This window comes from Ornithodoros turicata, chromosome 4 (genome assembly GCF_037126465.1).
Source record: "Ornithodoros turicata isolate Travis chromosome 4, ASM3712646v1, whole genome shotgun sequence".
Taxonomy (NCBI): Eukaryota; Metazoa; Arthropoda; class Arachnida; order Ixodida; family Argasidae; genus Ornithodoros; species Ornithodoros turicata.
The window spans coordinates 25,949,328-26,021,416 of record NC_088204.1 but is presented as its reverse complement, the minus strand read 5'-3'; the positions used below and the strand labels follow the sequence as shown (position 1 = coordinate 26,021,416).

Genomic DNA, 72,089 nt, shown 5'->3' with positions numbered 1-72,089 from the left:
AACAATAGTGTCGCGGTATGACGTCATCATGCAGCTGCGTGACTCAAGGACGCGTACGCTCTAGACAGGGGACCCGTTATTTATTGAATGACTATCCCAAGATTATTTCCTTTATTCTACTATAATGATTGCATAGGGAACTATAGCAGAAAAACATCATACATGAAAGGAGGTTGTAGGAATTAAGCATTTCATTCCCAAAGTCTTACTGTACAGGAAAAAACAAAATAATGGTTCAGCAAGACATGTCCATCCCATCCGAGAGCCAGGCAGCTAACTGAATAATGACGCTTTGTTCCTCCTGAATAAAGTCACACAACTGTCCCCCTCGCGGTTGCTCTCTGAACTAAATGAGTCACAAAATTATTAAGAATCGTTCTAGCTCTACTCCCATTCAAGGCAACACTATCGACATCGTCAAGCATGTTTCTTTTCAAAAAGGAAAAACTACGTGTAGAAAGAAAGCATGTCAGAACAGGTCTGGGCATGTCAGTGCACGTTTGTCAGACAACAAGGGGGGAAAAAAGTGAAAAGAAACACTTGAACAAAGCAGAAAACCAACATCAAACTATTTCTAAGCACAGACACTCCTCTTATTCAAAAACAGTGCTCATCATAAACCCGTCCAGGACAATCCCATTTTTCTGCTGCTATACTTTTTTCCAGTAACGGTCAATGCGTTGCTACAGACTGCGTGACGTCATCACATCCTGTCTGAAGAAGACAGCGGCAAAGACAAAGGCTCCTATTATTTATTGAATCGCAAGAGTATTTCCTTTGTCCTACTCTTAATGATATTCATTCTTACATTAAAATTCAACAAAAAAGCAACGTGCATATTAACGATTTTCACCCCCAAGGCTCATCATGGTCATTAGAATCACATCACCAGTAAACTACCACTGCTCTTTCAAAATAATAAGTGAGTCCACTCAACATCACCACCAGGTTTATGTAATACATGAGCCTTTCTATGCTCATACATTCGTTGTCTGAGGCTACACCTGCGAGCAAAAGGGCGCGAAAGCCGGTGGGCAAAGTTCCATTCGCGCACGACAAAGCATAAGACAGAACGCCTTTATGGGAACATGATTGCATTCCTATACTATATTAATGATTATTGCATTGCAGTTTAGAAAAACTACTACAAAACTATAATTTTAGGAGCCTATTAAAATTCTACTTTCTATGGAAACTATAATTATCCTGTTACTTGGATAGCTATTAATCAAGCACTCCATTTTTTTCTCTCTTCCCATTTCGGCCTTGTCATGCAGTGAAGCAGACTCACATCCAAAATAATTAATTTACACTGAGGGTGCCGTGCTTCGGGAATTCCTATCCTGCGCTCAGATGCAAGCGTTTCTACACGAATACCTATAACAGCGTACTCCTTCAACATACCGAGGTCCTAACAACAAACAAGCAGAGAAACCCACTTCTCAGCTGTAGGACGCGACTTTCTTCTGTGCAAAAGCATGCCCAGTAAACCATAGACGTCCCAGGGACGTCTATGGAATATTGCAAAATGGATATCCGGATATTCATGGGATCTACCCAGAAAGCCTGGAGATCACCATGGGATATCCATGGGACTATGCTTTTACCCCAAAACGGATGTCCCAGGACCATCCATGGAACGTCAATCATAGGATTTGAGATATAAATAGGACTTTGCTAAATCATGCGTTTTTCTTTAAAATTACATCATTTTCTTAGTTGAATAAATGGCGCAACAGATTTTAAGCCTCAGACTTAAGCCTCTTTTAAGCCTCTCTTTATTTCGTGTACAGTGTACACACCTCATAATATCCGAATATATAATGCATATGGAAATATGATGTGCAACCTGCTGGCTGGCGGATGCTTCATATGAAGGAATGAGCACACTGAAAAAGAAAAGTCTGTATTAGTCTCCACGTGGCAAACCTACAGAATTCAAGGCATGCCACTGTGTACGTGCCTCGGTATAATTATATCGCTTTGCAATTGCACCAAAATCATCTGCTCAATGTACACTATATTATGTATTGGTGTTACTGGGGATCAATTTCACGAACAACGTTCTTTCAGTAAAACTTAACACTTCCTAACTTAAATTTAACTTCATTCAGCACGTACCAATGCACACAGTTGTACCATGACTTGCTACATGATTGCTAAGTACCCAAGCAGCACAATGTACTGAAAGCCGAGTGCAATAGGGGTGGACGGGTAGGTGGAAGGCCTTGAACAGAATTGTGAAACTAAAGAACATTGATAAAACACATACCGGCCACCCCTACTGCACTCGACTTTCAGTACATTGTGCTGCTTGGGCCCCTATTGCACTCGACTTTCAGTACATTGTGCTGCTTGGGGTACCATACACAATCTTTTTTCTTCTTTTTTTCTTCAGCCAGATATGGTAATCAACGGTATCAAAGGCCTTGTGTAGGTCGACAAAAAATGTCCTGCAGAAAGCCAGGAGTTATCTAAAGCTTGATTAATCTTATCCGTTACTGCAAGAACTGCAGATGCAGTTGACATTCAGAAGCCGTGCTGCGCGCTATAAGAACGTTAAATTTCTTTTAAAAAACAAGGAAATTGTTCACAAAAAATAATTTTTCAAATAGAGTATTTATCATATTAAGCACCGAAATATGTCTGTAATTCTCAATATTATATTTGTCGCTCGTTCTATAGTATATAGGGACCACACATGCAACTTTCAGATGATCAGGATAAATTGCTGCAGAGCACGCATGATAGAAAATACGGCGCAGTGGTACGGTCAAGATATCTATATACAAGATTTGGTAACACCTACAGTAACACCTAAGTACAATGTGCTGCTTGGGTACCGTTTCAGATGAGAGCGGAGGGACTGAGCATGAGATAAGATAAGCATAACCGAAGCACAGTGGTAACTGGCATGAATGAAACCAGGAAGCAGAAAATGCAGTAAAAGCTTACGGTTAAAGCACTCTGTCGCGTGCTGTGTGTGGCATGGCGAAGGTTCAATCCGCAACCCGCTGGAGTGTGTCGGCTGAGTGATGAAGCCAGTCCTTGTAGCCTTTTCTAGGTCGTAGTTCGTGCACTTTGACAGCTGTTTTTGCGCGTGAACAGCACCTGAAAACGTTAGCACACTTTTAGCTATCAGCACACCCTTGCACGTAACGTGACACACTTACGCATCATAATGTTAGGTAGACGAAGGTTGCGGAACACATTCTTCTCCTTACGTCCTTCCCACCTGTATTTTTCTGCGACCTGGTCGGTCATGACGTATTCCAGGATCCGCTTAACGGCGGCCTTAGGTGTAGCTCCACCTAGGAGTGTCAGCTCTTGCACCTGGATTATTCAAAAGCGTTGTATTTGCCATGGTGAAGTGTCGAGTGCAGGCATAATTGAAACGGTGACCAAAATTTACAAATTGTTTCTCCAGGGCAGGTGTTAATGTGCTCTCAAACTGCTCGAAGTCTTCAATACGACTGAATGGTTGTGCGACAAGCTGCTGAACGTCACCGACAGGGTCCCTTGAAGGCGGCGTCAGTTGTGATAGCAATTTGTTGTTGTATGGCCAGACGTATAACATTTACGCTTCGTAAGACCTGGAGTTGAAATTCTGAAAACAAAAGATTATGTGAAATGCACAAGAAAAACTTCAGCGCTGTAATTTTCGTGATCTTACACATTAACCACATACCGTGTTCTGGCATAGCGTGACCAGGAGCTGCCTGAGTGCGCCTCAGTGATGCACCTGTGAAATTTCATGTATATCAGGAATAGTACCGAATGGAGAGCAAAAGCTAGAGTAACTTCTATTGGGTGAGACATAACAGACTGCAAGATGGATGACAAGAGATGCTCAAATCTTCTCGCATGAGGAGCCAGTCCATAGTTATGTTTATTGTTGCACAATGAGAATTCACATGTACCTGCTTCGAAGCCTCTCTCGGAAGCCAATGGTGCTGGACCATCTCTCAAACGGAATTCGGTATCTTAGCAATTGCATAATTTGTGTAGCTACTCATAGCTGCCCAGGTCCCATAACACATACACATTCCCAAGACGAGAAAATTCATGCACAGGGTCAGTGTCAAATGTTCTATTATGGCAAGGAAATGGTGTATATAACTCTAGTAGCAATTTGCAGTATGTTGCTTGTTTGTTTATTTGTTTTCATGAAATCCTGTTTTTTTAACATTGCTTATCATGCTACTCAGTTGCTCTAGCTACCTTTGTTGAGTTCAGTCGCACGCATCGAGCGGCGTGATGGAGCCAGGGGGCTACCTACAGTAAACCGTCCGTAAATGCAAAGCGCCCTTTCATAAATCCTACTGTGCAGTTTGTACACTACTCTCTCACATACATTGCCAATCTTCGTGTAGTGAATCACGTGCACTGAAGGGGCGACACTGTTGGTGCTCTGGAGAAACGAAATGGGTTGCAATATGACGGCATAAAACAGTATGTACTATAAGCAAAGCGATATACCTCCAGGCATAGGCAGTGTCTCGCTGCAGCCTGAGGACGACCTGGATTGACCTTCGGATAAAACAAGGATGACCATTATACGAAGACAAGGCCCCATGTACTGCAAATGTAGCACTAGTGCAAAGGTATTAGTATGGTAGGTAGTGTAGGTGTTTGTTTCTGAACATTACTGTAACTTGTCAATAGCTGCATGGTGTTGCATAGCGTTCATCTTACTTGCAGAAACAGGTGCGGAGTTGACGGTAGTGGCAGAATACTGTGACCAATCTTTACAGAAACAATACAATGTATATTGCAGTTGAATCATTACCTCTTAACCTTGCAAACTTACTGCAGGAGGGAGGGAGGGAAGGTTCTGTAAAATGCGAATTAATTGTAGCACACAAAATAAATTCAGACAACATGAACAGAAATGGGAAACGTGCCTGAAGCCACATCTACAATCCGGATATCCCTGGTACGACGGTTGAGTGACACAGGCGGTGGGATGTTGCTACTCTCGTCCCCTATTGGAAGAGTGCATTAAAATGTGTGAAAGCCCCTCAGTGTGTTGCATACCGCAGTTGCTGGTAGCATGTGTAGTCAAAGGTTCACCCCCTTCAAGCTGCTGTCTGTCTGTGTCTCTGGCAGTTGTCCATCGACCTGTCCTGCCTAACATTAGCAATGGGTTGTCACCAAGGTATTACTAAGCTAGGTTGGACATCACCACACAGAAAATGACCATCAAACTTGAAGGACACAGGAGAGGAACGATGAACACCCCAGGCTCACATGTTGTGCAACCTGTTCTGTGTGCCATCAAGCTTTGTTATTTTCTCCGCAGTGAATGTGCATCAGCTAGCTAGCGTTCATTCACTATACTTCCGATAGGGAAACGTAAACAGCGAATCATGCCTGTTGCTAAACGGCGTAACAAATAATCATTAAAAATTAAGTTGTTGTTGTTCAGTAGAAACACAATTTTGTAAAGCAAATCCTATACGTACTTTGTGATTGAAAGTTGCAAGGCACAGGGGGGGAAATCATCGTCACTGTCAATAACTTTGGGACGCCTCACACGTTTCGCAGACAACTCATCTGCATCATTTAAGTCAGAGTTGTCCACTGCGCGGGGCAGCATCTTCCTGGCTGCATTCCAGGCCACTGGAATAGTAAAAATAAAGGGCACTAAAAGAGAGGCGGCACAATGCACATGGCTTACCAAACACGCCCTTCACACTAACAGGTATCTCGGTACAGTTGTCCCCAGGTGGCACTCCCTTTTTGATGTATGCAGTGAAACAGTATTTTCTCGACACTTCGCGTTGGGAGTGACGGCCATGTACACATGTCGCCACAGAGCCACGAACAAGGCACAATGTCTACCTCTCCACGGTCCAGAAAGTGTGCGATCGCGTACAAAGTCTATGTATGAAAACGTAAAACAGCATTAGTGAAAAATAAAACAGAAGTCTGAAACGCGAAGAACAAACTAGAAGACAGCATGCAGCACACAGTGCATTCACTAAAGCAAGTGTATCAGAGGCATGACGACGAACTGTTCTTTGTAAGGCAAAGCAACGAGCTTTATCACATTTTCCATTGGCCACATGTTTAATTTCTTGTCTTCTGAAACAACATGTATGCCCGCCAGCGAGGAGCGGAGCGGTTTTTGGTAGAGATCAGCAGCAGATATTAGCTCATGCCCAACAATGCAGGGCTGCCTGGACGAGCGCATCGTTGCAAAGTTTTCTATCGCTATCATGTGCCCATTAACCAGACAGTACCTGTCTGATCCCTTCGTAGTCAGTACGAATTCTCCAGTCAAATAGCTGCGGTACTGTGGTGAGCAGCACATCGGCGTGACAGGGCCATCACTGTGGGAATTCCCAAAGCCAAGTATCCTCCTGTCCTCTCCTGTATTTGCAGCAGCATGTTGTTTTTCATGAAGCGCATGCATAAAATTGTGAGAGCACAATGTAGGGTGAGGAAATTCTTGTAAAGGGGCTTCGGCGGCACACTGTTCAATATGACAGGCCCACTATAGAATGAAAAGAGTCGAAATTCGGTGGCCTTCCACCTGTCGACCTTCTCGATGCCCCTTGGCTTGCGTGAAAACTCCTTTGGAATATGCTGCTGAAGTGACAAGCTTTTCTCAGTGAACGTATTCCTCTGTGCAGGGCTTAGCCTTACAGACAATGGACCAGAGCACCACAAGGCAATTAGCTTCTTGACAACGCCTAGGCAGACAAGATGCATATAATCCAGTGGTGCTGTCTGCACTATGGGCAAGTCTGTTAATATTGAAGTATCTCGATGGTGGTCCGTATCCTCCTGATCGTGCGCTAGATTAAAATGTGATGCAAATGGAACGTGACAAACGCTGCATGGTGGCGATATGATAAGTTCTCCTCACGAATTGTTGACACGGTTGCGGTTAGTCAAGAAACTGCATATCCAGTTAATGGTAGCAGAATCAAATTTTAATGTTTGGCCAACAAGCGAGCATAAAGCACGGTATCAAAAGCCCTTACAAAATAAAAAAATACTGCACCTACGTGGACCCAGAAATCAAGACAGTTTAAAATGCTGTGACCGAATTATGTTAGTTTTGCCTAAATACCCTTTTCTAAAGCCATGCTGGAATTTAAAAAAGAAATTGATAGACTTAACATGGTTAACAACGTGCTGGTATATGATGTGCTCCATTAGTACGCATTTACGCATTACGCATTTTCGTTCCAGCACTTCCACCTTCAAATGTTCATCGCTGTTGAGGGGTCTGTCATTCTTGTAACACAGATCTTAATTGAAACGCAGGTGCATAAGGGATGTTCTGAAAGAAAAGTGTTTGGTTTTAGTCATCTTAATGTTTCCAAAAACAAACTTCACAGTGACTATTCTTCTGAAATGAGCAACTCCAGAACGAAAGCAAAAAATATATCTGGCCATATCATTGTATCCAACTGAAACATGACACTTCAATTGAATAATGGCAGTTAAAGACGATGATGATGATGATTCAATTTTAATGGCGCATGAGCAACTCAGGCTATAGTGTGCCAAAACCATGGAAAAATTGTGACTATTAAAAATCAGATGATTATACTAAAATAATAATATAATAAAAATAAACAGTCGAAGAAAAGGCAGAAACAATTGTTGGCATTGTGTGGCTGGTGTCGAGTTTTCCACACTAGGTGTTCAATAATAATGTACGCTAGATATGCTATATCATAAAAAGTACAGCGATATACACACTCAATATGAGGTGGGGATATGTGAAACCAATATAACACATACTTACATTATCGAACTTCCTTGAAAACGGCAGTCCAGGTCTGTCGGATTTGTCAGACTCGATACAAAGCCAGTAAGCACAGTGTGCCAGGCAAAAATCTGGAGTGGGACCACTTCAAAGTGGTTTATTGGGCAGGTCCCACTTTCAGTGTGGGGCCACTTAGTGACTGGGACCAGTTGAAAGTGGAACCAGCTTCACGATGGTCCCACTTGAAGTGGAACCAGTGGAATTGATCCAGTGGTTCCCTCTGCTAAGTGGTCCGGGATCCGGCCACTTAGCAGCTGGGACCACTGGAATGCATGACCGAAAATAATGCGTAGAAATGCACATATTGCTCAAGTAATTACCGTTTATTCTGCTAAAGCATACAGTGAGCAGAAAGAAATAATCAATACATCTCTACATGTACACACCACGTTGTATAATTCTGATCACTCACTGTGTCTTGACAAAGCATATGCCTGACTGTGCAATGCACACACGGACCACAGGGAACTTTCGTTCGTTGGCAACCTCACATCTTGTATTTTCTTAGAGAAGATGACACGACACTCCTGTTTTCCATGCAGGTCGCGACATACACCCCATTCCTCATCACCGTACGTTTGGAATCTTCTTATCCTGTTTCTCTTCAAGTTCCTCCGAAGTTTCTAAAATGAAACATCTAATTAACAGTAATCAAAACATCACGGTCATCACTCATACCTGGAAACATTCGCGACATGCAGTCCGATTGGCGTTTCGTTGAATTCGAATGGCAGATTCGGAGCAATTGGCCGACTCCGCAATGGAGCGGCGTGTTCTGGCCTAGAGCAAGTGATTCGAATCTGCAAGTGGAACACTTTCGCCCAACTTGGAGTGGAGCGCGGGTGGCTGCGCGTGACCGGATAAAGAAGTAGAAGTGCCAAGAACGAGCTTTATGGCGCGCATCTCTTGGCGCGGTTTTGGACGCTGCCTGCACGCCGTGCACATTAGGCATATTTATATATGTATTTAGCATGGATGTCACACCTGGTGTGAGTCTGCTGTTCTCATCGTTGATGGGATCGACGACTGCAGCTACCGCAGCCACGAAAGACGACGAGCCAGCGACATCAACGCGAAATGGCGTGGTACCCCCAAGTATGTGCATTCTCCTATAAATTTACAAAATATGCGCACTACCCTTGTATTACCGCTAGCATAAGTATAATATAAGCCAATGCTATACTTTGTTTCTAAATGGCAATTGCATGTTTCTTCTATGCATGGTACAATGTGTCACTGTGGTAACTTAACCTCGACTTCTTGATTATGTCCTGCAGAAACAGTGAACCAGGTCCAAAAGAGCACCAACCGAAGTAAGTTCATTTTTCATCGCTACCACAAGAGACCCCGAGTTTGAGTAGGCCCTCTTTAGCGGCCTCTTCATATATTTCACATCTGTGTATGCTTTCATTGCACAGCAGTACTCCTCATTTCCAGGCCCAGCTTGCGAATGGACATCTGGCGAGACAAAGTTGATGCTGGACTACTATGAACAGTATTTCCCGCAAGTTGGACCCATGAAAAAATTTAAGAATAAAAAACATATGTTTGCACGAATTGCAGCCAACATCTGTGAGGCACTTGGAGTCCAACGAACAGGAGACCAATGTTGCAGCCGCTATAAGACCATAATGAAACGCAAGAGAACTGCACTTGTACACAATAGTACTTCGGGGAACTCCCCATCAGAGGATCCTTACGAGGACGAGTTGTCAAAGATCCGATGGGCCGACGACAGCATTGAACCCGAACAGTTAAGAGACAGCTATGGAATAGTGTCTCAAAAAACCTGTCCCGGGGCTGCATCACCTCAAGCATCATCCGTGCCCGACGAAGTGGCGTCTACTGAGGGGGGACGCACCACTCCAAATGACAGTGGGGTTTCCTCAGATGCATCATCAACTTCTCAGCAAGGTGCAATAGCCACAAAAGGGGTGGCAGCCACACCAAAGGTCACTCGGAGCAGCAGCACAAGGATGCAGCACATGAAATTATTTTTCCAAGAAATGGAACGCCTTCAGCATAAAAAAGAAGAAAGACTGACTGCAAGGCACGAGGAAAGAAGGCGTGCAATTTCTCTAGAAGAAGAAGGCTTCATCATCTAGAGAAGGCAGCTTATAGGGAGGAAGTGCGAAAAGAGAGAGCCAGGCGTCATCAAGAAAAGATGGCATTACTGTCCCGAATTCTTGGAAGTCCTGACGAGAAAGTGTAACTTGGACTTGGAGCCGCGAAACGTAGTCAGCTGGTGAGAGAGCAGTGCTGCCTGGCAACGGGCAAATGAGATCTCCGGGGAGGCGTAGGGACGTGCCGTATACCAGCTCGGCGACGGCGCAGCCTATGCCAGGTTTGAAGGTGGAACGGATCCCCAGGAGCGCGAGCGGTATGACTTCTGGCCAGGGTGTTTCGGGAGCAGCCCGGAGGGCAACCTTGAGCTGTCGGTGGAAGCGCTCCACGAGGCCGTTTGACGCCGGGTGGTAGGCAGTCGTTCGAATCCGCTTGCAGCCCAGTGTGTTGACGAGTCTAGAGAAGAGGGCGGACTCGAACTGGGGACCTCGGTCTGACGTGATCGGGTACCGGTACAGCCTCGGGCCAACGGGTGAAGCGGTCAATGATGGTGAAGATGTAACGATAGCCGGATGATATTGGGAGTGGTCCCACCAAGTCGATGTGGATGTGAGCGAAGCGGCTGTCTGGCGCGGGAAACTGAGAAGGATGGAGGCGGGTGTGCCTGTGAACCTTAGTCCGCTGACACGGAATGCAGGCTTGAACCCAGCGCTTGATGTCCTTGTTCATGAAGGGCCAGACGTAGCGCCGAGAAATGAGTTCTTGAGTTGCGCGTATGCCAGGATGGGACAATGAATGATAGGTCGAGAAGACTTCTCGTCGAAGTGCCGCCGGAACAAATGGGCGGGGTCGACCTTGTGACGTGTCGCACGCGACAGGCTGTGTAGCGCCTGGCAGGTCGACATCGTCTATGGTTAAGGAAGACGAAGGGTCACTTCTGAAAGATGCGAGTTCTTGATCGGATGATTGGGCCTGAGCCAGTGCGTCGAGGAGCGAAGACTGACAGGTTGTCCCAATGAAGTTGACGCGACTGAGAGCGTCCGCCACCACATTATCTGCACCACTGATGTGCTGAACGTCTGTGGTGAACTCCGAGATGAATGCGAGGTGGCGGGTCTCACGAGGGGTGTAGCTTGTGCTGCATGAAGAAAATGCGTAGACGAGGGGCTTATGATCGGTGAATACAGTGAATTGTCGGCCCTCCAAGAAATGGCGAAAGTGCTTGACGGTGAGATATATGGCCAGGAGCTCGCGACCGAAGGCACTGTAGCGAGTCTCCTGGGGCTTCATCTTGCGTGAAAAGAATGCTAGAGGGCGCCAAGCGCCAGAGATACGTTGTTGGAGGACGGCGCCGACAGCTGTGCTGGATGCATCGACCATGATGGACGTTGGGGCGTCGTGTTGAGGATGGAATAGAAGGGACGACGAAGCGATTGCCTGTTTGATTGCCTGGAAGGCAGCTGCCGCTTCAGGGGTCCAAACCAGCACAGAGTGTTTCGAGCGCTTGGTGCAGAGCAGAGCCTCGAGGGGACTCAGTTTGGCTGCGCATGATGGCACAAAGCGCCTATAAAAATTCACCAGCCCCAAGAATTGTCGTAGTTTGGTCACGGAAACGGGCTGCGGGAAGTCTTGAATGGCAGCGACTCGGGATGGTAAAGGCATGATGCCCTGGCTGTTGACATGGTGGCCAAGGAAGTCGAGTTCTCCGACTCCGAATTCGCTCTTAGCGGCGTTGATAATGATGCCGCTCTGTTGTAAGCGGGTAAAGAGTGCACGAAGATGATGTTCGTGCTCTGTTGGGGAGCGGCTTGCGACGAGGAGGTCATCCATGTACGCGTAGACAAATGGTAATCCGCGAATGATGTTGTCGATGAACCTCTGAAAAGTCTGGGCAGCGTTCCGCAAGCCAAAGGGCATTCGAAGGAACTCAAACAGGCCAAATGGGGTCGTAATGGCGGTTTTTGGTATATCCTCCTCTGCCATAGGAATCTTATGGTAAGCGCGGACGAGATCTATTTTCGAGAACGTGGTGGCGCCTTCCAGATGAGCTGAGAAGTCCAAGATGTGCGGGATGGGATAGCGGTCGGGGATGGTTGCTTTGTTCAATGCGCGATAATCGCCGCACGGGCGCCAGTCCCCGGTCTTCTTTGGCACCATGCGCAGCGGCGAAGCCCACGTACTGGATGATGGCCTGATGATACCAAGTTCAAGCATATGGTCAAATTCTGCCTTTGCCACGCGGAACTTTTCGGGTGCGAGGCGCCGCGGGCGGAAGTGAACTGGTGGGCCACGGGTGGAAACGTGGTGAACAACGTCGTGTTGTACGGGTTTCGTCCAGTCGGGTGGTTGAGTCAACGCAGGGAAATCCTTCAGGATAGAGGCGAAGGGGACGTCCGGCGCAGTGCAAGATAGTACGCGGGATGGTGGTGCAGGGAGGTTAAGGCCGCAGACTGACAGGGACGTTGAGCGATCAATGAGGCGCCTGCCGTTGACGTCGACGAGCAGCTTGAAACTGTTGAGAAAGTCTGCTCCGAGGATTGCTTGGGTGACGTCGGCGACAAGAAAAAGCCACTTAAAATCTCTTCGGAGCCCGATGTTGAGGGTTAGAGACCGTTGGCCGTAAACGGGTATGGTAGAGGCGTTGGCGGCTCTTAGGCTGAAGCACTGCTGTCGGGGTTGGCGTGAAAATTTGTCGGCGGGTATGACGCTTACTTCCGCGCCCGTATCAACGAGGAAGCGCATCCCGGTGGTACGGTCAATGATGTGGAAAAGGCGGCTGCTGGTGGACTCGGGCGCGCTTGTCGTGGAAAGGGTTTTCGGCTGTCGCGACCACGAGCAAGGTAGGAGGCAGCGTCGTGCATCGGCGCCGAAACGGTGGTGGTAGTGACAAAGTCTGCTGGAGGTTCGGGAGCAGGAACGCGCAGGAACCGATGGGGAGTCTGCGCGATGGTCAGCGCGGCAGGAAGTTGATGATCTTGGTCGGCATAAAAGGTTTGCGACCAGCTGGGTAAGGTGACGAACCTGCTGAGACAAGGCGTGGGCGGAGCTTTCGAAGCTGACCTGGGACACAGGCGGAGCGGGCAGTTCCGAGAAGCCGGAGGAATTGACGACTGCCATGTCCAGGTCCGTCAGGTATTGTCCAAGGTATTGTCCGGGTCACCACTGTAGTGCTACTGAAGACTAACGAGACCAGACAACAACATGGCGGTGGAATTGCCAGGTCAGAGCGAGAGCTCGGGCTGAGCGAGGCAAGGCTATTTATTATTCGCGCCTTGATGTGATGGCGCTGGCAATGCCGCCACAGGCCGCGAAACGTAGCATCACATCAAGGCGCGAATAATAAATAGCCTTGCCTCGCTCAGCCCGAGCTCTCGCTCTGACCTGGCAATTCCACCGCCATGTTGTTGTCTGGTCTCGTTAGTCTTCAGTAGCACTACACATGCATCAATAAATTCGTCACTGTACAACTGCGTTCATATGCATGTGAGCTTTATTCTTTGAAATAAAGACATAACTAGAAACGTGACATGTGGCAATTATTCTTGCTGAGCAAAATACAAAACATAATGGCCATGACTAGAGGTGAGCGTGAATAACATTGACAGTACCCGCATCCACACTGTACTCGTGCATGTAGGATCCGCGACTGCATTCGCAACCGTGCTAGTTCACATCCGCAAATCTGCAGTCATATTTGTACGAAAAAGTCAATATGACGAAAAATGTTATCTTACAAACGTTTTCATTTTGCAGCATGCAAGCTACTTGGGAACATGTCATCCAGAATTGTTCATTTTCACATTAATGAGAATTTACATGGGAAGGTAATGGTTACAAAGCAACATGGCACTAAAGCGAGGATGTCAAATTAATGAGAGTTATCTTAACGATTTTACGTTAATTGTGAATTGTGAATTGGGGGACGCCGACATAGCCACAACTGCTTGCAACGAGAATTAGCCGAAGCAGGCTAAAAACATAGATGACTGAAGGTGCCAGGGCTCGAACTAGCACTTTAGCCATGCGGATTTCTAAATTTTATATTTCTATCTGCAAACCACGATGCAGCACAGTATAACCACACCCGCGCACACTTGACTGCCTACACACGCATTTGTCCGAAAGTTCTTGGTGGGTCGACATGCCTCTACTGTTTCTCAATGCATTTATATCCTGGAGTGAAATGACGCACCCACACTCGGACACAGAGGGCCTTCCCCGTTCGTTCCCTATGTTGCCTCACATTGCCTCATCTGTGCTGCAACTCTCTCTCTCTTGATTTCTCCCAGTCTGCGCAGTGCAGCCTCTTCAGTGTCCAGTGTCAAATTCGCCTCCCCATCACTGTGGATCGAGTTAGTGTCGCCAGGCACCTCAGTGTCCTCTGTCTCGTCAGGGACTGTATCACCTGCGTCTATGCAAAGATTGTGCAAAACACAGCATGCAAGAATAAATTTGTTGAGCCAATCAACCGTGTGCAGCTCCAAGTACATGAGTTGACGGAAGCGTTTCTTCAAACTGCTGAAGGCATTCTCTATCAGCACACGGGTTGCTGAGAACTTCTTGTTGAACTCCCTTTGGGCTTTTGAGAGGTTCCCATAGTCTCTGTAGGGTGTCAGGAGATATTGTCTCAAAGGATAGGCTGCGTCACCCAAGAGATGGTACTTGTCACCCTGACACAGGCCTGGAAGCTTAGTGGCCAAAGATGACTGGCAGAAAACACGTGCGTCGTGGGTTCTGCTTGAGCTCCCTACAAGTACATCAACAAAGCGTCTTCTGTTGTCACAGACTGCTTGTAGAGTGATGGAGAGGTAGTGATGCCTGTTGCAGTATGTAGCTGCAACCTTCTTCTTTGGGCACTGGATTTTGATGTAGGATACATCTATGCAGCCAACCACACCAGGTACCCCAGACACCTGTAAATGTAATGAATTGTCGTTCCATTTCGTATTGTGTAACATGCTACAAAGTACAAGGAAACAGTTACTATACATGCCTTCTCAAAATCCCTAGAGAGCTTGTCCATGTTATCAGGAAACGTAAGGACAGTTGGTCCCATTTCAATGATGAAATCTGCAACCCTGTGCAGCATACGATGCACAGAGCTCTCTGCAAGGTCGAACCTGCTTGCCACATTCCTCATGCTAGACTTGTTAGCCGCATACCTATATAGTAGAGCACACATAATGCAATTTCAGTTCGTTGGTCCAAAATATCAACACAAAACACAATAAATAAACACATGCTCTTTATCAAGCTTACTACTCCATTTTAGCTAGGAGAACAGTTCTAAGATAAGTGCACACTGGTAACAGAATTTCAAAAACTACCTAAACTACATCGCAATAGCAAGAAATAAGGAAGACAACGTGAGAGTTGGCCAAGTTGGAAGAGCAAGCACCATCTCATGACATTATACGCGCAAGTTGTTGCTCAGAAAGAACACAAATTTTGCGAATGTGGTTGTTATTGTAACTGGATTTAATTACCTGTGTCGGCGCGGTGCTGTAACTAATTAAAGCAATAACAAGAAACAATACAATCAAGTAACAGCCTCGCCACTTTAACATACCAGATGAATGACAAGACATGGGACTCCGATGACTTCGCTGGTACACCACCGTGATCGCTCGAAGGGCACATCGGCGAAGCAGAGAAGCCTGCTGTCAGCGTGTTGGCGACTTCTCGTGGCAGTCTGAAATGCCTGCGAAACTATAGTTGCAGGACACCTCTTAATATTAAAACGTCCGCAAGTATGCACGTTAAATGATACTGAAAATCGTCGTGTACCTCTTCGTCGTTGTATTCGTGGACTACGCTTTCGATGAACCCAAAAACTTTTGGCCTCTTGGCTGGCAGTCGAAACATGTCATCAAAGGCACGTTTACACGCGGCAGCGACTTCCCAATCATCGTCTTCGCTCTCACTGCTTGATTCGGAACTTGAGCTGGTAATGTCTGACTCACCGCTTTCTTCAAGAAGCAAAATCGCCAACGTACGACGCGAAATACCGGTCACAGCGGAGACTAATTGCGAAGCGGCCATGTTACCGAAGAAGAAGAGTCAGGAAATGCAAAGCGCGAGCGTCAAGTGATACGTCACGGAGAGTTCCGGTTGAATCTGCCGATTTTGGCGGAGCAGTCTCGGTTGCTCCATGGAGCGACCTTGGCTCGGATGCCGCTCCAAAGCTCCCGTTGGAAGACTCCAGAACTGTTCCCAATCTGCCAATCGAACAGACTTGCTCTCGGCGGAGCAACAAAACTTGCTCTGGAAGCGCTCCGGATCTGCCATTGGAATTCAACATGCCCCTACGCCGTTTACGTCTTCTTGGCGTCAAAACTCTTCCGGAAAATCGACAATGTGTTGCACAGGAACCATTGTCATCGCATTGTCTTACAAAGCGCACTGAAACACACGTAAATACTGCACAGGAGATACAGCATCCTTGCGACGGCTACTGAAGACAAAACCAGGGGCACGAAGCTGTAGTAGAAATCTATTGTAGCTGAAAACTCACGTGACCTCCGGAGCTCGACCAATGACTGAGGACTAGCCACCCTATTTTTTTTTTCTTTTTTAATTATGTCGCGAATGACGTAAATGACGTGTCATCCGTTTCTCTCTCACTACTTTCCTCCTCTCTGCTCTGCTTCCCGTCTTCTTTTGTTGTTCCTTTTTTTCTTCCATGCACTGTTTTTTTTTTTTTTTTGTTCGCGTTTGTCGGAATGCAGTGGGAGTTACAGGAATACGACGGAGCCTTGGTTGTTTGTCACATGAAATATTTTATTGTGCGACATACGGTTATGCAAGCAAGACGTACACAGGATGACATTAATATTGCTCCAGAATTTGCTTGAAGAAGCCTGATAATGTCGGACTGCCTCTGGCAAGGACTGCTACTGGGAACTGGAGCTCTGGCTGCAAGATGAAAAAAATTGGTATCCGATATACGGTTATGCATGTGAAAGTTGCAATGTAAATAGAAAGAATAAAGGTGCTATTGAACGCGAAAAATAAGAACGGTGGTAGGGTTGTGAGAAGCTCGCAGCCATGGGGTGTGATGAGCGACCTTAGTACAAAAAATACCTTTTATTGCGCTACTTCACAATGATATATTCAGACCGATTAGCCTGACAATCTTGGCTTTGGCGCTACGTACAGAACAGCTACTAAGTCAACGCGTCGTACGAAACTTGTCGAGCGAAATCACCAAGAATCAGACTTACAGTTGCGTCATACCTTTATACAGTACGACGTGAACGGCGTTTAGATGATATTGTTTCACGAAAAGAAATATAGTCTACCATCGTATCTGCAAAGCTACGCTGTCTGTCTCGGTCACCGCGTATTCCGGTAACTGTTAAGCAACTTATTCACAATACACGAAGTGAATGCGGTGTTGTAAGGCAACAAGCAACGACAAATGACTTACCTCTCGGCAGTCGTTGACCAGGTATCGGGTACGAGGCGTTCGGACGCTCGAATAGTTTCTACACCAAGAAGCAGAGCACAAATGTTGCGAAGGCATCTTCCCTGGCAGCTGTTACTGTTCGAGGACACTCACATGATACAACTTGCGTTTTTAAACAGGAAAAACCAGAACTCATAGTCCAACACAACCGCTACACAACACGAGCCGTCCGAAACGGACGCCGTCGCGTCCGTGGACGCCAGTTCCAACCGGCACAGCCGCCGCGCTGTCGCCTGTTCGAGCGCCCGCGAACCAATTTGAAAACGGCCAATCATCGCTCACAAAACGAATTCATCCTCATGGGAACCAATCAGTAACCACTAGCCACCGAATGTCTCCATGACGTTCAATTTATGACGTTTTCTGACGTCCGATGACGTGAACCGCATGAAGCGCCTCACTTTATCCCGCAAAGGAACTGGCGAGTTTCGGGCCCTTGACAAAACCAACTTGCTGCGACGCGTCGAAGTTCCAAGCGTTCCAACTGCCACCTGCCACTCTCGCCTTTCGCCCTCTCCCTCTCAGCTCTCGCCGTTTGTAGTTTATTTATTTATTTATTTATTTATACTTCTAGCGTCTTAGACGCCAAAGAAGGAGTGGGATTACATACACACGGAGAAACATCTTGCTCCGTAGCAGCCGCGGATATACAGAAAATTTAGATGAACCTCGAACACATGTATATACCATATATCAAAAACCATCTACACACGCATACAACCTTCACATAAGATTACAACAAACGTAGCAGCACACTCTACCTATAAATTTGCGATCGCCAGCATAAAACTCGACAAGGTGTCACACCGTACCATTTCTTCCGTCAGTTCGTTCCATGCCTGAATGGACAGCGGAAAGAAAGAGTATATAAGGCAGTTAGTCCTAGAAAATAATTGTTTAATGGATTTGCTATGTTTCGTTCGGTGGCTACCAGTTGTGTTAAATGTAATATAATCAGAAGGCCTAATACAGGTATGGTTATTTATTATGAGCCATAGTAGCTTAAGTCGCTGAATTCGAGTCCTTTGATACAATGGTGTCAGTCCCGCGAGGTGGAGTAATTGCGAGGGGGAGTCATAACGCGAATATCTGCCATAAATAAATCTAACAGCTCTTCTTTGGATCATTTCAAGCATATGTATTTTATTCTGCTGCTCAGGGAACCATACCACCGAAGCGTAGTCCATAACTGATCGTACTAGTGCTTTGTACGCAATTAGCCGCGTGTGAGAATCTGCGTCTTTTAAGGTCCTACGTAAATAATTGAGGCGGGTACCGGCCTTCCGAACAGTCTCTGTTATATGACTATTCCAGTTCAAGCTGTCGGTAAATGTTATACCTAGATATTTATAATTTGATACTCGATTCATTACCGCACCGTTTATAGTATAGTCATGTATCAACCGAGACCGTTTTGTAGTCACGCTCATAACTACGCTTTTGCTCCTATTAATGCTCATTTGCCATAAGTCACACCAGCTCAAAATTTTATTTAATGATAACTGCAGAGCTTCATGGTCGTCTCCTGAAGATATTTCACGGTATAACACACAGTCGTCCGCGAACAACTTGATGTTAGCACTAATGCCTTCAGCAATGTCGTTAGTAAAAGTTATGAATAGTAATGGACCCAAAACTGAACCCTGAGGGACCCCAGAAGTGACCGACGTCATAGCTGAAGGGCTGTTTTCAAAACTGACAAACTGGAAACGATTTGAATTGCCGTGGCGTCTTCACATTGCATCAGCCTCTGCAATTACTTTCCTTTTTTTGTTGTTGTCTTTCTTCTAGTATTAGTATTTAGCTTAATTTTTGTTGTTGTTGAGATGTATTTTTTTACATTTCTCTGGTACTTAATATGTTATGATATTCACCTCAGATGAGAATGTGCACGAATTGGAGTTACAGGGATACAGCATTTGCAGACGCGCGCACCTGGATAAACAGCAATAAAAAGAGATCATGCCTGTGCTAAAATAGATCAGAGTAATAGATCAAACAAAACATGGCAAGTGTGGACAAGATGAAATCTCAAAGGGGGAAGCTGGGAAGCTGCCCAAGTTGGAGTCTCAGCGACCATTCTGGGAACAAAATGGTACCTGTGAGGCTCCAGCTGGAACTTCTGGAACCATCTGAGACCAGAGTGGTACCACTGATGTCACCAAAGTGGAACCAGCCACCCCACTTGGGAATCCAGCTGGGACCATCCACATTCAACTGGAACCATTCCGGGACCATCAAACATCCAACTGGAACCAGTCCAGATTCAACTGGAACCATTCTGGGACCAGTCCAAATTTTCTCCTGGGGTGGAATGACTGATTCATCTTTCGAAAGCAGAGGTGCAGCACCCACGACCTTTCGTCATCTGAATGCTTCAGAGCGGCACAGCCTAGTAAGGAGCCATCAGAAGGGTCACATAAAGTATATCTGGGTTCCTGAAGCGGAGGGTTCTGTGGGACACGTAAGAAACCTTACGTCTTACAGAACAGCTACAAGAATGATCGGATGCACTTGCATGGTTTTGAGTGCGTAGACTTAGAACTGAAAAATAAATGCGCTAACCTTGTTGAAACTGCTTTTCCGTCAGAACCACATGAGAGCACACTTGGTTTCTTTAAATGAAGGTTCAACGAATTCAACTTCAGCATTTGCAGTACATCATCAGGTCCCGACGCTCCTTTGATATGCAGCAGACAGAATTTCGCTGAGGCGAGTGACTGCCGTTGCAGTTCGTTGCTTCGCAGCAGATCAAGAACAGTACGCCGCAATGATAGGTGAAACGTTCAGAATATGGCGAACAACTCCAACACCAAGCCAATGACCCGAAAAAGGCAGGATGAGCCGTGAATCACACAAGTTCGCAAGCTCGTCATATGGCAGCCATTACAGCTGACCGGATACGGAACCATATGGAAAGCAAGACAACAGAATGCAGCTTGAAAATGCAATCGTAGAACCTACTGCATGTGTTAAATGCAGGGTATATTTTTCTTTTTGAGACTCTGTAACAAAAACATATTAACATATAAATGCCATTTCATTAAGGGATTGACAGGGTATTGTGTGACCACGTGACACCTTTGAGCCAATTGTGGGTGTTGCCAGTGGCCCTCATGTTGACGTCATTGATGATAGGCCGGGGTGGATATTCTATATAAACGTATGTTTTCTCGGTTTGACGCTAGGCGTGCTGCACTCGGATGAAGTCGAATGTTCAAAATTCGAGTTTAGAGAAATTGTGGGGTTTTAATGCGTGAATTTTCGCATGAAGAGTCCTTGTTGGGTGCTTTATCGACTTCAAGTACGAAAGAGCTCCCACAACTTCTGGTCAGAGTCCCTTCAAAGCATGGGGAGCAAAGTGAATTAAAAGGGAGTGAAATCGTTTAATGATCCCCGAATACACTATAAATATGCTCAACTACACCAATATTCTGCCAAGCCAAAGCTTCACATGTAGTGCGGTAACACTGCTAGGTAAAGACGAGCGCAAAATAGAAAGTCATTCTACAACAGTCAGATAACATTGCCATTCAACTGAAAAAAAAAAAAACATTGCGCCACTAAAGATGGCGCGCGCAGAGTCAATGACCTACACTTTTTTGCAAGCAAATGCTAGGGACTCGTCGCACACCATACAGGCCGAGAGTCTGTGAATGAGCATGGTAATACTTAAGTAGCCACCGAACAAAACGAAGCATAAGGCGGCCCCGCAAGAGAGGCGTCGACGCCACGACGGCAAGGATGGTGACGGCACTGCCTTCGATGGTGCCGCAGTCGTTTGCGGTGTCCACGTCTCCTCTCCTGCTTCTTCCACTCGAAGCGGACGATGAAGTTGTTGCACTGGTTGTAGTCGATCCTTTCTGGGTGCTTCGAACATGGACTTAAGGGCATGCGATATGTTTCTCACGAAATCGGCTTGTGCGTTCCTGGCAAATACAGACGACCTCTCCTCGAAGAGCAGAAGCGAGAATACAATAGCCAAATAAATTCGAGCGGGAATGCTGTACATCCCGTCAATAGAATATTCTACACGAGGTATCGCGATCTCGCCAAACTGAATAATCACTTCGTTCTCATCTCCATTTCATTCTATGCTCTCGTAAAGCCGGAGAAGACGCCGACATTTGTGGCACAGGATAAAATCGTCTTTCATAAAAAAAAGTCAACATAGTACACATCACGCTTATTTTATATGATCAGCGTCAGCAGAAGACACCCTAGTGAAAGAGCAATAGATTTTGCACCAGCACAAAATATTTTCTATATGCCTCTGCTTCTCGTCTGGATCCCAGGTTGAGAATATGAACGGAAAATGTAGATAGCAAAGGACTGCAAACAGACACGCAAATACACGAAGCGTTCATTCTAAGCGTGGATGCGTGGTAAATGATTTATCGAGATCTCTCAATACAGCCCCCTAGACGTCCACCACCTCCCATCGTTTATCGACTCCCCCTTTGTTTCCTGTGTACCTCCTTCACAGGAGTCTGTTATTTCAGCTTTAGACAAATGTCGGCCACAATAAGTAACCATGTTATGCAACTTTAAATGTACCCCAATGTACCCAACTGCAGGAATTTGTTTGACTTGGGTGACCTGACCTCAATAAAGTCAGTGTTGGTTTTGAGCCCTGCGTGTGTGTAGTTTGTCCTCTCCGTCCTCAGGCTCAAGGTTTCTCCTGATGCATCTACATCAGCTGGCCACCATCCTTTCAGTTTGACCTAGCCCCTTCCTGAATTTATCTCGCACAGCGTTCCCGAAGACACTATAGCTTAAGTCCTCGTGTCCCTGGCTCCCTACCTCTTATTTTGCTTATTTCGGAGTTCGACAAGCGAACCTTGACAGTTAAGTTGCAAGTGCGCACGTATACTGCATCCGTTGTGCCCAGCAGTGTCATGTATCAGTGCCCGTATTCTAATGTTATTTTTTTAAGAATCTTAACGCGACTTCAGTGGAAAACCCTCTACAGGGGCAGTCTGTGGGTGTCCTGACCTGAAGGGACCCTGAAGCTGTGGGAACAGCAGTCGGAGCAGCGGGTTCAGCACCGAGAGCCGACCCACCTTTCAAGCGCGGATTTCTCCACAAGAAAAGTTTCGACATTTTATCGGTCCGTCATCTTTCTATACACACCTTCAATCAAGGTCCTGTTGAAGTGAAGCTTACATCCACATGCTCTACAATGAAGGGATACGGAACGCCATGGTAGATGCCGAGGTTGAAGGGCAGTCATAAAGCACGAGGCAGATGTTATTTGCAGAGTATATCTTTTATTCTAAGATGATGTAACAAAAATATTAATATATTAATGCCGTTTCATGAAGAGAATTGATATTCTATTGCATGGCCACGTGACGCCCTTACGCAACGTGAATGATCCCCTAGATGACGTCATTTTCTTGGCGCGCGGGGATGAATATTCTACATAATCGTATGGTTTCTCAGTTTGACCCTGGGCGTCCGTGGCGTAGCCAGAGGGGCAGAGCCGCATAGTAAAAGAGAGTCTGGCAATTGGGAGGAGTCCCAAAAAGAGGCCCGACCTGTCAATCATAGTTCTGGACCTCTGATTGGTTTGCTTTTTACAACGGGCGTCGCTATGACACCTTACTGCCACCCAAAATGCGACGAAAACAAACACGGTGAAGCGGGGATTTTGTGACAAATTTTTTTCACAGACTACTTTGATATCGCGCAGCAGATGTACATCCTCGTATAAGTCTTGCGGAAATCAGTTTCGACTGATGCTGCGCTATCGATATCTGACTGAAAATAATTTGATTGGCCGTCGGTGATAGGCCTAGTGAACACGGCGATCACAACAAAATCACGACAAAAACGGCACTGTGCTGAACAATTTTGAATTTAATTACTGAATCTTATCGATATCAACATTCTTGCCTTTTTAATTCCAACTGTTCATGTCACACCGGTGACATAGATCCGCATTCTTTGTAACTACCCTCAAGCGAGTGCTCTTTGAAAAAAACACCATCTTGTCCCGGTGGCATGCCATAGAAAATTTTGAGGTCATGTGACTTTGTTTACATGTTATTTTGCCGCTGACCGACGTATTTCCGTCGTCATAAAGCCAAGAGATGAACGTATCTTGCCAGCGTAAACACGCTGTGCTTCTTCCGCAACATGGTAGCCCATTTCTCCTTATAGTTTAAAGGAGCATTAAAGTGGTATCTAACATGGCCCAAAACTGCTGTCATCTTGTAAAGCAGTATGTGAAAAGCATTCCCACAAAATATTTCTCTCCAAAGTTGTATCACCACGGTGCAATTAATTTGGAAAGTCGCTGCCGCGGTGACAGGCCGGAGCGCTCCAACTGCAGACCACACCCACTCTAGTGTGACGTTCGTGGTAGAGAGCCCCTCATTCGTTCGTAGGAAAAACCGTCTGCTACGAACATTGCTAGCTGCTTCTTGTTGATTTCTATTATTTATATGATTTATATCACGTTTTCTTAAAGAAGAAGCATATACGCAGCCTGAGAAAATAAGATCACGATCACAAGAGTAATATATCCGTGGCTTCTGTGCAATCTCAGAAGTCACAGCAGCAGAAAGCTATTGCGAAGCTGTATTGTGGAAGCGGTATTGTGGCGCCACCTGTTAGCCACTTAACCAACTGCGCGGTGAAAACTGTCGGACAGGCTGCACACTGTCGAGAAGCACGGGGTTTTTGCTGTACAAACGCAGTTAATTTCGGGCTGCACCACTCGTTCTTCCTGCGGTGCCTGCGGTCCCAAAAAATCGTGGTTGTGTCGTTGACAGCCTTCAAACCCTCCGTTTCGGACATCACGAAGCCGGAGAACGCATGGCGTCTCCCAAGCGGTAGCAGACGCTCCGTCCTGGGCGATGTTGCTCACCTCGATCATGTGATCCCAAGTCCAATGAGGAGCGTCCTCACCACTTGCGTCACATAGTGACGTGTGTGGTGGCGCTCATCACGTGCCTATCGTGAAGGCGAAGGAGGGTGTTTCGCGCGCGGGAGGTTCGGGGAGCTATTGCCGGCGTCCCAATTTAGCTACGGTTGCACTAATTGTGGGAAAACTGTTTTCGGCCGCCTAACATTCCATACTGATCAAAAACAGAAAAAAAGTTGTGGGCCTCTAGACTGCTCCTTTAAGTACATCGCATGGGCTCAGTGAGTCTTGACGCTTGGTCGTCATCACACGTTTGGAAGTCGTCAACAGTACGAGGCCTTATGTGCAAAACTGCGCGTTTTACTGCGCGATTATCGGATAAAAATAATTACCGTGGTCGGAAGACATCCAAAATATTCTGCAGAAACAACAACCGTAATGTTGACAAACGGATTGGCCGCCGATCACGGGCGCTGCCATCTTTAAGGTCACGTGTGCCCTGACGTTCGTTGTGACGCGCGACCAGGACCCGTCCAGGACGCATTGCGTTCGCCCAACACGCTTTCGTCTACGGAGCAATACATTGGGTGTCACCCCTGTGGTTCATGTACATAAGTTAAAAAACCGTACCGATGACAGGATGTGTACCAGCAGGTGGTTCTGCCGGCAGCGGTACGACGGCGGAGGCAGACGACAATTTCCGACGTGCCTTGCGCAGCCCGGGTGGCATTCATCAAATTTCCCCCAAAATTCACTAATTTCGCAGATCGCGAGAGGTATCCATTTCAATCCCATCCAATCCACTTGCCACCCAGAATTGCGCTGCCCAGATTGGATCGGGGCATGACCCATTAATGGCCAGACTCCTTTTAAGATACGGTTCTGTAGAGGGGGATAGGGGTTCAACCGCCCAGCCCCCCGAAATCGTACGTTTGGTGGTGCATTTGGGAGAGGGGAAAAGAGGAAAATCCTTTCCTCCATGTAAAGTTCCTGTACAACCGCTCCTGAAATATTTTTCTGGCTACGCTACTGCTGGGCGTGCTGCACTCAAATGAAGTCGAACGTTTAAAATTCGAATTTAGAGAAACTGCGAAGTTTTAATGCGTAAAGTTTTCCATGTGGAGCCAGTTTTGCGTACTTTATCGACTGAAACTACAAAGAGCCACCTACAGCTTCTGGTCAGAGTCCGTTTAATGGGAAAGTTGAAGTGTAAGCTGTCCACTATACCGAAAGTAAAAGCAGAGACCGTTAAGACCCTTATACGTAGTAACGCATCTAGGAAGCGGAATAAAGATTACGGATGGGGTCAGAATTGCTCCATGTTCGAGCACGCCAGCAGTGCGTGCAAGACTCCATGTAGGCGCCGCAGAGGAGATCACGCGACTATGGAGTGCGTACGGAGCAGGAGCTACGACGAAGTAATCCTTGGACATGCGCGAGCCGAAGCATTCAGCCTTACACAACCTGCTGCACCTTCGCGAACCGACAATGTGTTTCATCCTCTTACCACCGAGGAGACGTCTGGGCCCCCCTGGAGACCAGGTTAAAATGGGAGACGTGCCCGTCGAGCGCTACACTCTACCTGCTGTTGATCAGCGCCCAACTGTAGACAATGTCGCTCCTTTGGCTGCAGAGGCCACCTCTGACCTGTGTGGAGCCCCTAGTAGAAAGCCGACAGACGTCGACGTGCCCTGTGCTGATATCCAACACCAAGGATTAGGCCCGCAACTCGAAGCCATCGTGCTCCCCTTCGGACTCAGCCGAAGACCCCTCCAGCGGACAACTCGTCTACAACATCATATAATTCGCCGAAAGTATCAAAGACGAAATGGCGCCCTGTCAAGATTGCAAGAGCAAGCACGACGTTCACTTGACATCTGGATACGGGGACAACCCGTCTAGGAAGAAGAAGAGGAGGAAACTGAAGTTGCGCCCCAGTTAGAGAGGCAGTTCTCGGGTTCGTCGTCGGACTTGGCCCTTTCTTGGCCCATCTGTAAGGTCAGTTTCCCCCGAGCCATGCCCATGTGGTTTCAAAAGATGTTTGGTTCCATCGTCACTAGCCACCTGGGGCATAAGTAGCCAGACACGCACCTTGTCTAAGCTGTTAGTAAGCTATATTGCTTTTAATTTCTGGCATCTGTGTAGTTCAATGTTGTATAACATCTCTTAAACCTTCAAGGTCAGCTGAAAGCTTTCTGGTGTTCTGAAAGGGATACTCATTCTGTACAGCGGGGGTTAACAGAGCCACTAACTAAAGGGGGATAATAACGCACGCGACCGTTGACGTTTGGCATGTCCTTGGCCCGTGAAGCATGGAAGTGACATTTAACATGACTCGAAACCCTGCCTCACCTGTGAAGCTGTCCACGAGGAGTCACCATGCAAAATATTTCCGATCTGCGGCGTAATGTCACTGCGCAATGCACTTTACAAAAGACAGCAGGAGAACGGCAGTCGCGGGAGAGAGACACGAGCCCCGCGTGACGTAGAAGCTGCTCGGTGCCTTTTTTCCATGGAGGAAGGAAACACAGGAGCGGCCGTTTCGAACAGATTTCCGTGGGACCCCTCTGGCGGTCGCCCCTGTCAAAACCGTCATTACTTCATGTCCACCACGTGATCCTCTCTAAAGTTTCGGTTTAGCAACGCTTTGTTGCTCGCGCTGCTTTCCGTGCTTTTATGCTTTTCCAAAGTCATTTACTCTTAAAATGTGAGCACCATTGCGGAAACATTAACGTGTTCTTACCGCGCTTGCGGCTGTCGTTCAACAGAAAGCAGCTATGTCACGGGAATAACGTTTCATTCGTAAGTACGTACTTGATCAGTTTGTTTCGTATCCCTGTCTGTGAGAGAGTCATCTTGAATCGTTCGTTTGCAAGCTGGCGCTGTGCTACAGCTGCAGATTCATCTGATTTCCTTCATTGTTGTATAAGTTTCATTACTGGCATGCTTTACCACTTCAGCAACAAACACAAAACGTGGCCACGTCGTCACACAAACGTCACTGCCACGAATGATGTTTCTAGTACTGCCTGCTTGTCCTTCAGACCGTGACCGGTCTTGTAGTAGAAGGGTAAACCAAGAGTAAACCTTCGAACACACACAAATAAAACTGGACGCGCGGCGCTCATCACAAGGCAGATACCTGAGCGTCTGAGCTGCAATCACGACTCCCGTACCCGTCTTGTGCTTAGGGGGCTGGCCTACGCATGCTCTTGGGGTCAGGTGAGCGGTCACATGGTAGACAGGAGCATCCCAGAGTGCAATGCGAGGCTGGCACGCCCGTCCCCATGGCAAAAACTTGGAAGGGCCGCTCCTGTGTTTCCTTCCTCCATGCTTTTTTCTTTGTTTTTTCATCTCGGCTCGCGCGCCGCTTATACATGTTTCAGCTGTGCCGTTGGACGTCACTGGTCACGTGCCCTAGCCCATGATACGTAACGCCGTCTTCGGCTTCGCTTCGGCGCTCTTCGGATGTGGAGAGCGTTCTTTAAAGCTGTGCGGAACAGAGCCTTGCGCGTGCTCTCTGGGTTACCTGCGCTCATCGTTCTTTCGCAGCATCTCATTTTATTTGTTGTAGAAGACTTTGCAGCAAAAAACTAAAAATATTTTTGGGGTCACTTCCAGGCTCCTTGAAGAGATGTTTCCCTCTGAAAGACCTGGTCAACTACGGCAGCAGACGCCGGAACTAATTTTACCGGCTGTCTCTGAATTCGCAAATAACAGGCGGGGCCAGAGACGGTGGCTATAAAATGCCGAGTTAGCCCTGGTGAAACAACTCGGCTTGGGGACTTACGGCTGTTAGGTCCGGGACCTCGTGGTTACCCCTAAACTCCGGCGTGTTCCTGTCTACATTCCCCTGCTGTAAATATTGTATAATAAACAAACCAAGGTGTGCACAGCGTATACTCGAGCTTATTTTCAAAAACCCCTTGAAATTCCCAGGTGTCGAACGAACTACTGTATTACTGTCGAACTAATTACTGTGTATTTCAGTTCTCCCATTTTTCAAGCACAAACTGGAATTCATTACCACATCACATAGGAAACGCAAAATCGCCCTGTGTCATCACATTCATTCAATGTAATTCACTACATCGTTAATTCACTGTTGATCTTTGTTTGCTTCCTATTTTTGTTCGTCTTTAGTGTGGTAACTTGTAAATACATTCACGTAAAATCATCTAAATGCTCTAAACTGCTTATTTGCCAATGCCCTGGTACTGAATTGCCTTGTAGTACTTTCTCACTGGTCAACAACTTGAGGTCCCCCCACTAGTTTTGGCTACGGGACCTCTCCATGAAATGAAGTGCATGGCTTTGCAATTCAATCAATAAAAACCTCGAACAATGAAACCTTGAACCATGACTCATCCGATGCTTACAATTCTAGTATGAAAGTGCGTATACTGTAGCGTCCAGGGATTTAAGAACATCAATAAGCAAATCGAAGTGAGTACAGACTAAAGTGCGACATACTGTTCCTCCTAGAGGTACACTTTCAAAACAAGTTAGAGGTTGCCGCATTTTAGCGGCAGTATCGTTTGCCATGTTTCTTCTTCTTCTTCTTTCTTTTCTTTTTTTTATAAGTTTCTGTGTAGGAAGAGATGCCGGCGTGGGGATGGTTATTTTCTGTGGCCATCTTCAAAAGGATAGTTTCGTTCCGTATGATAGCAATGGCAGGGTTACTTGTCTTGCCTTTTTCATAGACTGTGCTAAACATCGGTTGGTGAACGTTTATGCCCCTGCATCCGCATCCCGCACGAACTGTTTTTTTTTTTTTTTTCCTGTGAGGTGGAGGACTGTGTGCGAGTCAACTGTCCTGTCTTGATAGCTGGTGATTTCAATCGTGTGACCGACTCATGTTGCGACGTCCACGATCCGGGACATGGTAGGCCTACTTGGAACACTACACTCTTAACTCCGTACCCTTTAGTAAAGGGTAAAAAATCGCAATATTTTACCCTCTATTTCAGAAGCTACCAGGTACCCTCTGAGCGACCCCTTTTATAAAAGTTACAAGGAAACCCACTAATTAGAGGTTACGGCCTTCAATCCAGCACCTGCCCGTAAAGGGTACGCCAACGAGCGGCTTTTTATACAGGATGTTCATTTTTATTCGCAACAGAGTAGCGCTCATTTGGCAGGTGGGTTATGTGAATTTTTGCTAATTAATCGGTCCGTAGTTACAGACACATGCGTCAGGAAATGTCGGAGATGTTTGTAACTACGGATGGGTTAATTTGCGAAAATTAACGTAACCCACCTGTCAAATGAGCGCTGGTGTGATGCGAATAAAAACAAACTCCCCGTGCGTGGGATATGGACAGACATTTACAGAACACACCAAGCTACCAAAATGAACCCGCAGAAAAGGAGATCTTGAACATATGTATATTACAAAAACAGAAGTATAGCTAGAGGTGACACATTGTGCACAAGTGCGATTCTGATGTGAGGAGGAACCATGATCGCTTTACCATAGGTATGTGGAAAAAAGAACTATCTTCTAAGTGAGAAGCAATGCATAAAAGTGCGAGGAAGCCAGCGAGTCAAAACAACTGACCTATGTTTGCTAAGCTCAACAGACCCAACGAAATGGAGAATTGCAGCAGAAAAAAATTTATTCCACATTCGTGTTGCAGAGGCGAGCGCAAATGGCAATACAGTATTACATAAAACGCACACAACCTTGAGGAATATGAGTGTACAGTAACGCAGGAGACACTACATTACTGCGTTATCAGCGTTGGAGGCGCTCTGGGACGAGTTTGTGAGGTACTGCATTGCGCTGGTGACGGTATATGTGAACCTGCATGTGGGATCCTGGGAACAAAAGTTTGGGCAATGAGAGTAACAATTACGGAACCATTCAAATCGGTACAAAGCACAAGGTACAAAGCAGCATAAATGCAGGAAGGCGTTCACTCCGCGATTGAGTCTTAGAATATCGTAAGAATACAACGAGTAGGAAGCTGCGAATTATATATCTTGATGCATATATCCGCAGCTCGCAAAATGCACGCCGGTGTATTGACTTGGCGACCAAGTAAGAGCAGAAAAGTAGCAAGCGTAAGTGGCGTTCATATGCAGGACCGCAAAACGCTTGCCATAATCACAACAAACATGCGCTAAGAGCTCTTGCTATCAAAATAACGCACGTACCTAGCACAAAACGTACACTTACCCAGTGTATGAAGTGTGTGAATTAGGGCTGCGGTGGTGACGTTCGTTTTCGGTTATATATTCTTTGCAATCTTCGCACTCACTACACTTTCCCCTGAGAACACCGAAAATATCCTTGTTTGCTAGAGACATCTAGCTTTTCCGTTGTTCCTGACGATACTATGATAAACGCGAGGAAAACCACTGATTAAAACAGATTACACTTGTTAAGGGACGGACGACGAGCGTTAAGCGTTTCAAGGCAACCGCTCTCAGTGTGGATAGACATAGACCAGGCTCGGCTACGCAGCGAAATCGGAAATCTTGGTGGTTGCGGCATTGACAATGGTTTTCCACCCTTTAGAAAGAAACATACTATCAGTATTCCAGACTGCGAGCTTATAATCTGTGTTCATACAGCATTGACAACATGTAGTCGACGTATAGATGACGCTGAAACAGATAAAAAATAACAGCGTAGATTCTCAACTGTCGTCTCGAATGGGAGGCTGAAACGCGGCATTATGCTGAAAAATAGAAGGAAAACAAACGATAAGAACATGAACGATAAGAAACTAACAAAGAAATTATCGTTGGAGATTTCGCTTAGAAGTTACAGTGCCGGAGTAGAGGGTACATTTATAAGTTACAACAAGCTGTTTTTGTTTTTTCCGAGATGTAACTTCTATTCGTGTTGTAAAGACATGACCTTGGTCGCTTTTAACCTCTAAATATACGTTACAGTGGTGTAACCTATAAGAAATCTCGAAATCTACGTCTATATAGAAGTTACATGTTTCTAAAAGTTACAATAAAAGGTACGGGTTTAAGAGTGTAGAGGCCTGCGGTGGCTGTTGTCAGTCTTCGACCTGGTTGACGCGTGGCCTTTGCTTCATGACAACGCTTTCGTTGTAACATGGTCTAGGGGTCACTCTGCCAGTAGCTTAGACAGGCTCTACGTGCCCTGATGCGCATCGACGTCTGTCAAGGAATGCAGTGTCGTGACTTCTACGTTTTCGGCGACATATGTCAGCGACCACCAGCTTGTACTCCTAGTGCTCGACACTTCGCGTATGGGTGGTAGCGGTGTGGGAACGTGGCGACTTGCCCAGCCCCTTCTCAACAATCCCGTAATTGTCGCTGACGTAACTGTCCGCATTAGTGAACACCTGTTGGTCGCGACCCAACAGCACAAGAATGGGAAGGTTTCAGATATTTCGTGAAAGGTGTCCTGCAGAGCTGGGGCAAGCGTCGTGCAAGAGACCGTGAACGCGAATTGAACTCCATTTCTGCGAAGATACGCTTCATTCGCAAGGGCCACTCAACGACGCCACTGATGTCTGAGTACCTTGAATCACTCACTTACCACCGATTCACTCTTTTGCGGTGTTTATCTGCTACAGCTCGTCAAGATCGCCGCCAGTTCATATCGGTGGCCGGCACTGAAGTCCTAGGTTACCTCCATGACACGTCGATATTAGGCAAAGCTGAGGCAACTGTTCACAGTTCTCAAAGACAGGACAGCAGCATCACGGAAGATCCTTCGGAAGTAGCAGCTGGGTTCGTTCAGTTCTTCCGTGGATTGCACTGAAACCCTGTATTGACTGCCGATCGTTCTCTGGGTGCTTTACTTTTAAAAGCTCGCCCACAGGCTGGGAGCAGGCTTCATCCACCTCGATGACCTCGCTGCTGCTATGCGCAGAGCAGAGCGTGGTACAAGCCGCGGACAGGACGGGCTACACGCAGGGTTTTACTCCACGTTGCTCGCAGGGTTTTACTCCAGGGTCTTCGTTGCAATTCCCACTGTCGACCCAGGAATAGTATCACCGCTCCGTGTGGCCGCTCTTGTAGCTTCCACAGTTGGACCCTCCCGTAGCTCTATACAAGGTGCGCAAATTCGGTGGCCTGCTTCCGTCCCGTCCTGGCTTCCTGGTGATCACCAAATACTCTGCAAGCTCGCCTGAAAAGTTCAGCCAATCCGTGACCGACTGGGGGGCACCTAGTTCGAAACTAATCGAGTTTGGTACATCAAATAGTTTCAAGACTTCGCCGCAACAACAATGCATTGAATCGATTGCGTTACAGTCGTTCCTCGACAAAAAAACACGCAGATGTAAGGAATTTAGCACCGTTCGGAACTGACTCTTCCGGAAACACATCCGGGCTCCGGTCTCCGGCTCGTCTGCATAGCTGGGCAAACTCACTCATGAGGGCCCTCATGAGTGCCCCACACCCTCACATCGCGCCTTCGAGGTGAGGGTGAGTGAGGGCAAACCCGCGATGAGGCCATCCGTAAGTGCACTCATGAGGTTTTACCCTCACGAGGTCTCCTGTGAGCGCACTCATGAGGTCTTACCCTCACGAAGTCTCCTGTGAGTGCACTAATGATGTTTTGCCCCTCATGACATTTTTCCCTCAAGTCTGAGGGGCGCCTGTCTGTGTGAGTGAAGTCACTGGTGAGGCCTGAGGGGTGTGAGGTCAGTATGAGTGCATTAAGAAATGTGGTCACATGACGCATATGAGACGTGCGCAAATTATGAAGGCACTAGTGAATAGTAGTGATATGGTTCCAGCTACCGGCAGGGTGCACTTTAAAGGGCTGGTGTGCACGTTTTTAGCAATTTCGTCTACGTCGCGTTGGGAACATAGCCAAGCGTCCTGGGCTGACTGATTACTTGGTAATATGGTTCCAGCAACCCAACTACGGGCAGGGCGCACTTTACAGGGCTGGCGTGCCACTTTTTAGCAATTTCGTCTACGTCGCATCGGGAACACAGCCAAGCGTCCTGGACTGACTGATTACTTGGTGATATAGTTCTAGCAACTCAACTACGGGCAGGGTGCACTTTAAAGGGCTTGCGTGCCACTTTTTAGCAATTTCGTCTACGTCGCGTTGGGAACACAGCCAAGCGTCCTGGGCTGACGGATTACTTGGTGATATGGTTCCAGCGACCCAACTACGGGCATTGTGCACTTTAAGGGGCTGGTGTGCAAATTTTTAGCAATTTCGTCTACGTCGTGTTGGGAACACAGCCAAGCGTCCTGGGCTGACTGATTACTTGGTGATATGGTTCCAGCAGCCGCAGCCGCCCGCTCTAAAGCGAAACGCATCGCCTCCAAGATACTGCCGCCACCGGCGCGCCTGCTCGGGGGATCTCTGATTGGCTGCACATTATATGTGTGTATATTTGAATGCTCATTGGTCTTCAAGAACTGTGTTCAGTTTCGTTCGCGCTGATTGGGCGAGAGTCATTTGATTGAGGCGCGAGTATCCAAATGGTCGGTCAAACGGAGGAGAAAGAAAAACGACGGAGGAGCTGGAGCCGGAGCTGAGCGGAGGAGCGACTGGGACGCTAGGAAATAGTACACCACTCTGCGTGCCCATTTTGCAGACACCACGAGTCGAACGAACATGTCGTCTATGAGTGTCGTAGCCAAAGCATTTTGGCAGAATCCAGTTATTATTATTATTTGACATATTATGGCAGGTCCACACGTCCGACTTCCGGGAAACCTTGCCTCGTCTGCGTTCGCCCGACGGTCACATGCGAATCCTGCTAACCGCATGCGGACCATCGGTCTTGTGGTCCGCCAGGTGCTCTTGTTCAGAGTTGCCGAGGGACTCCCACCTTGCTACTTGTACAGCGGGCAAGGTGTCTCGTAGTCGATACACTCTAATGTGAGCTCTCTTCAAGGGCTCACCACGTTTTTCTTGCAAGATGGGAATGATCGATTTCCTTGTGAGACTATCGATTATTGCAGTGCGAATGTCGCTAAGTGGTACGATTCCGTCATTTCCATTCTCCATTGCTTAATCTGTATTTCTCAGTAAATTCGCACTTCCCAATTGAAAGATTCACGCCTTTTCGCATCCACGTGCGAAGAATCGACAGTGACAGTTGTACCGTCCACGCGCAGGTTCGCTATGTTGCGCACGTGCGGGCGCCACGTCAGTCCGAAACCGCAAATATGTCAAAACTCGTTATTCAGAAACTTCTCCGCGAACTCTGCGTTGGCCAGTGCAAACTCCGACAGACGTGCATTTGTTTGAAGTACACACGCCTGGGACAGTTTTTGACACGGCTTCGTGCTCTCGTACTTGTCCGTTCTCCCGGCTTCGTCCCTTGGTCTCGGCTTCTCATTCAACTTTGGAATCCTCGTAACTGCTTTGCGTTACCTCAACGTGGGGTTATGCTGTCTTCGAGCAGCCAAAGCGCGTTGGGCTGCTTATTCGCACGATGTGCTGTGACGTTCGTGTGCTGCAGCCGGCGCGCCGAGCCCTGAACTAGCGGCCAATGCCGTGGCCGCAACATAGCGTCTGGTACACCGACTGCGCTCGCACCGCGCTTTCCTTTTCGTTTTTGACGTGAAAACGTTGTAAGTTCGGTTTGGTAGCCAGGTCAGAATTTACGATGCAACGAAATTATGTCGATTTTAATGACGCGATAACCTGGTGAGTAATAAACTGATAGCGTCCAACCGGCTAAATCCAGATAGCTTATACGTGTAAGGTTCTAGCTAACTTGCGGATGCTAGCGCAATCTCTGAGTGTGGCGGGCGCGAGCGAGAGAGACGGAAATATATAGGGGTACGCGTACCTTGCGGGCAGTCTATGTCGCGAACACGGGAAGCTAGGACGCCGATGGAGGTGTCGTTGGAAAGCGCTTGACAGGTTCTACCTGGCTGCAGGTGGTGTCCGGACAAAAAAAGAAAAGGAAACGCAGTGCAGGAAAAGAAAAACTGAAGGTGCGATCGGAATAGTGGGTGCCTGAAATACACTCTTAGAAATGAACTTCACCACATAGCACGCTCCTAGCCAACCATCATCCCGAATGACAACGTTCTCGCCCCTGATTTGTTGAAAACGGGAGGAGGAGCCTATTTTGTGCCATTATGCACGGCACAAAATAGGCTCCTCCTCCCGTTTTCAACAAATCAGGGGCGAGAACGTTGTCATTCGGGGTGATGGTTGGCTAGGAGCATGCTATGTGGTGAAGTTCATTTTGAAGAGTGTACTTGTAACCGGAGTATTTCGTTTTTAAACAGTCCGAAACATTGGAAAATGAATTTAGTCGGATTTTACAGCCGGCTGCGCGCTCCCGGCTAAATGCAGGACACAGTGTGCGGACCGACGTCACTGGAGTCGGTTATGAAGGCAGGCTGTCCGTCACAAAATGCGGTCTTCCGACTCGGAATCTGCTGCCGAAAAGCCGCTAGAAACATCCGTGTTCATGCTTTCGGTGTTATCTGATTGCAACCAGCCCAGTGACGCCGTCAGCTGAGCGATTGGGAGTCTCACCGGCAATACCAATTACGTCATCGGAAGAGGCGATGCAGGGAAGGGCTGTTTCATCCGGAAGCTGGCAGTGGGTTTCGAATTCGATGTGTTTTATGTTTTACGAAAAAACACGAACGAGTTTTGCTGTTTTCTTTTTGGAAGGGATCCCCAAGTGGATATTACATTAACTTTATAATTCCAGATTCCTCGAGGACACCTTTTTGCCAGACTTTGCCAGAATGTCTGCATTATGAAACTAAAATGTGGTCAGAATCGAAGGAAACGGCAATCAGAAGAAAGGGCGGCTCGAGAGGAACCCATAAAGCCTCCCAAAGTGCAGCATCGAGTGATCGAGAGAGCTACGGGAGCGCAGAACGAGCCCTTGCCCTCTACCAGCGAGGCAACTTCGACTTGTGCGAGTGTGAAAGTGACATACAAATTCGATGGATTGCGCAGCGGCGATGGGAGACGGCTTGCGCAGAATTAAATTTTCTTGGTTTTAATACACGGCTAATGAATGGAATGAAGAAATGAATAAAGTCTTGTATTTCTTTCACTAAAATTCCGAAAAGGAGCAAATGAATCGGAGATTGTGACGTTTTCATGTAAAACACTACGGCTCAAACGCGACTGAGCCCGCGCCATTTTTTTTATCGCCTCTCCGATTTGCTGCTGCGCCAGCTGCGGCAACCAATGGCGCGCCGAATAAGATCCCAGGAACCACTCCGTGTCCTTGACAAAAGTTCCCTCATACAGCTTTCTCTGTAATATTTTGCGTGCCGGTTCCAGAAGGTAGAATGCTCATATAACGCAGTAACAAAATATATGTTCCAAATGACTTCCATGCTCTTGCGCATGACAGATGGTCACATCCATATCAGACACTACGCTCCATCGACATGTCCCGAAGGCTAAAGAATGATTATTCGAGAAGGAACAGATCCAGACCCTCAGTTTGAGGAGGGGGCGGTTTCTTTCGCGAAGCGCGTAGTATAGGAAAGGGGAGAAAGGGAAACCCAATGTCAAAACTCAGGTTTTGGGGGACAATTGTCCCCTCCCATTCTGGATCCGATCCCCCCTCTGTTACTGATAGGTGCTAGTGAGACCTACCGGACGTCTTGGATCACGGAGCATCAAATGTCTGTTGTACAGGTGGCCCGTGGTGGGGTGTACTTCAAGTCCCGAGTACTCACGTACTACTTCTTCTGAGTGCTTGCACATTGCTTTAAAGGAGCTACGAACTGTACAAAGCAAGCCCGCCGTCTGTGTCGGCTCCAAACGGCGATTTCAACGTGTTGTCTGTGACACCTTTTGTATAGGTTCATTTGATAGGTGCGTATCTTCAGCACATACACTCTTAGAAATGAACTTCACTGCATAGCACGCTACAAGCCAACCATCATCTCGAATGATATCGTTATCTGCCCCGACTTGTTGAAAACGGGAGGTGTACGCCTTTTTTGTGACAATTATGAACAGCATAAGTGTCACAGAAAAGGCGTACGCCTCCCGTTTTCAACAAATCAGGGCAGATAACGATATCATTCGAGGTGATGGTTGGCTAGTTGCGTGCTATGCGGTGAAACTCATTTTTAAGAGTGTAGCAGGCTCCTAGCCAATCATCTGCCGAATGACAACGTTCTCGCCCATGATTTGTTGATAACGAGAGGCGGAGCCTATTATGTATGTACTATGCACGGCTACAAAAATGGCTACGCCTCCCGTTTTCAACAAATCGGAGACGAGAACGTTGTCATTCGGGATGATGGTTGGCTAAGTGCGTGCCATGTAGTGAAGTTCATCTTGAAGAGTGCGGCCAACAACGGCAAGCTACCTCGACCCCCCTCATCTTGAAGAGGGTAAAACAGAACGTTATGCCTACCTCCGCGTTGGCGTCTGATTGGGTGCTACAATTCTTCAGATGACGTAACGATGGATAGCGGTATCTGGACGGCGGTGGGGGCGTCTTCTCGCAGAAATACGAAAGACAGTGCGTTTTTGTATTCACGCTGCACAAGTCATGAAGGAGAAGAATTGAACAATAAATTGTAAATAGAATTACGAAGCGTAGAAGAACAATATTGCATCTATTAAAGGGACTATCGCATCCTGGAACATATGTATGATACTGACAGGGTAATGTTCGTCACCGCTTCAGAGTCAATTTTGCCAAATTTCTCTTCCGAAAACAGCTTACATATTAAATAAACGAGTTTTAAAGGTTCGCATCCCATCTGCTGCCAACACGATGATGACGTAAGCCAGGCACACGAATGGGAGCGCAGCGCAGCCGATTGTCTCCGAGGTCGTCTGCTTGGCGTTCGCATCGCAAGGTACTAAGTGAAAACCCTCGGTATATACGCTGACTTTCGCTTACCAGTGTGAGCCCTGACGTAACCATGTTGCTACTTCCAAGGTCCTTCCGGCCGCTCCACGATTGGTCTCCTCCGCGTCAAAAGGCGCGCAGTGGTTGGCCTCGTCCGTGTGATGTTTCCAGAGAGGGAATCCCTGAATGCGTCGTCTGCTCTTACCAAGTTTTATATCAAACTGTACAGGAACGACGCCACCAATTCGCGTCGGGTTTTCGGCGTTATTATCAGTGATGAACGCGGAGTAAAACGGCACTTCAGTTTCGGAATCGACCGGGACGGATGCGATAGTCCCTTTAAACCCGTAACTAAATACATGCAGATAGGAGTTCTTACCTCCTTTAAGTACACTTCATATTGTGTACTTTGGCCTGTGCTTCAAGTACCAAAGATGCCAGATACATGGTACTTTACTTCAAGTACAGTTTTGAGGCACTTTGACTATCACTGCAGGTGGCACGCGATGCAGTTAAGGTTGTCTCCAGAAGGAGTAATGAAACGGATAAGCTGGCTTTGTCGACATGGCCTCTCACCAGGGTACACTGTTAAAACAGAACTTCACCGCATAACACGCTCCTAGCCAACCATCATTCCGGATGATATCATTCTGTGCAATGATTTGTTGAAAATGAGAGGAGGCGCCTATCTGGGACAGATTATCTTGTCCCAGATAGGCGCCTCACCCCTGTTTTGAACAAATCATGACACAGAATGATATCATTCGGTATGATGGTTGGTTAGGAGCGTGCTATGTGGTGAAGTTCTGTTTTAACAGTGTACATGACGGGATAGGAGAGCCTCAGAGCTGAATACACTTTGGGCTTGCTTCACCAAAGATGAGCTGAAAACATTCTACCTATATACTCTAAAAACAGAGCTTCACCGCATAGCACGCCGTGCGTCAGCCATTGCCACGAATGGTATAGGCTATCGCTTCTGATTCGAGGACAAAGGGGCGTACGCCTTTTTGTGCCAATTTGGATATATGGTAATTGCCACAAAAAGGCGTACGCCTCCCTCTTTCCTCGAATCAGAAGAGTTAACCCTATCAATCGCGGCAATGGTTGGCGCACAGCGTACAATGCGGTGAAATTATGTTCTTAGAGTGTAGGGTGAGAGGGACAGCAAAGCAATTCTGTGACAGCTTTACTCATTATTTCACATCAGTACACTGTTAAAACAGAACTTCGCCACGTAGTACGCTCCTAGCCAACCATCATTCCGAATGACATCATTCTGTGTCCTTATTTGCTCAATACGGGAGGACGCGCCTATCTGGATCCTATCTGCATGTCCCAGATAGGCTCCTCCCCCTGTTTCGAACGAATCGTGAGACAGTATGATATTATTCGGAATGGTGGTTGGCTAGGAGCGTGCTATGTGGTGAAGTTCTATATTAACAGTGTAGGCCTCGACCTTGCTTCTGGTTTTGTTGACGACTTTTCGCAGACCCCGTCAAGTTTTATTACGACTAACGTACCAAACTCCTTTATGGTTCCAATTTCTACTTCAGACGTTATTACAACGACCTACGTAACAAGTTGAAAATGTGGCTGTCGGCCCTGATGAAATCTCCGTAGGTGTTATCAAATCTTGTATATAGATATCTTGACTGTACCACTGCACCGTATTTTCTATCATGCGTGCTCTGCAGCAATTTATCCTGATCATCTGAAAGTTGCATGTGTGGTCCCTATATACTATAGAACGAGCGACAAATATAATATTGAGAATTACAGACCTATTTCGGTGCTTAATATGATAAATACTCTATTTGAAAAATTATTTTTTGTGAACAATTTCCTTGTTTTCTTAAATAAATTTAACGTTCTTATAGCGCGCAGCACGGCTTCTGAATGTCAACTGCATCCGCAGTTCTTGCAGTAACGGATAAGATTACTCCAGCGTTAGATAACTCTTGCCTTTCTGCAGGACATTTTTTGTCGACGTACACAAGGCCTTTGATACCGTTGATTAAGACATCTGGCTGAAGAAAAAAAGAATAAAAAAAGATTGTGTATGGTACCCCAAGCAGCACAATGTACTGAAAGTCGAGTGCAATAGGGGCCCAAGCAGTACAATGTACTGAAAGTCGAGTGCAACAGGGGTGGACGGTATGTGTCTTATCGATGTGACCTTAGTTTCACGAGTCTGTTCAAGGCCTTCCATCTACCCGTCCACCCCTATTGCACCCGAGTTTCAGTACATTTTGCTGATTGGGGGTGGACGGTATATGTCTTATCAGTCTTCTTTAGTTTCACGAGTCTGTTCAAGGCCTTCCACCTACCCGGCCGCCCCTATTGCACTCGACTTTCAGTATATTGTGCTGCTTTGGACACAACGTGATAGTTGGCGTTTCTTCCGAAGTTATTTGTCATGACGGTCTATTTGTCATTGCGGTCACCAGTATTGAAGGCGTAAGCAGGCGTAAATGCTGGAGCGCCACTGGGATCTGTCCTGAGTCCTTTATTGTTTTCGCTTTACATAAGTGATCTGCCCCTAATCTCGAACAAACTATCAACTTATATGCAGACGACATCTGCTTCTTCTTCAGTTCAGAAGACGCCTCTGAGATAGAGCGCACTATATGTAGCGAAGCTCATGAGCTTGTATGGAGTGGTTTTACGTCAATCGTTTATCGTTGAAAATCAAGCTTGTCATTTTCACTAAGTCATCGCTATGTGGCACGAAGATTCGAATAACCATCAATGATCATGCTATTGAACAAGTGCAAAACATAAACTATTTGGGTGTGATATTAGATTCTGTCCTAACTTGGAACCCACAGATTGATATAGCTGCAAAGAAGGTGGCGCAGCCATGCCATGCATTGTTTCTTACACAACAATATTTTCTTTTATATATTTTGCGACAACTTTATTTTTCACTTGTTCAATCACATTTAATATATTGTTGTTATATTATTATATATTATTATATGTTAATATATATAATATTAGATGTTATATTGTATTTAATGCCTTGGGTAATAGGTGTACCTCGTACCTTGAATGCTTGTTGAAATTACAGAAAAGGTGGGTGCCACTTATCACCTTCTCTGACAGTCGGGTGCATTCTGCTGAACTTGTACATCGACTGCATATTTTGCAATCTCCCGATCTTGTTCGTGAACGTCGTTTCCTATTGTTCAACTCGACCGTTACCCCTAATTTGCCATTTATTAATTCCATATTTCAGCGGTGTAACAGAATGAACAGGAGTGTTACATTTAACGACTATATTTCGTATCGACCGACCAATGTGTATGGTACACGGTTGTTTGTTTTGGCGCCAAACTCTGGAATTCACTGCCTATAGAATTGAAACGTGACAGTCAGCTAACCAGAAAGTTGCGGACGTATATAATGAGCACCTCTGTACATTTAAATTGACCATATCTCTACATTTATTTGATGTTGTTCCATATTACGGAGTTCTGTTGTTGTGTATTATATTATTGTATTATTCTATAGATCTGTATTGTATATATGTTGTACGTATATAAGTTCTGTGTCTACTAGCTTGCGCTATTGACCCTGTATCGCAGAACTCTTGACTTCTGTATGCACGTCCTTATTTGAACAATTAAACAATTAACTCTTTTGAAAAGGGTGCAAAGATATCCCTTCGCTGTATGTGTGAGGGCCAAACTGTTCATTCGGCCTCACCGTCATTGTCATGAGCAAGCAGTGGCGCCGATACGTGCTTATAAGCGCGCGTCACGTGCTGTTGTGCGTTCTTCATCGTACGACGTTCATCATCGTACATCGTTACTCATATACGTTGGATCCTTGCTTTAACTGATTCGGCCCTTCATCACCCAAATTGTTAGGTATATCTGTTTATTCATTTCTCATTGTATGTATCATACCAGAGTGCTAGTAAACTGTCTGTGTGTTATCCAAATGCCGTATTTCTGAATCTCCTTTTGAGTTTGGCAGATAGCCAGGGACATCGGGTCCGTCACCGACGCCTAACTACATCTACAGTTCTTCACCCCTTTTCTCCGGTCTATCTTGCCTCACATATGAGAGATTCGGAGAGAAGCAAACGGAAAGGGGTTCATCCATGAAAGATGAAAGTCACTGAAGAGCCTTCTAGCCTTCTACATAGCCTTCTATGTTCTCCCCAGCCTCAGAACATCAGTCCTGTCATGTTCAGGGGTTCATCCGTTTGTAATTAAAACGTGTGGAAAGGTGCCATTTCGGATGTTCTTTCCGAACCTGCCAAAAACGTCAAGGGTACGTCATCTATAGCGCACACAACTGTTGAAGGAAATATATTGCGGGAACGTCTCTTTCCCAGAGTTCTATGTCCAATCATCGCCGTACGAGGGAAGCTCCGTCTTGGCTGCGACGCGTAGAGATATATCTCGCGGAGCCGCATACTCTGCGCGCTGTTGCCAACTCGCTTACGCAAAATGTACCCCTCCGGGTACCCAAACGTAGCCAGGTGTAGCCATACGTAACAGATAGAAGCCATTGAAGTAGCTATCATGCCACAAACGTATCCAGTTTATTACAGGAACAAATAGAGGTGAAAGGCAGAAACGAATAATACGGTAGAATGTGTGGACATCCATAAAGAATTCTACCGACTACATGACTATGTTACAAACTATCAAAACGTACACATGACACGCATTGACTAGTGGCGTTGAGAAACAAGGAAAAAATATGTGGCTGGCCTCAATGGTTCTTTCTGAATTCTTTATCACAGTTCAGCTTCTCATGCCATGGGTGTGGGAAGAACGAATGTGTAACGCCTGATGCCCGAAGATCGAATTACTTTAACCATGAAAAAACTGAAAAAACTCAGTCCTGCAGGTGCACTGTAAGCAGCAGCAAAAAAAGAAAAAAAAGTGAAAATTCGACAAAATGAAAATTTTTGACCGAAAAATTAGGTGTGAGGAGGTCGTGATAAAAACGGCGTAGACATGCATAGCTTCGTACTATACTGTGTATCTTTTTTCTTTTATTCTTTACTGGTGGGGGATGTGAATGCTGTTTAGAGGGCTTGCGGTTTAGCTTCTTCTGTACGTTAACATGTTTCTAGGGCTCTTTTGCGTGGTTGGTTGTAATGATGGAGGGGGGCCATTCCATGCCAACTGATCCAGAGGTGCCGCTCGACGCGCTCTTAGAATTTTATGTGATTTCTCTTCTTTGTGTGTGTGTGTGATTCCTTATGAATCGAAAAGCAACAAAACATTGTTCTTTTCTGACATAATTAAACTTTATGGGATGCAGAGCCCCTCAAAGCTGTAGTGCTTGGCGAAAACCTATATCTTTTTGAGCAGACACAACGGCCCACGTAAGGTTATACGGAGCATGTTAGAAAGAGTCTTATTCGACAGTGGAGAAGGTTGATAGAAAAATTCGATGTGATGAGGTCGTGATAGAAACATGATCAAGATGTCATTCGATGCACCGTGTTCTTAGCAAGAATTATTGTAAAAATCTTAGATGTACGTTTCGTCGAACTCAATAATTTTTAAATTGAAGGTAACATCGCGAACGTGTACGCGTACTGCGGCGCATCGTAGCGCAGGAACAACTCAGCGGGTAAGTCATAAAACACTAGACGGAAATAAAGCACTAAGCAGTCGCATTATTGATCATTTGACATGGAATGGTCGAGAATCATTAAGCATTAATCGTTTTCTCAAGCTGCATGGCAGCTGAGGTTTCTTTCTAAGGGCAGTCAGGAAGAACATCCACAATTTGGTCTTGCGGGCATTCGTCGTTTTCATGCGCGGGGCACGAAAAGAATGTAGGACTCCGATGAGACTTTTGCGTACCGCTGTGTGTTGCGATCTCAAGCCCATTAGGCCGTTTTCGTACCCGTGTAACGTACTCATATCTTTCCGTACGACTAAGGAGGGAAAAGCAGATATAGAAAAAAAAGGCAATGCTGCAGCCAGCTGCTGTAGATGTTGAATAGGAGCACCAATCGCCTGCTTGAGATATTGTGAGCATTGCGGATCTTGATGGTTGAGTAAACCCTCTATCTAAAACATCATATTTTGTAGACTAGACTTGGAGTCGCATGGTCCATAGCACGAGCATAGAAGATGGAAGATGCCCAAGATGGCGGATAGACTGCTGTCTCTCTCACGCCTTGATTTGTTCGTTCAATAGCCGAAGAGGGACTTTATTGTACCGTAAACAAAATAACCAGCGTAACACACGTGCGTAGGGATCCCAATACCGCCGAGAATCGTGTCCAGCCTTCCACCCCTCCACGACTCGCACGTCTCTTGCTCATAACTATCCGCCTCTTGTCTCCTTGGAGTACTTTGTACCGACTCTATTGTGTCGTAAGTAGATGATGTTACGTCTTCTCGTGACGTTGTTGGGAATTCCACGAATGTCGTACTTTCGGGGGATGTCTGTAGGATTCGCGTACTTGTGGTTTTCTCGTTGTTCGCACATGAGTCAGCTTCATCGCTGTCGTCATCGCAGTGGTTGACACCGTCACACTTGAGGTCACTGGAGATGCAAAAGCCCGTATTGCGACATTCGAATCCACCACAATGAGGTTTGTCGTTCACGCCTAGAGACAGAGAGCAATAGCAGGAAAATGATGAGAGTGTGAAGCTGTGTGTATGCATATTACACTCTTAGTATAAAAAAAAGGTTTTGGAAAGGTGGTAACCGGCCCTCTTACCACCCAGGCTGCAGCGTGCCCTTGCGGAAGGGTATAACGGAGCTGTTTACCTCCTGTATTGCGGCACCATCTTCCGGTGGACAACATACGCAGGGTAGTAACCAAGCTCATTTACCACCCAGGGTATACACGTTTATTACATGCCACAACGATAATTTCTCCAAGGAACTGTATCATCGTATTTGAGGAGTAATTTGAGTAGAAAACACAGTCAGCAACACGGCTGTATTCCAACCGGAAATGTTGTCACTTGTGGGTGCAGACTTTCCGTTACTAGAATGACGAGATCTCAGAATTTGCGAAGTTCCAGCGTATTAATATCTGCACGACCTGCATGACCTTTCAGCCTAACCTGTGTGCTTTGCGCGTGCGGTCTCGCGCGCGAAGCTTGCATGTTTGTAAGCACAATTAATATTTGCTTGTGTCTTTCCCTTGGCGATCCGTTCATGAAGATAACTTCCAGTCAAATGTAGCTCTCAAGGGCTAAATGCGCCGGGAAGGGGCGGGAAGGAGATGCTATACGCGGATATGCCGTTATGAGATGGACTCACACGCGCACACACCTCCGCACAGGGTATATTGCAGCACCCAGGGGTGGCTGTTTTACCACCTGCGCAGAGGGTAGTGTAGCATCCAGGAGTGGCAATTTTATCACCTATCCACGGGGTACGACAGTATCCCTTAAGGTGGTAATGTTACACCCTGCAAACAGGGTTTAATATTGCCACCAATTCAAGGGATTTGACCTTAACGCCTTTTTGAACTAACATACGTGACAGCCCGTTACACCTCAAGGGTATAAGTAATAAATCAATCTTTTTTTCTAAGAGTATACATTAACAGAGGCTGTCGATTCAGAACTACGTCACGGTACTAGGGGAGGGGGGACGACCTGCACCAATGAATGGTACAAAATCAAAATAAGGAATTATTGCACACGACGAATGTAGGGGAAAGGTTACGGTACCACATCCCAACCCTCACCCTACGTGAGCATGGCGACCTCTCTCTGTCCTTCAACGTATATTTCCCCTCTTCTATGTGTTTGGCTCACGAATATCGAAATTGTGACGGAAATTTCACGTGAATCAATTTTATAGTCATAGGGGACACTACATACAATCGCCCCTCAAAGGGACAGTTCGCTCCCCAAGCATCGATTCCTTGATTTTGGTCGCACACGGTACTGTATTAGTTACCGGCAGCTCGAGCGGTATGATTTATTGTAGGCATCTGAAGGAAACAAGGTCCACGCAAGTAGACCTTCCCGCGGAAAAGGACGTGCACGCGACGTCAGTCTGAGAACAGTGTGACGGCAAGAGGGCGTTCCCGTTCCCCTTTATCGAGTTGAGAGTTTGAGTGCATCGTACGCTATCGCCTTTGCGTACGTAAGGGATAGCGTTGGCGGTCCTGCGCACGCGCAAAACAGAAAGCAAGCTTCGCGCGGTGCGCAGAAACACCACGCTATTCCTTACGTACGCAAAGACGATAGCGTACGATGCACTAAAATTCACTATTACAGAGTTTTAGTAGACCGTTACGCAGCGAACGGAAGGAACGCTATTCTCCACGTGAGCAAGAGCGCGTGCGCAGGAACGGAAACGTGGCTTCCGCGTTTCACGTTGGAACGATCGGCTCATCTTTTTGCGTTCCGTCCTCAACGTTGTTTTCGTTGCACAAAACTACATGGCTGCCTGCAACACCTCGTCGACTGTGTTCGAAGCAGTGTTGTACGTAGCGCCGTTACTAGTAGCGGCGCTACCGTATCCGTTACTTTTTTCGGTAGCGGAGTAGAGATCGCGCTACTTTTTTAAACTGGTAACGAAAGAAGTACTTCCGTTACAAATTTGCGGTAGCGCAATCTTTGAGCGCTACCGCTACCGCTACTTTCCGAGCTGGGGTTCGCGACAACTCGGCTTCGACCTATCATCAATCCTCCACTGCCTGCCTTCGAACAAGCTGCCCGATATCACAACTCATTCTGCGAAGACCGGGCAAATAGCCGAAAGGAGGGCACAGAGGCCGTTATCTTACAAAGAGGCTGTGTCCTCCACGTGTTCCCTATTTGGGATTAACCTTCTTGAAGATTTGGTGTATTGTCGGAGTTGTCTGCAAACTGACGTCACTCCTACTGCACTGGTGCCGTCTTCTCTAGCTATGAGTCATGACATTCCACATGACATTGCACCACGTACGCTTAGGTGCTTGACCGTTGCCATTTCTTGTCCGCTGCAATGGAATGACCATGGCCTGCTACAGCAAGCATCTTTGACTATAAGGAGGAGAAAGAAAACAGTAGCGTGGTGTTCAGATGTCTACTATGCGCCTAGGTGGGAAAGCTTTATCTGTGCGTCAAGGAAGTCAACGTCCAATTTGAATTTGTCTCTGGATGCTGCCAACCAAGTCCGAGTGAGCAACAGCGTCCGCCATAACGGCGGGTGATAGCGATGAACTGACCTGCAGGGAGTGTCCGTTGTCCTTTCGTTTGTTGGTGGAACAACAAATTAATTTTCAAACGCAAAGAAAACAAGAACAGAGCACGAAAACGTAGTTATATTAGGCAATTCGTTCGGAAACAGATACCTAGACAAGTTGGGAACGGTAGTTCATGTTATCGCCGTTGGATGGCAACACAGTTCTTACCGTACCGTTCGTAGCGTTGCCTGACGATCTGCTAAAACTCTCTTGCTGTTCGTTTGACGGTAGCGAACTACGTACTCTGCGTTGACGTTCCGTGCGTTACGGAAGGGTATACTAAAACTCCCTATTGAAATGCGGCTTGCTGTCGCCAGCCCTGAAGCAACGTCACCATACGTCACGCGGGTAGATCGCAGCTCACGTAATATGCTCCTCTCCCGGCGCCTGCCCGCGCTGCCCGGGTGCCCACAGCAAAATACTGAAAACTCGGAAAATACCTACACTCTTAAAGATGAGCTTCACCACATAACACGCTCTTAACCATCATCCCGAGTGACATCGTTTATTATCCCTAATTTGCTGAAATCCAGGGAGGGGGGGGGGGGCACGTCATTTTTGTGGCACTGTGCAATTCAGAATTGCCACAAAAATGGCGTACGCTCCCCGTTTTCATCAAATCAAGGGAGAGAACGTTGTCATTCGGGATGATACTTGGCTATGAGCGCGTTATGTGGTTAAGTTCATTTTTAAGAGTGTAGATTTGAACGAGAGGGACTCACGGGGAGTTGTTCATTGTCTACACTGTTAAAACAGAATTTCACCACATAGCACGCTCCTAGCCAACCATCATTCCGAATGATATTGATACGGGCAGCACAGCGTGGCGATGGCAATGATTTAATGACAATGATAATGCACGTGACATGAGCCGCGTGAGATGAGTCGTCATTGTCGTCGTGACAATACCCCCCTCCCGAAGTCGTGACCTCCTGGACACGATGGTCAATTATGATGAGCGATGAGGGAGACGAGTTTCGGATTGTTCGTCGAGGTAGATGTGGATGTCAGTGGATGAAAGATGAGGTGACGCTGTGCTGCTCGCAGTAGCCCGGTGCCCCCGGTCCGCTTGCCATGCCTCGTCATGCTGCTGTCGTGGACGTCGTTTATCTACGGGGCTGGGGAGCGTATTGTCTGGTCTGGTCGTCGTCTGGTCTGTCGCGTCATCTGTGCGGGCTGGGGCGTCGACGGCCATCACAGCAGCGTTGGGGCCAGAGGCGCAGCAAAAGTACACGAAGGTCTTGTGGATGGTCGTAGATGGTCTTGTAGGGGTGTCTGAGGGGAAGCAAGCCAGCACCTCCACCAAATGAAACAGGCAGCACAGCGTGGCGATGGCAATGATTTAATGACAGAATGATAATGCGCGTGACATGAGTCGCGTGAGATGAGTCGTCATCGTCGTCGTGACAATACCCTCCCTCCCGAAGTCGTGACCTCCTCGACACGATGGTCAATGTTGATGAGCGATGAGGGAGATGATGAGTTTCGGATTGTTCGTCGAGGTAGATGTGGATGTCACTGGACGAAAGATGAGGTGACGCTGTGCTGCCCGCAGTAGCCAGGTGCCTCCGGTCCGCTTGCCATGCCTCGTCATGCTGCTGTCGTGGACGTCGTTTATCTACTGGGCTGGGGAGCGTATTGTCTGGTCTGGTCGTCGTCTGGTCTGTCGCGTCATCTGTGCGGGCTGGGGCGTCGACGGCCATCACAGCAGCGTTGGGGCCAGAGGCGCAGCAATAGTACACGAAGGTCTTGTGGATGGTCGTAGATGGTCTTGTAGGGGTGCCTGAGGGGAAGCAAGCCAGCACTTCCACCAAATGATACAGGCAGCACAGCGTGGCGATGGCAATGATTTAATGACAGAATGATAATGCGCGTGACATGAGTCGCGTGAGATGAGTCATCATTGTCGTCGTGACAATATCATTCTGTGTCCTTATTTGCTGAAAATGGGAGGAGGTGCGTATCTGGGACACATTATGCATGTCCCAGATAGGCTCCTCCCCCTGTGTTGAATCATGACACAGAATGATATCATTCAGAATGATGATTGGCTAGGAGCGTGCTATGTGGTGAAGTTCTATGTTACGTTGTTCTACGTGTTCTATGTTACGTGACGTTGCCCACATACGTGAGGCCGACAACGGCAAGCCCTATCACCACCACCACCATCTATGTTAGCAGTGTACTTTCCTGCGACGTTTTCTTTCTTTTTTTGTTGTTATGTGAGGGAGCGAACTGTCCCTTTAAACACGCCCCCATCAAGAAAGCGCCAACAAGTGTACTCTCAAAAATCAACTTATTCACCACATAGCACACTCCTATAGCCAACTATCATTCCGAATGACATGTTTTCTCCCCTGATCTGTTGAAAACGGGAGGAGTACGCCTTTTGTGGCACTTAATTATGCAGAAATGCTACTTGTAACAACAAACCGTATACAGGGTGTCCCAGAAAACGTGTCATTGAATTATAATAAAAAAACTACACCACCTAGAGTCATGCGGTCAATGGCATTTGTTCTTACTGGGTTTTTGCCACCTCCTCATGTGAATGTCGTGTAACGTAAGTTTAATTATGTAAATTTTTGCGAGCTTAAGTCCGAAATTTGCCTAGTAAAGGTCACTTTTTTACCCCACCAATGTGAAGAGCGTGTGTAATTTAGTGAAATTAATGATAATTGACAAGGATATTCAGGAGCTATCCCATCGGAAAAAATAGCCGAACATCATGCTCTACGGAGGTCGCACAGAATAGCCCACGATGAATTTTTCAGCGCAATCTTTGTCGGTCCGACGAAAGGAGATTGGAAACCCAGCCCTCCTCGACATCACAGAAAGAGATAAAACAGGTACGGCTTATCACGTACGACTTTCGCTGGGATAATGCTTTCCCTCTCCCAATTTTAAGAAGTGTTACTTTTTCTACTATCACTCTGTGGGCTGGCTGCGGAACCTCCTTTCGTCGCACTGAGAGCAATTGCGCTCAAAAAGTCATCGCGCGTTATGGTCCGGTACCCCGAAAAGCGTGATATTCGGCTATTTTTTCCGATGGGATAGCTCGTGAATATCACTGTCAATCATCATGAATTTGAGTAAATTCGGCACGCTCTTCATATTGGTGGGGTAAAAACGTGACCTTTACTTGGCAAATTTCCAAGTTCAGTTCGCAAATATTTACATAATTAAACTTGGAGTACATGACATTCACATTAGGAGGTGGCAAAAACATAATAAGAACAAATGCTGTTGACCGCTTGATTCTAGGTGGCGTAGTTTTTTTTATTATAAATCAATGACACGTTTTCTGGGACACCCTGTATACGCCCCGCGCTTTCCACAAATCAAGAGCGACAGAGGTATCATTCTGTACAATGGTTGGCCCTCAGCGTGCTATGTGGTGAAGCTTTGTTTTAAGAGTGTAGGACATACTTTATTCTTACCGGCACCTGCGTGTCGCCCACGCGATTAATTGCGTGATTTAAATTCCACACTAATGTAGCTCATGCACTCGTGACAGTGCACCATGGACCTCTGAAGTAACGCTGTTGTCACGACGACAGCTTATTTAACACTACGCTTACATTTAAATGAGACTAAACGAGACCGGCTGATCAATGTGACGTGGTCACTGCCCAGCAGCATGCGCATTTAACACTCATAGCAACAGGGTTTCTGTGTTTCCAACCGAGATATTACACCCTACACCCTCCTGTTCTTTCTTTCTTTCCTTTTTGAAGCCCCCCTTGAAATATCTGTCACTGGTTGGCTAGCAATATATACGCCCAAAAACAAATACACCCTCCTCCCCCCAGAAGTTGATTTCGTGGGAAATTATTGGTTCGACATCTTCTGTGGTGTGTGGTTGACGCGAACGATATTATATGACTCCCTATATCTATGTTACTGGCATGCAGACGGCTCGGCAAAAACAGACTACCAGCCAACATTTAATATGTCTGGGAGGTGTAGGACCCAGTAAGCCGCCTTGAAGGTTGATGACCATACGTCGGGGAGTAAACGAATCGTTAGATTTATTATGTTTGCACTTGCACGACCGAGGTGGAGCTTGGGGCTTGGAGCTTGGATTTGTTCTGTGCGGGTCACATATATAGCAGGTGCATATTTACACGTTTATTGGCTGTTACTAACAGCCAATAAACGTGCCAATAAACGTGCACGTTTCGCGAAGGACATTCCAGCCAAGTGAAGTTGACGAGCCAAACTTGGAAGTTTAAAGTTACTCTTGTACTTGTACACTCTAAATCGTTTTACACCTTAAAGGGTGTAAATCAAAATGTTCATGGCGCACATCTTTTAAGGTGTATTTTAACACCCTCATGGCAATCGGGGTGTAAAGGGTGTAATGCCGAATAAAACTGTTGGGTTTCTGGCAATATGCTGGTAACTGTGTTTTCACAATTACCAGCATATTGCGTATAATCACATTGAGGTCCATATATGTATGCACATCAAGGTGATTAAATATGTGGGTAAACATGCACAGCCGACATACAGACATGTATGGCGTGGCAGCTGTGCATGGCAATGAAGCATGGCAGCTGTATATAGCTTTTCGTGAAACTGTAGACCTTCTCATGAGCAGGCACCTCCCCCATATGCGTGTTCATTACTTAGAACGCTGCATTTATTCGCTTCTTCAAGGCTTTGCAGTGTTGTACCCACAAATATCTAACCCTTGTAAAATGCATTACGTTGTTCATTATCCGCGACTCATCAGGATGCTTGGTCCTTTCCTATCTGTATGGTTGTACGCGTTTCGAAGGGAAACACCAGCATTTTAACGATGTTGCTAGAAAAAAATTTACATTTTAAGGGCATAACCCTTTCATTAGCAAGAAGGCATCAATTTTATCAAATGTATGTGTGGTCGCAGCCCTTCGTGAGAAATGCCACATCTACTGATGATTCCAAGGAGATACTACTTCAACATGCCCCAGAAGCCATTCAGAGTTACATTCATGACCGTGATATTCACGCAGAATCTATAGTCTATGTGAAAAGTGCAGTTGATAATGATAACAAATTTGCTGTTGGCTTGCCAAAGAATCTTCCGAGTAGGACTTACCCGTGTTCATTGAGATTGCAGGCATACATGTTATTAACTCTGATACCATTTTTCTCATACAAACATTAACTACAGTTGAGTATGATGAGCACTATCATGTATTTGTTCTGCCTTGCAATGAGGAGCAACGTGTTTTAAGAAATTTAAGCACTATCTCAACAAATCTTCTAAATCTGCATGCATTACCAGATGGTAGACGTGTTGTAAATCCAGGGCATGCACTTTTGTAATGTAACTTCCTGTTCCCTGTTGTTGTATATATTTACTTTTGTTCATGTGAACGAAAACTAACATACTCCCTTTCTACACCCTGGCGACACACTATCACCATATTTCACCTGAGGGCGTAGTACTCCATTGTTACACCCTCAGGAACTTCCAAAACAAAGTTGTAGGGTGTGAAAGGGGTGTGATCTTTGTTAATACACCTATTTTACACCTTTAAAGGTGTGAAACGATTTAGAGTGTACGGCATGGAGTACATTTTAACCTGACGCTGTTCAGAATAGTGGGATGCCGTCGTTGGTGGACTCTGCCGCGTCCGCACTGTGCTTTTGCTTCAAAGGAGGAGGAGATTCTGACTTGTCCCATTCCCTCAGGTAGCAATACAAGAACCCTGTTTCCACACCTTGTACCATTTGATTTACACAGCTTTAGGAAGCGAGCGTCTTTATACGGTTGCCATGTAAAGTTGGTAAGAAGGAACACCACCACTTGCATGGTAAGAAGGAACACCACCTTTAGGTTACTGGAGTTATCAAATATTGTAACTTCAAGTTGTACTTCTTATCTTGTGACAATGTTATTTTTTATGATGTAGCTGAACTTCTAAGCAGTACCATGCCTGGGGTGGTCAGTTTAGTGATTCAGTGAGCAAGAGCGACATAATAATAAGCTAGAAGGGCGATACTTACCAGGCAGAAGTTTGGGACGGTACGAAGTAAGAATTAGCTTAAAGCCACTGTCTCTGAAGGTGGACTTCGTCCTGTATTTCAAGGTGACGAAGTTGCTTTGCATCTGAATGGTGCCCACTTGAGATTCATTCTTTCCGCAGGATAACGTTATCTGGAAATGGGTAAGCAAAGGAGAGGGGGAATGATGAGTGAACGCAGCATGCTTAACAGGTGTATTGTTCTATTTACAACTGACCTCTTGACCTACCTACTACCAGCACTTTACCACATATACTTTATCCTCTTCAAGCCGGGGGACACCACGACGCTGCTGGTACGGCGTGCGGGGACAGACTAACCCAGTGGTTCCCAAACTGTGCCCTCGTTGCGGTCGCCCTCACTACGTGTCGCGACCCCCAGGGGCGGGGGATCACGAAGCGGCCTACTAATTAAAAAGGCCTCGCCGTGCCCGCTATTCGGTGTTACCAAGAAGTCCGTGGCAGCAGACCCGCAGGTTTCTTATCAATACACTTGCATGCGCGACATTTCGATGCGTCACACGGCCTCGCTTTCACTTGTGCACGAGGGCTAAAATATATGTCGTGAGGTCCACTCACTCCCACTAAACTCCACAGCGTCTGCGTCTATGGCGGCATACTAGGACGCCCAGAGGCGTGGGGTAGGGGCGAGCCCTCATCCAAACCAACCTAACCTAACCTACACTCTTAAAAATAAAGTTCACCGCATAGCACGCTCCTAGCCAACAATCATTACGAATAATATCGTTATCCGACCTGATTGGTTGAAAACGGGAGGCGTACGCCTTTTCTGTGACAATTATGAACAGCATAAGTGTCACAAAAAAGGCGTACGCCTCCCGTTTTCAACAAATCAAGGCAGATAACGATATCATTCGCGATTCTGGTTGGCTTGGAGCGTGCTATGCGGTGAAGTTCATTTTTAAGAGTGTAGAGGAGAGCACTACGGTGCATGTAATTAACATAGATTGAGAAGTGCGGCAAATACAAAAATGGGAGCCATTGGCACGCTCATTAGAAATCACTCGTACAAGCAATCCGATGACGCAAATTACTTGGTCAGGCGGCGCGGTATTTTCCGAAAAACTTTCGTTTGTTGCAGGCAAAAGTTCAGTCGTGCCTGGCATAGGAGTTCCCAAATCCTGTGGACACGTGTGGATGTTGCCATCACCACAGACCACTAAACTCGGACCTCCACGTGGTCTATGTAAAGTTTCGGACGCCACACGACTGACTTTACAGGTGATGCCTTGAAGCCAGCTATCGAGGGTGGTTCGTCGTTTCGAAGTGTTTTGCTTTCGTCCTACAAGCAGAGAAAGGAATAGTGCCTATCATATCCAATTTGCTATAGTTGCTCTCTATGCATATTGGCGAATGCTCCAAGTATTTAAAACATAAAGCCCTAGTCTTCCCGAACACTGCCACGCCTTGCAACCCGCTCTCGTTGTTTACAGGACTTCCACTTCGCACACTCCCCTTCACGCTCTTTCACTTTTCGAAAGCGTGACTTCTCGTATGGTACTGGTCACATCCAGGTCTTCGTGATGATGTCAGTTTTCAGGCGCCAAAGCTCTCACGCTACAATCGCTGGGCGCCGCGTCTGTCAGTTCGAATCGAAACTAGGGTTGCAGGATAGGCATTGCTGTAGTGAAATTATCCCGCAATCACCCCGTCTGCATCGCAAATAGGAATAGAATGTTGGGAACGGTTTAGGAATGGAATAGAAATGACTCGTGGTAAAATTCGTGGCTTTACGTCGCGAGACAACTCTGATCATGAGCGACGCCACAGTGGTCGATCTGTTGATTGTGTTTTCCCACCTGAGGGTTCTTTAACGTGCGCCAAAAGACACATGGTAGTGATCAGAGGAATGGAATGGCATCAGCATTATTTGTCAGAAGGGATTGTGGAATTACTGTTTCCACAAAAAGGGCAGACGTCTTTTGAAGAAAGCAACATGCTCCTATATGGACCTCGATTAGTGTTACACGCTAGTCAGACGCCAAACCTAATGCCGTTAGCGGAACGGCCGTTACTTCACCTGTTGTCCAACCATCATTTCGAATGATATCGTTCTCTGCCCTGATTTGTTGAAAACAGGAGGCGTACGCCTTTTTTGTGGCCATTGTGAATTGCATAATTGTCACAAAGAAGGCGTACGGCTCCCGTTTTCAGCAAATTAGGAGAGAGAACGATGACATTCGAGATGATGGTTGGCTAGGAGGTCAAGTTATTGTCATTCCGTTTAATGCATTAAGTTTGCCGTGTGGCTACACTGTTAAAACAGAGGGGGGGGGGGGGGTCGAGGTAGCTTGCCGTTGTTGGCCGCACTCAAGTGGGCATCGTCACGACTATAGCCAAAAAAAAGGAAAAGAAGGTGGGAGAAAGGGGAGTTGAGGACTTCAAAGTGATGTAGAAGCAGGATGACCGGTACTGATGGGACGGAAGCACACTGTAGGTGAGAGGTGCACTAGTGGTCTCTCCGCTAGGCCCGTTGCTTGGAGAAAGCGCACGAGGCCGCGAGTTTTTGAAAGACGTTCCGCACAAGAACCTTCGGGGAAGAGGACGTCCGTCAGTATACCAGGCCTGGCGTGGGGAAGATGGGTTTCCCGCATGGCATGGTATGCACGGCATTCTGTCAGGATATGCGCAATTGTCTCCGGATGATTACTGTTAAAACAGAACTTCACCACATAGCACGCTCCAGGTGCCTCTCTGGCGCCTCCCGACTTTTTAATATTCTAAAGAACTGTGGGAGCAATGAGGACGAAAATTGTGACGTCAGAGTACTCAAGCTATCAAGTAGATAAATCATCTGAGATTCCACCTCTGCCACTTTACGGAACCTTTCAGTTTTTAGAGGGGTGATAGCGACATCTATGGCGATCTGTGGCATCACCCGTCATACCCTATGGCATAAGAGAAGCGAGAACTTCGGTCATTCCTACACTCTTAAAAATGAGGGGGGGGGGTGATGGCAGGATAGGCTCGCCGTTGTTGGCCACACAGAAGTGGGCGTCGTCACGACTATAGCCAAAAAAAGAAAAGGAAAACGCATAGCAAAACAAAACACAGAGGAAGGACGGACGGATGGAGGATAGAGGAGGTTGAAGGATGGGGATGCGGTGAGGTGCACGAGTTCATCGGGGAGAGTACAGTATTAGATGGGTCGATCAGCAAGGCCTGTCTTCAGCAGGAAGAGAATGAGGTTTCTTGCTTTGGCGGAACGTTCGGCAGAAGAACCAGCGGGGTAGAGGATGTCTGCTAGCGAGCCCGAGGTGGAGCGAGGGAGATGTGTTTCGCGCGCAGAATGGTATGCTTGGCAGTCTCGCAGGATGTGTTCGATTGTTTCGGGTTGTTGACAGTGGCCACAGCAGGCGTCACCCCTAGAGCCTATCTTGAACAGCTGAGAATTGGTGAACGCGCACCCAGTGCGGAGCCTATGGAGCATGGTCTGGATGCTTCGAGGAAGATTTTTCGTGGGAAGAGGAGGGCGATTATGATGCATGATGTCCCGTATTCCAGGGTGGCGCTGTTCAACAAGGAGCTGAACAGACATCTGCCTGTCGGCGTCGTCCGGAGTTGGCAAAACATTGCTACAGCCCAGGTGTGCCGAGGACGCCAGCTGGTCCGCCCTTTCGTTGCCGCCGACACCGACGTGGGACGGTATCCATTGGAAGGCGATATCGCCTCCAGCTTGTTTATGTTGGGCGCACGATCTTCTGATGCTTCGCGCTAAGATGTTGTCACACATGGGGTTCATCACGTCCGATAGAGCGCATCTCGAGTCTGTGAGTAGGACTGCTCTGGCAAACCCTCGTACCTGAACCGCAGCAGCTGCATGCAGGAGAGCCAGGAGCTCAGCAGTCGTGGAGGATATCGGGTAACGCGATGATCTCCCTTGCCAGGCCACGTTCTCTGACGGGATGTGGAAGGCACACGTGGCACTTTTGGTACGATCGTCAATAGAGCCATCAGTGAATACCAGAGTATGTGAGTGGTAGACGTCAGTTATGAGGTTCTCAGCCGCCGTTCTAGCGACCAGGGGGCTACACTCCCTCTTTTTATGAAGGCCCGGAACGTCGAGCGTTACACCCGGTACGAACTCTCGCCATGGCACTGAAGGTAACCCAGCAGGATGTTGAGGCGATCGCTCACTGTGGGCCAGGGCGCTAGTGGCGTATACGCTGGCCAAGCGGCCGAGAGACGTGTGTGACCTTTTTACGAGGGCAGAAAAAAGAGAGTGCTTGCTTTTGGACGTGGCCAAGTTGTCTAAGTGGCGGAGCCCCCTAAGCTCGGAGTGGATACTGACAGGCTTTTCCTTGGCTTCCAGGTAGGTCTGGGTAATTCCAGAAAAGCTGGGTATTCCAAGCGCCGTTCTTATCCCTGCACGATGGAGCCGCTCAAGAGCCTGCCATTGCGAAGGTCCCAGATCCACGTACGGCGACACGTACAGGATACGCGAGAGAATGAGGGCTTTGTGTAGCGTGAGCAGCGAACTTGAACTGCAGCCCCATGATTTGCCACTGATCCTTCGGAGTACATTAAGAGTCTTCTTGCCTTTACACACCGTTTGGCTTACTAGCCTAGACCAGCGCAAAGAGCTGTCAATGGTGACACCAAGGTAACGACAAACCTCACATCTTGGGATGGGGGTGCTGTTGATGGAGAGATTAGGGAAACCATTATGCACGGCACAAAATAGGCTCCTCCTCCCGTTTTCAACAAATCAGGGGCGAGAACGTTGCCATTCGGGATGGTGGTTGGCTAGGAGCGTGCTATGTGGTGAAGTTCATTTTTAAGAGTGTACCGGTTCTCGTAAATCGCACGTGACGTCTTTGCCAATGTCCTCACTGGTGGAGATGTCTGCCGTGGTGTCACGGAATTGTTAGTTTCGGGTTTCGCGATACCTTTTCTTTTTTTTTTTTTTAAGAGTTCATTGCTCCCTTCGAACATAAAACTTGGAATGTAGGCTCACATCGACGCAAGCAAGCGTCTTTTACATCTACCCCGCGTAACTTTGGGCAAGGTGTCATAACCGCTATAAATCGAAAGCAACCTTTGGATCCCCGACGGCGTCCGCTGCGTCGAAAATGTCCATGTGGGTGTCGCAGTTGAGAGCGAGACGCTCGAAGCGAAGCATTAACCTCTGCAGGATGGAGTCTGTCTGGAAGGTCGTAGTACAAGAGTCTGCGTGGAAGTCCTCCTCGGAAGTTAAGACGGCTCCGTCTATCTTCAAGGGCTGTACGTGCTTGTGCGCGTTTGGCGCGCAGAGGGACGACATTTTCACTGCAAAAGAATAGGTGTTCTAGTGTAAGACGCGTCAAGTTGGTTCCAGTTCAAGTTCCACAATCGCCAATGATGCTAAGAACGTGATCAAGAATCAAAGACGCCAGGCCACCTACATATCAATCTGCAAGGAACAAATGAGGCAAAACGATGACACGTAACTATACCGCAAGAGCAAATTTTTTATCACTAATGTCTAACTAGCTCACGGGGGGGGGGGGGGGCACGTGACGTATGATACTACTTTCACGTGTCACGCGAAAGGCGCCGTGCGCGTGCAGCCCCACATGCCCATCTTGACGAGAGCTCCACCCCCGTTAGACGTGTAGGCGATTGGGCAACTTTACCAAAAATTTACACCTCGGTGTAGGCTATTCCCCACCAGACACAAGAAATGAGTGACGCCAACAACGACACTTGGTGACCCGCTCACCACAGTAATATATAGGGAGAGCTGGTGGTATTCCCACAATATTCCGGTCAGCATCTAGTGGACATTCATTCCCTGGAAGGTGAATACTAATGCAGTCACCAATGAGAAGCGACTGCTAGCCCAACAACAAATTATGGATCACTATTTCCAACTTGAGTCTTCATTCTTCTGTGCACGTTCTGAAGCGGCAGTCTACATACATTTGCCGACTAAAATGCTTAGCTGGAATTCCAGTGTAACCATCAATACCGAAATGGTACATAGGAAAGGTAGGGAATATTTTTGACTTCCCCAATGAGTACAATACTCAAAGTAACTCAAGGTTGCAGGCTCGCGCCTGTAAGGCAACGGATCCGCAACTCTATGGCAGAAGATGCCGGCGATGTGTTTACTGAACCACGCAACGTCATACTGGCTTTTCCACCCACAGTCCGTCTCCCTCAGCGAATTACCCTAAAATTTGATATACCTACAGTTCATTCATACATAGAAGGCCCCATGCAGAGCTAAGAGCTCTGAAAAAGCAGTCAGAAAACAGCCAGAACGGTCGAAATTGGCGAGGTTCCACAAAAGGCCTAGGTGGATATGCGCTAGGCCTCACCGAAGATCAGAGTGCAATGCTAAAAGAGAGCCAAAGTGTGTTAACTGTGGGTCCGGATGGGGTACCTACTGTCAAGATGAGTACTCGCAACGCCAAACATGATGAGAATGTGCGTGGATGCGATGTCTTTGCTCCCTTTTCTCGGACGAACCTGCTTCCTTCTGAAGTTTCTCCTTCGGCGTTCGAACAGTGTTCTAAATAACGCGTTAACAGATCTGGTGGGCGAGCTACGACTGAAACTCACAGTGGTGATTTCGGCTTGAACTCCATTTGCGCAGTGGCGTAGCGTGTAAGGAGTAGGGGCGATTTTGTGGGGCGCAGATTGCCGACAGAGAGAGAAATATGTTCGAAATAAAAACAGTGAAAGTGATAAACACTTTCACTCCACTTGAACAAATCTATTTTTTGAAACATTGGGCGCCTCAAAGGATAGACGCGATTGAAACACTGTTCGATATACCACGCTGGTGCAAAAAATTGCATCCTGTGTGCTTCGGACACTCGTTTCACCGCGAGATGAGAACCCACGCTACTCCACTTCCTCTGCGGCCTAAATCTCCAATCTTCAAACCTTACCGTATTGATGGAATTGTAATCCATTGCATCTCCATTTTTTTCTTCTACCAATCAATCAACCAATCAATCCAGGTGTACTCACACTGTATTCTCCCAAAATATATTTTTCCCTCCCTCAAACCAGAGTATCGTGAAATTCCTTCCTAGCTTTGTTAAGTCATATGGCGTGCGTCAATCTGCAATGCGTTTGGAAACGTTCCTCTTTCCCTCATCACCGCTGCTGGCGGATATCCAACGTTGAATAAAGAGCGGGAGCGGGAGCGCTGTTGCTAGGAGACGTCATGGTCGATGGTGTCACCTACCTGTGGAAAAGCTGAAACTACAGAGTTTTGCGGCTTCTTTCCAAATGTGTATGTAACTACTGTACTCAGGTTACTCTATCTATTTGGGGGAGTAAACTTGGTATCTTAGAAATACTTTTAAATTCAGACAGGAAGGCCGATAAACAGATTAACTTAATGCATTTTTGGGGGCGCAATGCCAAATACATGTGCATACATCTAATCTCAGATACCCCGGGTTCCTCTGTCACCCTGTGGCGTGGTCTGCAAACGCGGGCGGCTTCTTAGGTTTAGTGGGTACGCGGGACCCTACGAGGGACAATGTGTTGTCCTGAACGACATGTTGGTAAATGCTCGGGTCGAGGTCAGGGAAGACAAACGTTGTTTCATGGAGTAAAACATAGCGAGAAAGGACGACTATAAATGTTAATACTTGAAATAAACAGTTCGTTTAAAAAATAGATGTAGTTTAAGCTTGTGTGCTCGCTTTTTCACGTGTTTCTTCCACCTACTCTGGGCGCGGCATCGGGAAGCCGCGCGAGCAACGTTATTGGGCGAGGTGTCCGCGGAAGGGGAGTGAGGAGGAGAGCATGTACCAAGAAGATATCGCAGGAAAACGAGAGTATCCAAATGACACCCGTTCTTGTCTTCGCTTCGTTGTATCTGTTTTACAGTAAATTTCACAAATTGCGACATGATATATCGTGAGAATATATAACGGGATAGTTTTGTGGATATTTAGTACTCTAATCAAAGACTTTTCGGGGTTGAGTATTTACTGAGTTACTTTTTTGTATCAGTAACTGAGTTACCGAGCATAAATACTTTTTTTTTGTGAGTATCTTGTATACGGGTGTTTCAGTTAAATCCCCGGGCTAAATAATTCGCGAACGGGTGCACCAATCCACGAACTTTCTCTTTTACAAGTATCTGTCCGATACCACCTACAAGCTGCACACCGTGTGAATGAGTTGGAGGCGCTTATTATTAAAATAAAAATGCAAATGAGTTTCGTAAAAAAGCGTAACTTCTAAAGCAGGGCGCTGTCGGCATTAAAATGGATACTACCCCTTTTGGGACCTTCAGTGGACACCTTTTAGAGAAAAATCTGCCACCGAAGCGGGTCATTTGTTGCAGTAATTAATTGGTTTCGGTTTACGTATTTTTGTCGCGGCTGCACCCGTTCGCGAATTATTTAGCTCGGGGATTTAACTGAAACACCCGGTAGAAGCCTTTTGAAAACCTGGAAACGTGTAAGGTTTACTAACGGCAGTTATGTTTTGCGTACTGAGTTTGTTAGCGAGGTTGATTTATAATACGAAATAAAATGACCCAGGCAGCACAGCGCGACGACCCAACGTCGGTGCGCCGGCGGCGACCGACCCGACCTGGTCGGCTCCCGACCATGGTCCGGCATACGGTTTGCAACACGGGGATGTTAATGGTCCGTTATCGGCAGCCTGTATCGTACCCCAACGATTTCCCGAGGTGCAGCCAATGCACACCTGCGGGTACCTTCTACCCCCCAAACAAGAGTTAATTTGCGCGATTTTTAAAAACAAAATCAATATGTCATTGTAGAAAACTCTTTATTGCATCATAGTCACAAAATACATGGGTTCTTTAATGCATCACTTCACCAGCAATGAAAGAAAGAGAGTTACATTGAAAGTATATAACCACCAGTCCCGCATATGTACTATTTACTTCACAGATATTCACTTAACACAGGTTATATGGAACAGATATAGAAGTTGGAACTCGTTACCAGTTAAGTTCTAACTGTTGAAAGATGGAAGCCACTGAAAAGGTTAGCCAGAACATAATTGTAGGCCGGTTCCACGTTAGCTCAGACAGGGACGTCCCATGGACCTTCTGAATTTTCATGAGTTTTCATATATATTTAGACGCTCATCGCAGATGATGATCAACATTGGTAGAATTAATCATTCGAATACTTTCCGTGCAAAAAATCGAGAAATCCAGCCCTGAATTCGATTGTTGCAATTTTGCCGTGTTTCCACGTGTATACATCCTGAGTCCTACAAGATATCGTAGTGCATTTTTTTTTGTGCTTTAGTATACCTACCTGCCAGCACTCCGAGCGCAAATTTAGGCGCACAGGTGGAGCACTGTATCGTATAAAAAGCGGCGAACATGTTTCTGTCGCGCACTTTTGTTCAAACTTCGACGCTTCTTGCTCTGGCTGTCGATATCTCCGACACGTTCGTACGCAGTGGGGCCGCGTTTTAACGCGCTAATCAGTAGTATACGCCTTTGGAGAAGAAGTTTTTGCGTTAGGTGAAAGGCCTAACATCGGGCCATATCCTGGGAAAATATATACGAAATTAAGTGGGACCTTTTTGAGAAATACACGCGCAAAATCCACGTTTATTTCGAAATATGCCTAAACATTTGCCTATTTAAGCACATGCCGCTAGGAAGTATATGCAGGATAGATATATCAGATGAAAGAGCATTAAAAGATGAGTGAGCTGATACCAAGGATTGCGATCAGGGACATCTATAGCCAGAGATATCAGGCGTTGAAATCAGGACAAAAGTGCGCGAGAGGGCATGTTCGCCATTTTTTATAGCACACAGCGTTGCACCTGCGCGCTAAAATTTGCTCTCTGACAGCTGGCCTGTAGGCACAATAAAACAGCATAAAAAATTTCACAACAGTATCTCTTAACACTCGGGAGGTATACGCGTGCAAGCACGGCAAAACTGAAACATCAGAATTCAGGGCCGGATTTTCTCAATTTTTTTGCACGAAAGCTATTCAGCAAAAATGTTGATCATAATATACGATAAGCTTATAAATATCAAAAATACTGAAGACCCAGGAGGTCGATGGGACCTCCCTGCCTGAACTGACGTGAAACCGTCCGGTAACTAAATTTCAAACGCAGTTACACGTAATAAAACGTAATGCAAATTGACGTGAAGTTAAGCTACTTTAGAAATGTAACAGGTTACCTTCAAGTTATTTGCTACTCAATATATATACTTTTCAGCTCTTGACCTGTCTATATGGTTAATTCAGACCTTGCTGTCACAATGGGCGATTCAAGACGTTTCAAAATAGTCTTGATATACAAAAATGATATCAATATCTGCTACGACAAAAGAAGCCTACATTTACGGGCCTCTTTAGGAAGGGGTTTGATGATTTTAATCTCGTAATAAGGCACATGAAAAAGGAGCACAAAGCAAGTTTATGCTCTACGAGTTGTCCCCAACATACATATCGTAGAAATGTGCAAAGTTTTAATCCTGCTACTCAATGCCCTCTATCATTATCAATACACTTCTAATCGTTAAGATGCGCGATACCTGAGCTTCCTAATGCTCGGCTAAAACATAATTTGTAACATTCACCGTGTAACAACACCGTGTAACCGAAGTTAGTCGCGCCATGCACGTGCCATCTTTCATCTCAAATCATGGGGGGAGGACTCAGCCTGCGATGTTTGTAGACCAGGATTGAACAAAAGGAACTTTGAACAGTCTTCAAGTTACTTTGACGAACTTAACCCCCCACCCCCCGAAACAAAAGAAAAAGGGAAAGGAACGAGCTCTTCAAGAAGTTACTAGAGCCCAAAAGCAAAGAGCTATGCAAAAAGTTACTGAAAATAGCTAAGCAGAGTAGCCTAGTTACGGTATCGAGTTACTGGTAACGAGTTACGCCCAACAACATGGAACACGTGAACAACTTGAGAATCCGTACTACATGTGGCATGATCGTTCTATACCTTCTTTTAAGAAAATAGAAGAAATATTCGCGCACCTTTGCTAATACGAGGACAACATACAGACAATTTGGGAACCACAATCTAAGGAAAAAGGCGTGAGAAGGCTCCTAAGCCAACATTATAAGGGGTGTAAAAAGCTGGTAAAAAAATTATCATCCATCCCAATTACAACAAAAAGGTGTACGCCCCCCTCTCTCACCGAATCAGAAGCGGTAACCCTATTATTCGTGGCAGAGAGTGAGGTAGCAGGTAGAACTTTGCAACCTTTTAGGCACAACATATGCGACAGCTATTACCTCCTAAAAGGTCCACCCTTTTTTCTGAGAGTGCAGTATGGCACATGTAGTGTGACTCGTACCCTTGTCTTTAGGAGAAATATTAATGTATCAAGAAGATGCCTTTTCTTATGGCTTTCTTGCTAGGAAGGCCTCTTATTATGGATACCTGAAGTTCTTTTAAAAGAAAAACAACACAGCATACCAGACTGTATTCCTTTCAAGCAATCATCACAGCGCGATAGGTCATAGTGTTGTAACCGAAGTGCGGGGTAGATTCTGAAAGTGGAAGATAGCTCGAGGTCAGGGTTACACTTAGAAGAGTACACCACACCACATGATGCACACGTCATTGAATACAGACCAAATAGCCAAACTTACAGTTTTCAGCATGACATGACAAGATCCGCTAGAAAAATCTTGACCATCATCACTGGCTCTGAGGCAGAGAGCTGGTGGTGGGCACATTGGTGATACCTTCATCAAGGCATTGATTCCTTTAAGCACGCTCTGGTAGTGGTCCAGCATGACATTCTGAATGAAAGAACAGGATAGCTTTCATCCACTTACAGTTTCAAAGAAATTGACATATCATGCGTCGATCACATTGCGCAAACGGATTAAAGCGGAATAATTTATTCGCTTCGGAGGTTCCTTTTTTTTCTTTTCTTTTATTTAGACTGACTCCAAAAACCAACCTTGAGCTGAAGTCCTCTAGCATTCCAGTTTTGTACGCACGCAGGAGATGAAAAACACAGCTGCAGCACGCAGTCATCCTGAGAAATGGGTACATTTCGTTTGATGTCAAATACACAATACATACGATTCCACACTTTACTGAACCATATTTTCACCAAAACGGAGTCCATTATCCTAAAAGCAACGCATAAACCACAATGGATCACTGAAATCGAAACTATGCGATGCTAAGTTTCGAGAGAAGCCTTCTAGAACGGTGTCACTCATGTTGAAAAGCATCTATGAGTAACATTTATCAATGCCAGGAATACCACAAAAAGATATAGCACTTACCACTCGATGAATCGATTAAAAATGTTGGAATTCCTCAAAAGTTTCGGGAGCACGGCCGGATACACTCGTTTCTCGCAGCGAGAGCGACGGGGACTCCGACAGTGCAAACACGGCTGGATGATCGAGGAACATCATTGGCCAGATTCGAAACTGTCGGTTACGTGATTGCATCACTCGGCGCCTGACTGTCTGGGAAGAGAAATCCGATGCTGCACCCCGGTCATGTGACAGATTATCGTGAAGTGATCAGATCAGCATCGGGGAGCGATCCTATATTTTGGTCACATGACCAAGGTCAGTCCAGACCGGGAAATGATCAGAGCAGCATCGGGGAGCGATCCTATATTATTGTTTACATGACCAAAAGGAGACCAGAGCGGGAAATGATCAGGGCACGGTCGGGGGACTACCTTATCTTCTCTTATGTCCTACCTCCTCAGTTCCCACACCGCTGGGAACCAGTCGGGCACTATCGCCCGTTCAGGAGCCGGAGCTCCCATTGCGTTCCCATTCTTTTCCCGAGGGTTTGTGCTGCCTGGGGAATGTCGTTTTCTTCGTCCACAGTGTAACTTAGCTCCTATATGTGCTAAACACACTATTGCTAATAAAGTACTTTCTGAAGAAAAAGTACTAGCGAAAACATTCAGTGCTGGATTAACGTGAGCAATTAAGTGACCTTGTTCATGACTTTGGAGGGTGGAACGTTATCATACGTGAAATCGTAAGTTGCGCATGGACCAACAGAATATGTGGACTGACTGGCAAGCGATATGACTGTCACGCTGTTACATTACGTCACAGTCCACTATCGAAAACGCAGAAGGAGCGTGCAGTCGAATTAACGCAGCAGCTACAAAAAGATCGCAGAAAAATATGATAATAATTCGTGGATTTTCGTCCCAATATGGACAACTGCGATCATGTGCGACGCCTGGTCAGTCTGTACCACACGGTGACGGCGTGTCAACGCAACTTTCACCCTGCCACCAGATCCCTGGCGACCTCGGCCGGGTTCGAACACGCTACCAACTAAGCCACCAGAACCGATCCAAAAAATGTGACTGCCCCATAGTGCTGCATGACTGCACTGCCGTAGCACGCTTAGCGACTCAACATTCCCAAGTTGTAAGTTACTTCTGTACTCCGACATGGATTTCCGACAATGCAGATCGAGAGCAGTGCGCCTCTGACTCATATGAACGGGCATATTCCCGGGGACGCGGCAGGAGAACAAAACGTGAACAATAATACACAAAACATACTAGAAAAATGCCTTCTACAGTATACGCTACCGGTTCGTATCTTACTCATATAGAGAGACATGCAACACTCACAGTATTTGTTTGTCTCAGCAAACGATTTTTCGCTCCACAGGAGCAACAAGAAGAGTAGTAACGCCATTCCTTCAAACATCAGAACACCTGCAGCAGCCGTAACAAGCAGACCCCTTTCAAGTTCGCATCTGCCATGATTTCCGCTCCATGGTTTCGGTTCCTCCCTCCCAGATATCTCGGCCCACCCGAGGAGAAAGGCAGTTATCGCTATTTCTGGCGCAACGCCTTTTGCGATTTTTGCTATGTCTCCTTCCGAGTGCATGACGTGGTGCGGAAGCTTCGTCATCAGACAGGATACCGCAAAATCGGCGACGTGTGTTGTGTTGTCTTCCAGGTTTACTTACGACAGCCCCATATGATTACGACATCTTGTTATTGTAACATGGACCCAAATTGTAAATGTATGTGAACACACACAATGATGTCACACGCTGTATAGACGTGGCTGCAATCGATCCTGTCTCTGATTGTGAACTGAAGCATAAGGGCTGCTCTAGACATTACAAATTTATTATACGTATGAGGACATTCTAAACTTAGTCACCCTGGCTACTCCACTGAAAAGTAGCGCATATAGTAGTTTCGCTACAAATTTACAAAAGTAGTGCCGTACCACAACCAAATCAAAGTAACGCAGATACCTTACAGCAGTTTTCCCGCTACTGTATTCTTGTTCTGCACTACTGTACTTTTGTCGTTCAGGCACCTTCTTGCCCAATGTAGCTAAAGACGGCCGCTGCACTATGCATGTATGTTTCTTGAAATAGCCAAGTAAATAAGTATTATATGAAAAAAAAAAAAAAAGAACAGGCTTCGGAGTACAGTGGCTGCCAAATAGCCAATATGCAGCATGAATGAGTGTGTTTCTGAGAATTTAGCCGCAAAATTCAGACTGCCAATATGCGGAATAAATGCATTTTGCGGCTGAATTCTCAGAAACATGAGGTGGAAACATAAGTTAGAAACATGAAATGTGGTAGATTATCGCCCCTGGCAATGAAACCCCACATTTGTCATCTTAAAATAAAGTTGTTGTTGTTGTTTTTGTTGTTCTCAGAAACACATAATGATAATAATAATGAGAAAGTACATGACAGCTTGCAGCTTAGGTATATGACGTTGTTTTTGAAGTTGTTATTATGGACATTTATTGTCGAAAACCCAAGGGCCATAAGGCGTTACATTGGTACAGGAAGAGGAGAACAATAAAAATAAATACGATTTCAATAAATTGAATACAATTCGAGATACACTACGCGCGGCTTGGAAGACAATATTAAATCAGAGACTAAACACAAAAGTGTTAAATTGATGAATAATTTAATGGACATGGCGCATCTAATGCTTGCATCTTTTTCTCTTTTGTGTAAGGTTGAACAGAAAAGGAGCTGGCGCGCCTTGCTATTTTCGTATGGCAAGTTATTGTTGAAAATACATCTTAACGAAGCATATGCACTTCTTTTGTCTCTGTAGTCCGAGCAGTTTTCTTTATCACCATCGCCCCTTCTTCGTATATTAGGTCCTTCCTAGTTGATTTACGAAATTTGCACTCGTCAGCCGTCTTGCAGAATAAAATTTGCATAGTTGGCGACTAATATACAGGTTGGGTGCAGAAAAAGCAGTTCCAGAACGCCATACATGCATGAATGTGAGGCTACTTTATCTGCACCCACCCTGTACTTTTGATAGCTCTCGCTTGATACTATCATATTACCTTGATTTCGGCATTGAGCCAGTCAATCTAGGCACCACAAGAGTAACGTAAAGAGAAAGGTGATGGTGTCGCCCCCAATAAGTCGATCTCGGACAGGTCCCCCAAGGTCGCCATTTTTCCATGTATTTGTTCCTATCCCGATGCGTGCAATGCCGGAGGCCGCCCTTAGATACCCCATTGTTACCAGACGTTGGCTTGCTTTTGATTGTAGCGCGCTAAAGATCCAGTTGAAGCACAATCCAAGCCAGGCCAAGTCACCGAAGGAGAAATGGACGACTGCGCCTGCGGCGCCTCGTACGACAGGTACGCTATGTGATGCACGGAGCCGTGCACTAGATCCTTCCGATCGCTCAACACGTTTAAAAACGGGACCATAAAGTGAAACACAACACAGAAAGTTGTTATACGCGTTTTATTTGGACATATAAAGACTAGATTCATTCGCAGAAACAACAAAAACATTTTGCCGCTAAACTTAGCGCGCTGAAGTGATCCGGAACGGCAACAGTGGGGTATCTAGTGGAGGCCTTCTTCGTTGCACGCTTTTCTGAGGTGAGTTTGGGGGACCTGATCTCGGAGTCATTGACTGCGAGATCGACCTATGGGCACCGTGCGCTAGCTGGAGGGCGCTGCGCTCGCTTGATCGACAGCGACACCCGTGGCGATTTCGTGCGTAACGGTCTGGTACTGACGGGGTATCGGCGACTTCGCGTATGTACGAAGCTTTGGTGCGTACGGCTAGTTTCCTGAATTTTATATGTCGGCTTTGGGGCTTTGGCCTCATTAACCTGTAAGACTGCTTGTGTGGAACTGGTTGTAGAAAGGGCATCTGCTCTGCAATACGAAACACTTAAAGTGTATGCGAAAGGGAAGCTTTTTGCACGTGGAACATTATGCACAATGTGTGACACAGTGTGTAGCGCAGACAAGAGTGTAGTATTTACGTGAAGTTAAGTGCATATTTATCCGGAAGGGACTACCAATTATTGACTACAAATCGAAGGCCAGCTACGTCCCGTACCTGCGCTATGAGGATGGAAACCTCGCACTGAAGAATTCACATGAATAGTACAGTCAACAACAAATTGGAATATGCATTATGAAGATAACGAAAAAAACTTTTTCGTTTCCTTCTCATGCATAATCCGTTAACGTAATGATGCACTGTGATGGTAAGTTTCTTAGTCAACTTGTTCCCAATCTTGCATCATTCTACACATATCTCACACAGATGTTGCTAAAGGTAGGGGATGCCCTTTTAGCCATTTGTGTCTGCATTTGACACACGGTCATAATAATAAAATCAATCAGTCAACCAAGACTGTTTCAAAATATAAATAAGGCGTGTATTTTTTAAAATGGATATGTAATGATAATAATAACGTTTTATTACTGCTAAAGAACGGCCACAGCGGCCTTCGTATAGGCGTACATAGCAGCAGACATACGAATTGTCGCAAACTGCAACATAGAAGCAGCCAGCAATATCATGCACAAGAAAAACACGACATAAACTCTAAAAAATAAAACACATTACACCACTAAGAAATAAAACAAAAGTCGGCAAGAGTTCAGAAGAAACAGATATTTGATGTTCGACAAACGCATGAATACTTTTTTTTTTTTGTTCTGATGACGAATAGGAAGGAGCAAAGAACCACTTGTAAACCGAGATCGCAAGATTTGGCAACGATAATAAGATCACAGTGACAGAATGCACCTACATAAAATGGTGACGGGTTGCGAAACGCAGCTCTGGGAGGACAAATACTTCCCATAATATTATAATTCCCATAAATATTCCCCTGTGTTCGCATGCACGCTGTATATTGAGGGAAGACCAGGCTTCCAAAAGCCTGTCTCTGCCGACACGCCGCAAAATTAGGGTCCGAGTAAAAGGGATCAATACTGTCTGACACATAGCAGACCTTATTTTAAAGGGACTGTCCGGTCGGAAACACAGGTCTAGGAAACACCGTCTTATGGATCCTAATGCTCCTGAGAACCACCACGCAAAATTTTTCGGAAGAAATCGGATCGTGTGATTTATAATCGATTGTTTTGTATGCAACGGTCGGCCCCGAGAAAAGGCCACGTTGAGCTCTCCTGTGACGTACGTAAGTGCAAAGCCATACGGCATTTCCACTTGCCTGTTTGCGCGCCAGATGCTGCTGGCGTTTGTCCGCTCGGGTGATCCGAAACCCGAAACTTTGCGGCAATTTTTTGCAAAGTGCTCCCTACGATTGTTATCGATGGGAAGATACGTGTGCTGCTACGTGCACTATGAGAACAATCGTGGGAATGCTTCTGGGGTGTCATTCTTCCAGTTTCCCAAGTGTTATCGTTTGAAAGCACTGTGGGTATCGAAACTGCGTCGGCACGGCTGGGAACCTACTGCGTCCAGTAAACGCTGCTCTGATCACTTCACCGAGGACTGCTTTGCAGTGTTCGATGTCACTCGGAGACTTAAAGCAGAGTTTGGATTTTCTCAGCCGGGAAAGAGATCGCGACGAGTGCTAAGATCGGACGCTGCTCCGTCCATTTTCGCGGAACCTGCATGACGACGGAGTCAGCGCGGAACCGTCGTGCAGCGAAGCGCCGAGAAGGGTAAGTGTTCGCACTTTTTGTTTAGGCCCTATTCAAATATTCAAAGAGCATTCCCATATTCCGTTTCTTCAGGGGAGCATAAATCTGGCAGCGCAATGGGACCACGAGGGTCCATGTACTGCATCTATCGAAGAGCCAGGTACGTGAACCGGGTGCGGACTAAAAGTGAATTTACAAAGCTGCAAATCGTCGTCTCTTCTTCCATTATTTCTTTTTATTACTGCGGAAGAATTTACCTGATACATGCAGTCACAAGTAGTTTCATAAAGGTGATCATGCTTTTGCAGTTACATTCCTCCATCTTTCAGAATATAACTACATCATAAAGCACATTTTTTCAGTTCACCAGATATGGGGGACGCAACTCTGCTAACTGTTTGCAGAATTTTTGTGGGTGGGAGAATGCACTTTTATAATTAAGGTCAATCGTACACTTTATCATTGCTCGAGGCCTAATGAGCTTTTGGGATATTATCCTAGTAACGTCAGCAAGATACACTTGATTGTGATATTCAAAAGTACTCTGCAAAGAAAACGCAAGTACAGAGATGAGAATATCTCCCGCACTTGACTTTACAAAATTCATCTAAATATATACGCACCTGGATACTTCAAGTTATTTAACAACCTGGTAGATGACCTAGCTGAATGTGCAGTAGTAAGGATATAAGGCTTGCTTTACTAAAGCAACTAACTGTTTACAGCTTGCTTTAACAAAACAAATGCTCAACAGGTAATTTTCTGTGTGACATTTCAGAGACCCTTAACAGAAATAAGGGGACAGACAACAGCGACCATCTACTGTGGGAACCACAGAGATGTAGCGGAGCACGAGCAACGCAGAGCTGCCAAACAGCTGTGGCAACTCGCGAGCAGCAGACCCAGACTGCAGTGGGAAAGATGAGCTGTGGTGTGTACCGTGCTTCATCAATAGGCCATTTGGCGAAGTTCCAGGATGCAACGCGCGCCGTTGTGGAGCATGCCGGGAAATGCTGTGGGAAACGCCTGTCGTTTCGCCAGTTTCGCGGACGCTCCG

At 46.4% G+C, this 72,089-nt stretch overlaps 2 protein-coding genes across 2 annotated transcripts; both read right to left on the bottom strand.

Moving 5' to 3' along the window:
- Positions 1–13,855: 13,855 nt before the first annotated feature.
- Positions 13,856–15,490, bottom strand: LOC135392850 (uncharacterized). The gene is made up of 3 exons (XM_064623540.1): positions 15,420–15,490; positions 14,844–15,012; positions 13,856–14,763 (listed from the first exon to the last, which is right to left on the bottom strand). The coding sequence occupies exons 1-3, from the start codon at positions 15,488–15,490 to the stop codon at positions 14,080–14,082; spliced, it is 924 nt and encodes a 307-aa protein (XP_064479610.1). The 3' UTR covers positions 13,856–14,079.
- Positions 15,491–42,482: 26,992 nt separating this feature from the next.
- On the bottom strand, positions 42,483–66,958 carry LOC135392849 (uncharacterized). The gene is made up of 4 exons (XM_064623539.1): positions 66,733–66,958; positions 58,213–58,442; positions 53,137–53,287; positions 42,483–44,547 (listed from the first exon to the last, which is right to left on the bottom strand). The coding sequence occupies exons 1-4, from the start codon at positions 66,809–66,811 to the stop codon at positions 44,126–44,128; spliced, it is 882 nt and encodes a 293-aa protein (XP_064479609.1). The 5' UTR covers positions 66,812–66,958; the 3' UTR covers positions 42,483–44,125.
- Between the last annotated feature and the right edge of the window lie 5,131 nt (positions 66,959–72,089).

Bases quoted from the DNA above. Each gene is read 5' to 3' on its own strand.
- LOC135392850 (XM_064623540.1), bottom strand. From the start codon at position 15,490: ATGTGCCCTTCGAGCGATCACGGTGGTGTACCAGCGAAGTCATCGGAG. The intron at 15,013-15,419 runs GTATGTTAAAGT...TCTACTATATAG, and splicing joins CATGTCTTGTCATTCATCTG to GTATGCGGCTAACAAGTCTA. The intron at 14,764-14,843 runs GCATGTATAGTA...TTACATTTACAG, and splicing joins TCTCTAGGGATTTTGAGAAG to GTGTCTGGGGTACCTGGTGT.
- LOC135392849 (XM_064623539.1), bottom strand. From the start codon at position 66,811: ATGTTTGAAGGAATGGCGTTACTACTCTTCTTGTTGCTCCTGTGGAGC. The intron at 58,443-66,732 runs GTGAGTGTTGCA...ATTCTTTTGCAG, and splicing joins TGCTGAGACAAACAAATACT to TGAAAATGTCGTCCCTCTGC. The intron at 44,548-53,136 runs GTAAGTATCGCC...CTCTGTCTCTAG, and splicing joins CCGTCCCAAACTTCTGCCTG to GCGTGAACGACAAACCTCAT.